General features: G+C 40.2%; 1 protein-coding gene across 1 annotated transcript; it reads left to right on the forward strand.

Moving 5' to 3' along the window:
* Positions 1-7,855: 7,855 nt before the first annotated feature.
* Positions 7,856-53,879, forward strand: casp7 (caspase 7, apoptosis-related cysteine peptidase). Its single transcript, XM_020528897.2, has 7 exons — positions 7,856-8,641; positions 16,817-16,934; positions 42,934-43,082; positions 44,566-44,694; positions 45,690-45,865; positions 48,556-48,691; positions 51,754-53,879. The coding sequence occupies exons 2-7, from the start codon at positions 16,819-16,821 to the stop codon at positions 51,984-51,986; spliced, it is 939 nt and encodes a 312-aa protein (XP_020384486.1). The 5' UTR covers positions 7,856-8,641; positions 16,817-16,818; the 3' UTR covers positions 51,987-53,879.
* Positions 53,880-72,089: the final 18,210 nt, after the last annotated feature.

Raw genomic sequence — 72,089 nt, forward strand, 5'->3', positions numbered from 1 at the left:
CAGTGGAAAAAAGTCGCAGCCTTTGCAGCGCCTCCTTATAACTCAAATCCTCCTCATTCCCGGTAACATCCTGGTAAATGTTTACGGAGCCCTCTCCAATTAATAATATCTTTCCTAAAGCAGGATGACCAGTACTCGTAAAGAAGTCCACAGATTTGCTACCCTTAGAAAATATTCCTCCTCATCCTGTCTTAAATGGGTGACCCCTTATTTTTTCTTCTTTATTCACTCACAGGATGAGGGCATTGCTGACCAGGCAGCATTTATTGCCTATCCCTAATTGCTCAGGGCAGTTGAGTCAACTACATTATTGTGGGTCTGGAGTCACATGTAGGCCAGACCAGATAAGGACGACAATTTCCTTCATTAAAGGACATTAGTGAACCAGATGGGTTTTTCGGACAATTGGCAATGGATTCATCATTAGACTCTTAATTCCAGCTATTTTTATTGAATTCAAATTCCACCATCTGCTGTGGTGGGATTTGAACCCAGGTCCCCGGAAAGTTATCCAGGTCTCTGGATTAACAGTCCAGTGATAATACCACTTGACCATCACCTCCCCCTATTCTGAGATTATGCCCTTTGCTCCTAGACTCTACTACAAGGGAAACATCTTAGTGTTTACTCTGTCAAGTTCCCCAAGAATCATGTATATTCCAATGTGTACAAACTCAACCTACTCAACCTCTCCTCTTTAGCCAGCCCTTGTACTTGGTATCAGCTTACTGAACCTTCTCTGGACTGCCTCCAATGCCAGTATATCCTTAATTAATAAAGGGCCCAAAACTGTTCATGTTATTCTAGCTGTGGTCTGAGCAGTACTTTATGTAGTTTTAGCAAGATCTCTGTTTTTATACTCCATTCTCTTTGAAATAGAAGAAACGTTATCTTTTAAAGTTGGATGCTAGTTTTTTTTGCAATTCGTGCACTAGCAGTCCCTAATCTGTGTTGCAGCTTTCTGGAATTTTTTTGCCATTTCAATATTTAGCTCCTCTACTCTTCCTGCCAACATGTTTAACCTCCCATTTTCCAACATATTCTATGTCAAATTTTATTCCATTCATGTAATTTGTCTATATCCCTCTTAAGGCTTGGTCATCCTCACCACCTGCCTTCCTCCCTATTTCTCATTTGTGAACTTGACTATAGTATATTCACTTTCCACATCTAAGTCATTCATGCATATTGTAAATACTTGTGGCCCCAGCACTTATCACCCTCATTGGCAGTCCCTCATAGACTAGCGTAACTCTTCCACTTTCAGGGTGGCTGTACACTCTGCCACTTTCGCAGACGCTGCCATGCTTGGGGCAGGAGATGGTTGAGAGAAAGGGGGAGAGGAGCTTTGGTGTGGGAACATGCTTACGCTGTTTTTACAAGGCTTCTGCTTTGTCCTGATGGCAAGTCTTGAGGTGCTCGACACCTTCCTGGATGCTGCTCCTCCATTTTGGATGGTTTTGGGCCAGTGATTCCTTGGTATCAGTGGGGAATTCTGTACTTCCCCAGTGAGACCTTTTTAGGGTATTCCTGAGGCATTTCCTCTGTCCACCTGGGGTTCACCTGCCATTTCGAAACTGGGAGTAGAGCACTTGCTTAGGGATTCTCATGTTGATCGTTCAGACGACATGCCCAGCCCATTGCAGCTGATTAAGAGTGGTTAGTGCCTCAGTACTGGGAATGTTGACCTGGTCAGGGTTGTTGGAATTGGTGTGTCTGTCTTCCCGGTGAACACTCAAAATTGTGCGCAGGCAGGTGGTAGTGCTCCAGTGTCTTGAGGTGTGTGCTATAGACAGTCCACATCTCAGAGCCATATAGGAGGATAGGAACTACCACAGCTCTGTAAACCATGAGCTTGGTGTCAAACTTGATGTTAGTGTCTTTGAACAGTCTTTTCCTCAGGTGGCTAAGTCTGCGCTAGCACACTGGAAGTAATGCTGGATCTCCTCTTCAATAACTGCTTTGACTGATAGGACACTCCCAAGTTATCAGAAGTGGACTCCACTAGTTAGATTGCCATCTTGAAAATGCCCTCTTAACCCAATGCAGTCTTCTATTTGTTAGCCAGACCTCTTGATGTTAATATATAACCTTCAACGCCATGGACTTTGTTGTAAGTAGCCTTTTGTGGTACCTTATTGAATACCCAACTTTTTACATCTACTGGTTCCTCTTTATTTACCCAGCCTGTTACCTCTAAGATCTCTAATACAGTTGTCAGTCATAATTTCTCCTTCATGAAGCCATGCTGACTTGGATTACATTGTTTCTAGAAGCTCTGCTATTATACCCTTTATAATAGACGAATATTTTCCTAATGACAGTTAGCTTAAAAACCTGGCCTGTAGTCTCCTGATTTGTCCCTCTCTTTTTAAATATGGTTATCACATTAATTGTGCAATCCTCTGGAAATTTTTCTGAGAATCCTAATGATTCTTGGAAGATGACAACCAGTGGATCCACTATCTCTGTAGCTATTTCCTTCAACATCCTAGTATGTATCCCATCAGGTCTTGGAGTTTTAATAGCCTTAAGCCCCATTTTTTGCCCCAGCGACTATTTTTGTCTTGTGACGGTTATTGTTTATTTCCTCTTTCCCCTCTTGTCCCTTTAGCCACTTGATTATTTAGTATGGAATGCCGTTAGTATCTCCTATTAGTCAAGTATTTGTTCAACTACTCTACTGTTTCGTGACTCTGCCTTATTTCTCTGGCTTCATTGTCTAAGGGGCCTATGTTTAATGTTGTGTTCTTCATGTATTAAAAGAAGCTCTTACCATCTGTTACTTGCTCACCCCTAAAATTTACAAATTTTAATTATCTTACGTTGGCTTTTCCAACTTTCCTATTTCTCTGATTTACCACTAATCTTTGCCACATTGTTTGTTTTACTTTCAGTTTGATATTGTTCTTGACCCTGATTTTACAAAATTGGTCAATTTATCCCCTTCCTAGAATCATTCTTCAGGATATATCTCTGATTCAGGAACCTTTTAAAAACATTTGCCAGTATTCATCAACTGTCATTTCTGCTAACTTCCCTTCCCAGTTCACTCCTGCCAACTCTGTCGTCATCCCTATGTAATTGGCCTTATTTACATTTATCCTAGATGTTTCCAATCCATGTTTCTCACTCAGTGAATGCTAAATTGTTACCCTTGGGAACAATGACCACAAGCAGGTTTTCTGAGATTAATTTATTAAACCTAGCTCATTACACATTACCAGATACAAAATAGCCTGATCCTTTGGATCCACAACACGTTATTCTAGAAAACAATCCTGAATGCCCTCCTATGAATTCTTGATGCAAAGTTGCTCACTAAGTATTTAATCTCTCGTGGCTTGAGATAAAGGGTATTTTTAACAAGCCTATCAGAGAAATTACTATCAGCTGCAACAATGGATTTACATGCCCCCCCCCCCCCAATCTTACTCCACTAAAATCCAAAGAGGTGTAAAAATGTTGACAGGATATAGCCAGTGTGCGCCTGGTGAACTGTCCTTGGGACAGTTTTTTTGTTTCAAATTTTAAAAGCTGCTCTCTTTAAATTGTGTGATAGGCAGGTTATTTCAACATTGGCAACAGACTGAGTTTTGAAAGGAATCATGTACACGTTTTATTTCCAGATCAGTGGATTGTGCCAGAAAAATGGGCCCAGAAAAACTAAACGTCCAAACGTATCTGAATATGAGCGGCTTGATCAGAATTTAAGTGATATAATTACCAGTCTGCAAAAGAAAAACATTGACTAAAAAAGAAAATTTGTTATAAAACCTCAGGTATGTTTTTTTTTTTCAAATGTTGTCTTCCATAAGGCTTTGAAGTTTCATTTTGACCTGATGATTAATGCTGATGCTCAATGAATGCATTGCGGTTCGTTTTATTCATTACTAATGTTTGGAGACTTGGGACCTAATTTATTTTGCAGTATTGTAGTGGTGCATTTAGAAAGCATATTGCTAGTCTGGGATTGATTTACATCCTGTAGATTTTTTTTTTGTCTGGAAGTTCATGCTGCTTGGCTTTAGGAAACAGTAAGAGAAAAAGTTTGACATCAAAGCAACATTTTATATATGGCATCAAGGAGCCCAAGCAAAATTCTTATTCAATTGGAACTGGGGGACGACACTCCCCACAGTTGGAGTCATACATAGCACAAAGGAAGATGACTGGCTGAAGGTTAATCATCTCATTCCAGGACAGTACTATTGCATTCCTCTGGATAGTGTCCTTGGCTCAACTATCAGCTGCTTCATCAATGATCTTCCCTCCATCAGGTTGTACTTGGGGATATTTATTGATTGCACAACGTTCAGCACCATTCTTTGCTACTCAGATTCTGAAACAGCCAGAGTTCATGCTGGACAACACTCGGGCTTAGCCTGCTAAGTGCCTGGCAATGACCACCTCCACCAAGACAATCTAAGTATCTCTTAATATTCAGTGTCATTATGATTGCTTACTGTCTCCAATATCAACGTCAAGCACTTTACCATTGGTCAGAAATGGAACTGGACTAACTTTATAAATGCTGTAGTTGCAAGACCATGTCAGAAGCTGTGAATTCTGTGGTGAGTATCTCACCTTGGTCGCCCCAAAACCTGTCCCCAATCTTGAAGTCAATCAGGTATGTGATGAAATAATCTCCACTGACCTGGATGGTAGCAACAACATCAATTCAACACCATCCTGGATGAAGAAGCTGCTTGATTTGGCAGCCACTTGACCACCTTTTACTCACTTCATTCACCTATGCACAGTTGCAACAGTGTTTTTTAATTCACAGGATGAGGGCATCGCTGGCTAGGCAACATTTATTGCCTATCCTTAATTGGCCAGAGGGCAGGTGAGAGTCACCCTCAAGTCTTGTCACATGTAGGCCAGACCAGGTGAGAATGGCAGTTTCCTTCCCTAAAGGGCAGTAGTGAACCAGGTGGGATTTTACAACAATTGATAATGGATTCATAATTATCATTAGAGAAGATATTTAGTGAATTCAAATTCCACAATCTGCTGTGGTAGGATTCAAACCTGGGTCCCCAGAATGTTATCTGGATCTCCGGATCAACAGTCCAGCGATAATACCACTAGGCCATCGCCTCCCATGTGTATCTATCTACAAGATGCGTTGCAGCAACTCACCAAGGTTCCTCTGATAGCACCTTGTAAATTTGCAGAATACCAGCTAGAAGGTTCAGGGCAGCAAATACTTTGACTGCTACCTGTGGTTTTCCTCCAAGTCTGATGACATCCTTACTTAGAATTACATGACCACTCTCTTACTGTTGTGGTGTTGTAATGCTGAACTCCCTAACAGTGTTGTGAACTGTCTACCACAGTGGTTCAAGAAGATAGCTCACCACCTTCAATGGCAATTAATAATTGATAAATGCTAGTCTAACCAACAACATCCACATCCATGAACAAATTAGAAGGCATGTTTACTTTTTCTGGACCCAGCAAAAGTGTTAAAGATGCAGTTTTGATGTCATCTGAAATTCTTATCCTAGTTTTTCTTTGTAATTACCCTTTAAATCATCTATTGTGGCAAACTGCCACAGCTGCTTTGGTAATAATTGAGATTAAGTAAACTTTACCAATCATGACTGTCAATGAACTAAAGCTTTCAGTTCCTGAATTTTGCCTGTTACATCAAATTGGGATTTGTGGGTGGAAAAAGAAAATTACCTCACTGGCTGGAAAACTTTCAGTTAATTTCTTAAAAGTCAAAGTATTTGATTAGCAAGTAACTTCATACACAACTGCCTTCACCAGCATCCTTTCTCATTGGATGAGACCTCTTCTACTGGCCAATGTGAGTAATGTTAGCACGGGCTACATCAATATTTTTAGAAGCTTTACGTCCTGAAGTGAGCTAGCCAGGATTCTGAGGCAGATGGCCTGGACTTTTTTTAATACTTAAACAGGGTTCTGAAAGCAGTTTTTTTTAAATAGTTTTGGAGGCACGAATGGAATGGAGTGAAATTAATCTAATGCTTTGCTATGTCTTGTCTTTCATCAGGTTTACAACATTGCTTCAAAATGCTTTGAAGTCCCTGCCTTAAATCTGAAATGTGATGAATAAAGAAGGCAAAGCAGTTTTTTTAATTGTTTCATTCCAAATTTGAGATTTCAGCTCTCCTTGCTGGTGAATTATTATTTGGGAGAAATGCACGTTAAATAGTGCACAGCTAATATCAGAAGTGCCTCATATCCTGTGCTTTAAAACTTGATCTATTTTGTTTCAGTATTACTTTGCACAATTTGTCTCAAATCTGTTGTGGAACTTTAAAATGTAATTTGTTTGCAGAGCTGATGTGTTTCATACATGCATTTATAAAACTGATTCTTCAAGATGCAGTGTATTTTTTTAATGATTGAAGTAAACTTGATGTTTCCAAGACTTGCAAGAGTTTTGTGATCTGATCTAATTGTACACTGGATCCAAAGCCACAGTATAATTTACCATTTACATCTACAAATGAAAACTGAATACTTATGATTTTAGCTGTCTAAATGTTTCAAGAATCATGTCCATCATTTCTACTCAAATTTTTAACTTTTGATGGAATACAATTTTAATAATTTATCAGTCACTGGCAGTGAAAATGTGACAAACCTATTTTTGTGTATATTCAATGAAATCATTACATTTTTGATTTTGCCATGATTTGAGCATATTTGCCATATCTTGTAGCTGTAGCAAAAGGAACATGTTAGAATAAGTGTGAGACTTGGTTAAATCAGCTGGTTCTATTCATTTTCCAAAAATGTCAGTCAGGCGAGGCAATGCTGAGTGGGGCACAGTAACAATGAATTGTTAACAGTCAACAGAAACTTAGCAAAATGTCATTACACGAGTGATGATGCTGTGAGCTCACCACAAGATGTAGGAGCAGAAGTAGGCCTTTCAGCCCCTCCAGTCTGCTCAACTGTTCAATGAGATCATTGTTGATCTGATAATCCTCCACTCCAAATTCCTGCTTTTTTTTTCCCCCCCCTGTAATGCTAGATTCCCTGACTAATTAAAATCTATGCATCTGGCCTTCCTTCAGCCCATCAGCTATTGAGGTCTTGAGGCAAAACTTTGCTGTCTCCAAACCTGATTCTTTTTGACCAGTCCACTGTTTTCCACCTTCAATAAACTCCAGCCAATTCAAAGAGCAGCACATCCTTTCCTATCCTGAACATAAAGGTTGGTTCATCCATCACCTTCTATTCTTTCTGATGTATACAAGTTCAGCTTGCAGTTGAAAATGATAAAATTATCATTCTTGTATGAAGTCCTTTACTGCCTCACCCTTCCTGATGACCTTTAATAGGACAGTTTCTGTTGTATGTGCTCCACCATTAATAGCTGGTTCTTCAGTCACCCAGTGCCCAGTTGACCACCTCATTTAGATTTTGAACCCACCTCCTAATATTCCAATGAATCAGAGTCAGCTTGTGACTAATGGGAGCATTTAGAAACTATATTGAAGCAAATTGCATATTTCTGAAGAAGTCACACTGGGACTTAAAACCTTAACTCTGTTTCTCTCTCCACAGATGCCACCAGACCTGAGGTTATTTAAAATTGTGTTTATTTAATTCACACATTATGCACATGACACCCTCTGTGGTTGCCTGCTGTAAATGTACTCTCAGCCCCTTTATATGATGTGATAAAGGAGCAGTGCTTTGAAAGCTTGTGATTTCAAATAAACCTGCTGGAGTACAACGTGGTGTCGTTTGACTTCTGACCATCTACTTTATGAAGTAGGAGCTTTTACTGAAGCGGAGCTGGTTTTTCATTGCAAAAATATACTTTATTCATAAAAAATGATCAATATTCATAAGTACTAAAGCAGTTCTATACAGCCTTTGGGTATCAAGGAAAAATAAACGTTGAAATTTGACATTCCTTGAAGTTGCAAAAACGAAAGGCATTTCTTACTCAAGCAAAACACTATTTGCATACACTGAAGCAATGAGGGTTCTGACAACTGAACAGAGCTTCGACATATTTCGGAAGAAAGACCTTAGAGAGTGGGCTCTCCCCACTGAGCTTTGGCGGTAGCTGCCCGAAACTTTAGAGCGCCCGTCGGCACCTAGTCCTGGACCTTGGAAGGGGTCAGTTTGCAACTGAAGGTTTGACTGAAAATCGTCTGCTTGCCAAACCTTCGCTCTGAGCAGTCTGCAACAAAACAAAATGCCCCATTTTCCCCAGAGGTCGAAAATTTAACTCCCTGTTGGCGGGGAAAGGGGAATTGAATTTTCTGAAAGTAGGTTGTTGGTGATTAGTTGGAAATTCCCTGTTCGCCGGGACAATGAGGCATTCCCGCACTGGAAACACCCTCGGAGTTCACAGTAACTTGATCCAGTCCGGGAACTCCGAGTGGGGAAAAAAAGGGACTCCACCAAATCCTGGAATCGGAGCCTTTTTATTTTGGCTGAACAATTTTCAAATCTGTGGATACTTCAGTCACCAGCCAGCGGGCGGTGCTGGTCACTTGGAGCCTTCAGTTTCAGCTCCAATCATTTCCTGAACTCTCAGTCTCGATACATTTTGTAGCATTTATCACCAGCCAACCAACTGTAGAGGAGTTTGCTTCCTGTTCTTTCGAGCTTGTGGCGACTCTAATCGTTTAGGCCGAAGGTACGAGTAAAACTTTGCACCTTTTTTCCCAAGTGTTTAATTCAATCTTGGATCCGCGCACTATAAACAAAACATTTCTTTTTTTAAAAAAATGAAAATTATGCCACCGCGTCTCACAAATTCTGGCTCAGCCTTCAGACCATCATTCTCTGTTTGACGTGGTGATCTATGGGAAAAAGAAACTTTCAAAATGTTGATCGGTGTAAAGGATGGAAATATTTTTCGCGAGTAAATACAACAGAGTGGAGCGGTCATGTGTTTTCTACAATAGGAGTTGGAAAAACTCGGTGAAATCTACATAGATTTCTAACGTGCTTTCGGTTTCTAATCTTGTCTTTACAAAAATGTTTTCTGTATAGCTTTTTATTTAAACAACTGATGGTGGAAGAAAGACTAATTGGAGCTGATCAATTGAGAGATGTGATTTAACTGAGTGGAGATTAGGGACCTATTACATTGGCATTTGATCCATTTTTGTCAATCATAAGATTCACCCAACTCCTAAAAGCTGATTACACAACCTCTCTAACTGCAGTCCATTGTACCAAATATTAATAGAAACAGCTGTCCCCTTTAAATATGAAAGTAACTTCCTTTTTTTAACCCTAAGCTGGCACTGATGGATTCCTGTTACCCAATTTCCTCTTTTTTTTCAAAAGTAATTGTAACATGCAACTGAGTTCTAACTTAAATGGAATAAAAGCAAAATACTGCAGGTGCTGGAAACCTGAACCAAATCGAAAATGCTGAAGAAACTCAGCAGGTCTGGCTGCATCTGTTGGCAGAGAAGCAGACTTCTTCAGAACTGCAGTCGAAACGTTAACTGTTTCTCTCCCAACAGATGCGACCAGACCTGCTTATAGTGTCATAGAGGTTTGCAGCATGGAAACAGGCCCTTCGGCCCAACTTGTCCATGCCACCCAGTTTTCCACAATTAAACTAATCCCATTTGTCTATGTTCGGCTTATATCCCTCCATACCCATCCCATCCATGTACCTATCCAAATGTTTCTTAAATGACAAAATTGTATTCTCCTCCACCACTACCTCTGACAACCCGTTCCAGACACTCGTCACCCTCTATCTGCCAAATTGCCCCTCTGGACCCTTTTGTATCTCTCCCCTCAACTTAAACCTAAGCCGTCTAGTTTTAGACTCCCCTACCATGGGGAAAAGCTGTTGGCTGTCTACTTTATCTATGCCTCGCATAATGTTATAGACCTCTAGACAGTCAACCCTCAGTCTCCTACACACCAGGGAAAAAAGTACCAGACTATTCAATCTCTCCTTATAATTCAAACCTTCCAGTCCAGGTAGCTTCCTAGTAAATTTTTTTCTGCACTCTTTCTATTCTAATAATATCCTTTCTGTAGTCGGACGACCAGAACTGCTTGCAGTACTCCAAATGTAGCCTTACCAATGTCTTGTACAGCTGCAACATCTTGTTCCAGCTCCTATAGTGAATGCTGTGATCGATGAAAGCAAGCATGCCGAAAGCCACCTTCACCACCCTGCCTACCTGTGACTCCGCTTACAAGAAGCTATGAACTTTTCCCCCTCAGTCTCTTTGTTCTATAACACTCCCCAAGGCCCCACCTTTGACTGTGTAAGTCCTGCCCTCGTTTGACCCACCAAAATGCAACATCTCGCATTAAACTGCATCTGCCATTTCTAAGCCCACTGGCCTAGTTGATCAAGATCTCGCTGTATTCCAACATAACCCTCTTCACTGTCCACTATACCGCCAATCGTGGTGTCATCTGCAAACTTACTAACCATATCTCCCAAACTGTCATCCAAATCATTTATGTAAATGATGAATGACGGTGGACCCAGCACTGATCCTGTTGCACACCACTGGTTGCAGGTCTCCAATTTGAAAAGCAAGATTCTATTACCATCGTCTGTCTTCTACCTTCAAGCCAATTTTGTATCCAATTGGCTAGCTCTCCCTGGATCCCATGAGATTTAACCTTAACAACACACCATGCAGTAGCTTGTCAAAGGCCTTGCTAAAGTCCATGTAGACAATGTCTACTGCACTGGCCTCATCTATTTTCTTAGTCACCCCTTCAAAAAACTCAATCAAATTTATGAGACATGATTTCCCATCCACAAAGCCATGCTGACTATCCCAAATGAGTACTTGACTCACCAAATGCCTGTAAAACCTACCTCTCAGAAACTCCTCTCACAACTTACCTACCACAGACATTAGGCTTACCAGTCTGTATTTCCCAAGTATTTCCCTGCAGCCTTTCTTAAATAATGGCACAACATTACCAACCCTCCAGTCTTTGGGCTCTTTACCCACGACTGTCAAAGATACAAATATCTCTGCTAGGGATCCCACAGTTTCCTCCCTACCCTCCAACAAAGTCCTGGGATACGCTTCCTGTACTTTTGTACTTAAGTACACGTTACAACAAAACCTAATCTAATTCATCGGGTCCCAGAGATTTATCTACCTACTGCGTTTTAAGACTTCCAGCACCTCCTCTTCTGTAATGTGGAGTTTCGCCTGCTGAGTTTCTCCAGTGTTCTGTGTTTGTCATAGCAAATAGTATTGTTAAATGTGGAAATATTGAAGCGGTCAGGTGTTAAAGATTATTTCAGAATTAGTTTTCAGCAGTCATTAAGTATACAACTTATTCATACACTTGTTTTAAGGTCCCATAATTTTAAATGGTACATGTGAAAAGTAAGTTATTCAGTTCCATAAATGCGGTCTGTAATTATAATGATATTAGAAAAAATACACAGTTATTTTTGTAGAAATTCATTTCCTGAATTTCTGAGAAAGTTTTCACAGGCAAGTATTTATCAAATCTGACAAGAACTGCAAAAGCAAATAACTAGCACACCTCTTTTGTAGTCGGTGTCAAATGTTTTTACTGGGAATGTGTAAAAGCACACTAAGTAAGATTTCAGTCCTATATCTTTTAAGAGCAAGAGAATAGAGTTTGGTCTCAAAGTCCAAAAAGGTAACCTGTGTCTAGAGGTGGAAGATAGGGTGCAATTCATATATAACACTTTGCATCTGTTTTCACAAAATAGAAGCACAGAATCCCTACAGTGTGGATGCAGGCCATTCGGTCCATCAAGTCCACACTAGCCCTCCGAAGAGCATCCCACCCAGACCCACTGCCCTACCCTATCCTGATAACTCTGCAATTCCCATGGCCAATCCACCCAACCTACACATCCCTGGAGACTATGGGCAATTTAGCACGTCCAATCATCTAGCCCGCACATCTTTGGACTGTGGAAGGAAACCGGAGCACCCAGAGGAAACCCACACAGACACAGACAGAATGTGCAAACTCCACACTGTCGCCCAAGGGTGGAATCAAACCCGGATCCCTGGGCTGTGAAAAGAAACCAGGAAGGAAATAGCGAAGGTGTGACCATTGTTTTCCAGTTTTTAATGGATAGTTGTGTGGTCCTGGTATATTGGGTGATTGTTAATACTGTATCTTTGTTCCCAAAGGGAGTGAGAGATAGATTACAGGCCAGGTAGTTGAACCTCAAATTGGCAAATTATTGGAGTCAATTCTGGGGAAAAGATAAACTGTCACTTAGAAAGGCAAGGATTAATAAAGGATAGCCACATTGATTGGATAAGGGAAGATCATGTCTGATTAACTATTCCATTTTTTTGAGGTAACAAGGAGGACTCCTTTAAAAAAAAATCCATGGGATCCAGATCAACTTTGCAAGCTTGCTACAAAACTAGTTCATTGGCAGAAAACAAAGGATAACTAATAGTACTTTTGAGTGTTTCCGGTGAGGTTCTGCAGGGCTCTGTAATAGATTGCCTATTTGTGGGTTTTTCTAACAAATTGGACAAAAATGTAGGGGCATGACCAAAGTTTGCAGATGGCAGAAACATTGGCAGCATGGTTGTTAGTGAGGAAGATAACTGTAGATTGCAGGAAGTTATCAATGGCTGCTCCAGTGGACAGATGAGTGATAAATGGAATTCACTCTGGAGAAGTGGGCACGGTGGCATACTGGTTAGCACTGCTGCCTCACAGCGCCAGGAACCTGGGTTCGATTCCACCCTCAGGCGACTGTCTCTGTGGAGTTTGCACATTCTCCCCGTGTCTGCATGGGTTTCTTCCAGGTGCTCCAGTTTCCTCCCACAGTCCAAAGATGTGCAGGCTTGGTGGATTGGGCATGCTAAATTGCCCGTAGTGTTCAGGGATGTGTAGATTAAGTGGGTTATAAGGGGAAGGGTCTGGGTGGGATGCTCTGAGGTTCAGTATGGACTTGTTGGGCCGAAGGGCCTGTTTCCACACTGTAGGGATTCTATGATGATGATGATGATGATGATGATTCTATGATGAGTGAGTGAAAGTCACCGCCCTTGACATACAGGCAACATTTAACCAAGTATGGCATCAAACATCCTGAAGAAAACTTGAGTCAATGGGAACTGGGGTGGAAGAGGATCTCTCTGCTGTTGGAGTCACACCTAGCACAAAGACAGATGATTGTGGTTGTTGGATGTCAATCATTGCCGCTCGGGGTCATAATGCAGTTCCTCAGAAGTGTCCTAGGCCCAACATCTTCAGCTACTTTATCTATGATTTTTTTTATCATAAGGTTGAAAGTGAGGATGGTGTCTGCAATACTCAGCATCATTTGCGACACCTCAGGTGCTGAAGCAGTCTATGTCCATATGCAGTAAAAACTGTATAATGTCTAGGTTTAGGCTGGCCAGTGGCAAGAAATATTTGCACCACACAAGTGCCAGGCAATGACCATCTACAGTAAGAGAATTTAAACATTGCTCCTTGATATTCAATGGCATTGCCATCACTGAATCCCCTACCATTAACATCCTAGGGGTTACCACCAACAGAAACTAAATTAGACCAGCCATGTACATATAGCCTCTACAAGAGCATGTCTGAGACTAGGAATCCGGTAGTAAATAACTCACCCCCTATCTCCCAAATGCCAGTCCGTCATCTACAAGGCACAAGTCAAGAATCTGATGGAGTACTCTCCATTTGCCTGACTGAGTGCAGCTCCAATAATACTTAAGAAACTTGGTACCGTACAGGACAAACATGTCTGCTTGATTGGCACCCTATCCATTACCTTGAATATTCACTCCCTTCACAACAGATACACAGCGGCAGCAATGTGTACCATCCACAAGTTTCACTGCAGCAACTCACTGAGGTTCAGTGCAGCAGATACATGGGAGCACCACCACGTACACATTCCCCTTCAAGCCACGCATAATCCTAACTTGGAATATATGTCACCGCTCCTTCATTGCTGGGGAGAGTTCTTGAAACTGCCATCCTAACAGCACTATGCACGCCCTACTCCCCAAGGACTTTTGTGGCTTAGGAAGGCAGTTCATTGTCATCATCTCAAGGGCCATTAGGGAGGGGCAATAAATGTTAGCCAAGTTAACGCTTACATTCCATGAACAATTTTTTTTAAGAAGTGTGGCCGTGCATCTGTGTGGTCAAAAAAGGCAAAGGAGTACACGTCATACTGAGAGGTGTAGAAAAAGCACTGGATTATGGGGTAAATGTCCCCAGCTCCCTGGAGGTAACAGGATAGGTTAATAAGGTGGCTTAGAAGGCAGAAGGAATCTTTTCCTTTTGTCAATCAAGGTTTGAATATCAGCGCAGGGATGTTATGCTGGAACTTTGGAAGTTTTTAATTAGGCAATGGCTTGGCTAATGTGTGTAGTTCTGGGCATCTCATTACAGAAAGGATGTAATTACACAAGAGAGAGGGGATAGGGAAAGTTTACAAGAATGTTCCCAGGACCAGAAAAATGCAGTTTAGGGGAACGATTGGATAAGTTCCTTAGAACAGGGAAGGCTAAGGAGAGATGTGATATACCTAATTGTGAATTGTCTGGATAGAATGGATGAGGAGGGTCAGTGATTTGGGCATAGATTTAAAGTGATTAGTAGAAAGATTAGGAAGAAAATTGTTTCACCCAGAGGGTGGCAGGGAGTCTGGACTTCATTTCCTGAAAGGATAATAGAGGCAGAAACCTACAAATCTTTTAAAAGATATCTGGGCATACGCCTACAGTGTCGTAGGGCTACCTGCCAAATGGTAGAAAGTGGGATTAGACCGGGTTTCTTGCAGTTTGGTCAGCACAGACGGTATGCCAAGTGATTTAGTTCTGCGTCATAAACCTTCTGATTTGGTGTATATGCATGCCTGCAAGATAGTCGGAAGGACATTGCACAAACAAGAAAGTGATTTCTAGAAGCATCTGGCTTCCTTCGATAATCATTCATTTAGATTGATCTGAGGTATAAAGGTTAAGAATATTACAGTTCCACAAGGTCAAGCTTTTCATCTCAATTCAGTTAATCTATTCAGAAGGAGGTCTTGTGGTGCTGTGGCAGCATCCTTGTCTCTGACTCAGAATCTATAAGAATCTGAGAGAAAGCAGAGAGATGGAGGCAGCAAGTCTCTAATTCTCATCACTCAGAATGCAGATGTGATCTCATACTTGGATTGACTGTCAGTAAAATTTTGCCCAGCAAAGAAGCTTTGGCTTCAGGCAAAATGGAGAAGAAAGTAACTGATGAAAAAAAAGTTTTAATAAAATGTTTGAATTTATGTAATAACCCTGTGTGTTCTTCACACACCAGAGATTAGGGTCAGAAATTAAATGTGGCGTTATGCTGGTGGTATCATTCACAGACTAGGTCCAGGAAAGGGAGTAATCTCTCTGGCTGCATGTTGTACTGTATCCAGTGACCAAGAAGCATGAGAGTAAATGGCCTGTTAAAGTTAAAATAATGATCATTGAGATTATTCAAATTTCAATTAAGATCATTTTTGTCATGGACCAAGTCCTGGAAGTAGTCTTGCATCAATTGACTTTAACACCCTTTGGAACCAATTTACTTTAATGATTTGTAAGTTTTAGATCTTTGCATATCCAAAAACAGCTCACATCAATTTTTTTTAATATTGTTGTTTGCATACTATTGTATGTTTTAGCCTTTTTGGTTTCTTAAAATTACTTCCTGCTTGTGGCTGTCCACTGAGGATTTATTCTCGCACTGTTGTATACTAAACTGCAAGTGTAACAAACAAGTTCTAAACTGCTGTTTAGAAATTGACGTATTCATATTGTATACTGCTGTAGTAACAAGGATGAAGAAGAAATGGTGTTTGGTGCGATTATTTCTCACATTGTTTGTTAAATACATGGCTCTTTGCAAGGAAAATCAAAAAGTACTATAGACCTCATAGCTGCAGGATATTTGCAGTGAATTTCTTACCTGAAGCCATCTTCTAAGCTATCTTCCCATTTTCTGTATTACGTAAAATTGATATAAAGAAACAACCTCCAAACAAGAGAACAAAGTACAAACTCATCATGTTTTAAACAGACTCTGTAGCTGTTTAAATCTGTCAAAAAACAGCAACTGCCACAAAGAACAAATGTCCTGAATGGCTACTTAATTTGATTTGCATTGGTGGGTTAAAACAACCATAAATCAAGATATAGAAAAGAAGTCCCCACTTTAACTAATCCTGTTAGATTGCTTACAGCCAGATTAACATCTCAACCATGAAACAAAATCTGCCATTGCAACATATGCACCGAATTTGCAGTGCAATGTGTGCCTAGACTAAGTGCAGTTTGAGTGAACCAATAAAGTAGTTTGACTGCTATTGATTAGGCTAACTTTTGCCAATAGCCATACTTATGGGTCAGGGAGTGATGGGGAAATTGGTTAGGATTCCAACTGTATGCTACCTAGTGATCCCTGCTGGAAGTAGATGAGTGGGTGTTGGGTAAGAATAAAATTAGGCTTCAGAAGGATGTTACAGATATATTGGGAATTAAACCTCAGATAAAATTATCAAAATTTTATTTGAAGAGACAATGTTCTGACGATTGTGTACAATTCCCTGCATCTGCATTGTACATTTACCTGATTCAGATTTTAGATAAAACTTATTGAATTGAGTTTAATAATTATTGGTTGGATATTTATTTGTTTTAATTAATAACTTTTAGTATTGGATATGCATGTTATTGAATTTTTCATTTAAATATTAATATTACCAGCTCCTGTGTTCACACAACATTATGGGTGTTAACATTAATTTCAGAGTATTCTGGTATGCTCAAAACTTACATTAATAACTCTTATCATGCTTTAGATATGTTTGAAATGGAAGATGAATCCTCTGCTGTACCTGCAACAGAGGAAGATGACAAAGCATCAGGAGATATTGTTGATGCAAAGCCAGACAGATCATCAAGATTCCTAAATTTCAAGTAAGTTTTAAATTTAAAAGCGGTAAACTTGACTTCATCTACGTTTCACTGCACTTTGTGAAATGCATCATTTGATGCATGTACATGCTAGTCTGGTGTCTGGCATTCAGAGATCTCTGGCTATGTCTCTCTGATGCTGCACAGATGCTGACATCTAGTTGGCTTCTCTGGCTTACCTCAGATTATTCAAAATTCAGAGTTCAAATAGGATAATTTAAATCCTGACAACAGGGTTACAAATTGTTTGATATAAACTTTATTAGGCACTGTATGTTTGCCATGAGTGATAAATTGAGTTGTTAATTCAAGATTTCTACTCTTTGAAGTTTCACCGATTTTACATAAGAACATAAGAACTAGGAGCAGGAGTAGGCCATCCGGCCCCTCGAGCCTGCCCCGCCATTCAATAAGATCATGGCTGATCTTTTTGAGACTCAGCTCCACTTACCCGCCCATTCACCATAACCCTTAATTCCCTTACTGTTCAAAAATTTATCCAGCCTTGCCTTAAACACATTCAGCGAGATAGCTTCAACCACTTCACTGGGCAGGGAATTCCACAGATTCACAACCCTTTGGGTGAAGAAGTTCCTCCTGACCTCAGTCCTACATCTGCTTCCCTTTATTTTGAGGCTAAGCCCCCTAGTCCTAGTTTCACCTGCTAGCGGAAACAACCTCCCTGCCTCCACCTTATCTGTTCCCTTCATAATCTTATATGTTTCTATAAGATCTCCCCTCATTCTTCTGAATTCCAATGAGTATAATCCCAGTTTACTCAGTCTCTCCTCATAATCCAACGCTGTCAACTCTGGAATCAACTGAGTGAATCTGCTCTGCACCCCCTCCAGTGCTAGTATATCCCTCCTCAAGTAAGGAGACCAAAACTGCACACAGTACTCCAGTTGTGGCCTCACCAGGACCCTATACAGCTGCAGCATAGCATCCCTGTTTTTAAACTCCATCCCTCTAGCAATAACAGACAAAATTCCATTTGCCTTTTTAATTACCTGCTGCACCTGCAATCCTACTTTTAACGATTCATGCACAAGGACATCCAAGTCCCTCTGCACAGCAGCGTGCTGCAATTTTTTACCATTTAAAACATAGTCCATTTTGCTGTTATTTCTATCAAAATGGATGACCTCACACTTATCAACATTGTACTCCATCTGCCAGACCTTTGCCCACTCACTTAGACGATCTATATCCCTCTGCAGACTTTCAGTGTCTTCTGCACACTTTGCTGTACCACTCATCTTAGTGTCATTTGCAAATTTTGACACACCACACTTAGTCCCCAACTCCAAATCGTCTGTGTAAATAATGTAAACAATTGCGGTCCCAACACTGATCCCTGAGGCACACCACTAGCCACTGACCGCCAACCAGAAAAACACCCATTTACCCCTACTCTTTGCTTTCTACTAGTCAACCAATCCTCTATCCATGCCAATACATTACCTGTGATACTGTGCAACTTTATCTTATGTAGCAGCCTTTGGTGTGGCACCTTGTCATATGCCTTCTGGAAATCCAGATACACTACATCCACAGGTTCCCCATTGTCCACCATGCAAGTAATATCCTCAAAGAATTCCACCAAATTAGTTAAACATGACCTACCCTTCATGAACCCATACTGGGTGTTCCCAATGGGAGAATTTGTATCTAGATGTCTTACTATTTCTTACTTAATGTTAGCCTCAAGCATTTTCCTCACTACCAAAGTTAAGCTAACTGGCCTATAGTTACCTGCTTTTTGTCTACTTCCTTTTTTAAACAGTGGAGTCACGTTGGCACATTCCAATCTGCGGGAACCACCCCAGAGTCCAGTGAATTTTGGTACATAATTACTAGTGCATTTGCTATTTCCCCCATCACCTCTTTTAGTACCCTGGGATGCATTTCATCAGGGCCAGGAGACTTGTTTACCTTTAGCCCCATTAGCTTGCCCAGCACTGCCTCCTTAGTGATAATGATAGTTTCTAGGTCCTCGTCCTGCTCCTCTGATGCAGCTTGGCCTGCTGTGCTCATCAGCAAGCTCTCCACCTTGTTATCTCAGATTCTCCAGCATCTGCAGTTCCTACTATCTCGATAACCTTCTTGCCATCAGTTTTCAGCATGTTATTTGTGTCTTCCACTGTGAAGACCGACACAAAATAACTGTTTAATGCCTCGGCTATTTCCTCATTCCCAGTTATTAAATTGGCCTTCTCATCCTCTAAAGGACCAATGTTTACCTTCAACACTCTTTTATGATTTACATATTTATAGAAGCTTTTGCTGCCTGTTTTTATATTTTGAGCTCGTTTACTCTCATAATCTATCTTACTTTTCTTTATAACTTTTTCTGTGGCCCTCTGTTGGCCTTTAAAGATTTCCCAATCTACTAGTTTCCCACTAATCTTTGCTTTTTTGTATGTATTTTTTTTTAATCTGATACTTTTTTCTGAAAGACTTATTTCATTAATCTGGTTTTTCTCTCTACAAACATTGTCAGACCTGTTGAATTTCTCCAGCACTTTGAATCATAGAATCATAGACTACACAAGAGTCCCTACAGCCAATCAATTCTGTATTGCCAAAACTACACTAAATCTACACTAGTACTGCTTTCCAGCACTTGGCTCATAGCCTTGAAAGTTATAACATTTCAAGTCCTCATCCAAGTATTTTTTAACATTTATGAGGTTACCCACCTTGACTACCCTCCCAGGCAGGGGGTCCAGATCCTTCTCGGTGATAAGGAGTTTCCTCAAATCCCAGCTAAATCTTCTGCATTTCACCTTAAAAGTGTATCCCTTTGTTATTGATTCTTCAACTGAGGGAACAAGCTGCTTTCTATTTGCTCTATTCATGCCCCTTATAATCTTATAAACCTCTACCAGGACCTCCCTCAACCTCCTCCGCTCCAAAGAAAGCAACCTGGGCTTATCCAGCTTCTCTTCATAGCTAAACTGCTCTATCCCAGGCACTATCCTGGTGAATCTCCTCTACACACCCATCAGTGCAATCGCATCCTTCCTATCACGTGTTGACCAGAACTGCACACTGTACTCCAGCTGTGCCCTAACCAAAGTTTTGTACAGCTTCAACATAACCACCTGGTATCATAATCTACACCTCAACTTATAGAGACAAGTATCCCATATGCCTTCTTAACCACCCTACTAACCCGCCTTGCCACCTTCAGGGATTTGCGGACAAGCACACAAGATCCCTCTTTTTCTCCTGAATTTTCTACAGAATCTACTGGATTTTGCTTTATTTATTACTGAGTTTCTTTATTTACCTCTGCTATGTTGCCAAGCCAAAAAACTGAGTGTGTAAAAGGTTGCTGAACTGAAGTGGGTGACAAATTCAGAAGGAGTTCATTCAGCCAATTGTGCTGGTGCCAATTTATTACTCTGGGAAATTCAAAACTAATCCTGTTTCCCTGCTCTCTCTTCCCATGGCTGGATGTCTTCCCCAGTTTCAAATATTTGTCCAGTTTTTCTTTCTTTAAGGGATATGATAGCCTCAGTCATAACTCCCCTCTATTGCAAAACCTTCTCTAACAATGTTTTTTGCCCTGCAGTTGAAATAGTCCTACTTATCTTAATTCTCTCTCACCTATAATTTTAGTATCCTTGATATCATCCTCTCTTTGTATTGCTTTAATGTCCATTACTGCTTGTAAAAGCTCCTAGGCGAGGATTTTCCAGAGGCAACAGGTAGGCAATGGCCTAGTGGTATTGTCACTAGCGTACTAACCCAGGTCCCCAGAACTGTACCTGGATCCCTGGGTTTGAGTCTCACCATTGGCTGATAGGATCCCCTTTAGACAACGAAACTGCCATTCTTGCCAGGCCTATGTGTGATTCCAGTCCCACAACAGTGTGGTTGACCCTTAGCTGACCTCTGGGCAATTAGGAATGCACGATAGAAGCCAACTAGCAATGTCCTCATTCTACAGAAGAATAAAAAAAGGGTCCTGACATCAGACAAAAGTGGAGTATGTGAGGAGTGGGAATGCTGCTGGATTGTAATGAATTTTAAAACTACAAGCATTTGGAATTCATATTACAAACAAAAAAAGCTTGTCAGAACAAAAAAAAGCATATTTTGACTACATTTTTTTAGAAGCTAGGCTGGATGATTATTATTGGAATGTATCATTAGAAATTGGAGCAATGCATCTGCATTCTCATGTACATGAGACTTGTGCCTTCAAAATCACCAATTAGAAATCTGTAGTCACATTTTACATTTTTAAGTCCTGTTGCCTTCTCCAGAATGCCTCATTGCTTTTGTATTTTCACTGTCACATTTTGTTTTTAATCCTATCCACCTTAGGCACAGTTAAAACCATTTTAAAACCTGTTAACTTTAGTCATGAGAACATAAGAAATAGGTGCAGAAGTTGGCCATTTTGAGCTTTGAGCCTGCTCCACCATTCAATGAGTTCACGTCTGTCTTGTTCCGTTTAGCTCCAACCAGCAAGGTCACATTGTAGAAAATTATCCGTACTCTGATATGTGCATTGAACAATCATTCACAAGATGTGGGAGAGTTTTTGAATTCCTTTTTCACTGCTAATTATGACCTTTTTTATTAACTTGTGACATATTGACCACTCTCCAGAATAGGACATGTTTGACACAATGTACCCTGTCTATGGTCAGCTTTTAGACCGATTAGTAAATTATGTATGAATGGATTAAGCCAGAGTGGCCGTGTCTTTCTGATGCAGAGGCCAAAGACGATTAAACAAATTGCACACTACACAATATATACGTATCTATCCCTGCACTGAGCCAAATTGAGTGAGGACACTTCGTCTGGAATGACTTCTTGGATGTTTTGCTTCATCTGAGACAATTGCCCATTTCAGCCACATGACTTTGTCTCATTTTCCTCTGATGCCTGAAAAATTGACAAATTTAATTGCTGTAATGTGAAAGTATACCTCTTAACCTGATTTGGCCTTTTTAAGTTGTTAATTTTGCTGCAAATTGTACATTTGACAGGTTGCTATTTTTTAATGTAAATGAGGAAACTGACATTTGTAAACTCAGTAATATCATTTGCTTGCATGTGTCAGTCACATTTTGGAAGCCACATCACCAATGTTAAGCCCTCCTATAGATTGAAGAGATTTTGCAAAATTTCAGGCTGAATTTAAGTTGGAGCCAGGGAAGAAGCTGGACTACTGTTCTATTGTTTTTAAGCATTGTAAAATACCATAGACCCCAGTGAACATAGTAACAGGACCTGATTACCTTGTTTGTCCCCATTACTTTCTTACAGACAGTCGGATTGATAGGTTAGCTGACTGGGCCATAGGTCTCTATAGGCTGCAGCCGGACAGTATTTGGAGGCCTTGGTCGTAGATAGTTGGGGAAGATTGCAGTCATGAGCTGGGTGTATGAGGACGAGGGAAGTAGAATAGCACAGGCTAAGTGTGGTGAGCAAGAGCGCAGAGCCAGGCAGGTCCGGCAAGCTGAAGCAATGGGTAAAAAATACAGAGCCAAGCAATATTGGGGGTTGGGGGGCATTGTTAGGATCAGGGTTCATTGGGGAGGGTTAGAATCAGGGGTCATTGAGGGGGTTTAGAATCAGGGTTCATTGAGAGGCGTTTGTGACAATACTATGGCTTTAAGAGTTATATTTTGTTCCTTTTTTTAATGAAGAAAAGTTGAGACAGTGGTTCTGATTGGTATACTCAGAGCCAATAGAGTAAACAGTTCATGAGGCCTTGAGTTTTTTTTTAAGTTGGAACAATAGAAGCAGTCTGAATGGGTGGGGTAAACTCCCATAGAAGCAGGATTTTAAGTTTTAGTTTTTCAGTTGCAGTTGCTAGGGTCTTGAAGCTGGTTTTGGAAGTTGTAGTACATCTCTCCCTGCTACTCTGTCTCTGAGTTTTCTCTTGATGTTTTTCCTCCTGGACTAGAGAATTACATGTGAGACAATCTATTTTACTGAATTTGCCTTTTTCAAAGGTGTATTGATGGGATGTTACTATAGCAGAACAGTTGGTGTTTAGTAGTTAAATAATCTATTATTCTGTAAAGTTTTCCAGTAGAATTACATTATTCCAATTTCTTCTTTCTTCAGTTATATTGTAACTGTAGTGTATGAATAAAGTCAATTTTGCTTCAATACTGGCAGTTTGACCAATCGAATTGCATCTGGAATGCAAAGCATGGTTCTTACCTTTATGCTTCCTAATATATTTTCAGAGGGTTTGGTCTGGTCTATAACAGTTTAGAATCCAATTTCAAAGTAGGGGAGTGTTCATTTTGATGGGAGGGACACACAGGTCAGAGATGATTGGAGATGGAAGCCACATGAAGGAGATTGGACGGGTCAGTAAAAGTGAATTGAAAGTCACCGATGACCCAGAAGACTATAAGTTGCCCTGTCATTAAGAGAGACAGCTGGTTGTGAGTTTAACTTGAGGGTCAAGGTTGAGAAAACATGGTGACTTCAGCCGGTACGGGATTTGAACCCACATTGTTGCCATCGCTCTGTGGCAAATCAGCCATCCAGTCAACTGAGTTGAAGGATCAAGGCACTCATGATTGGAGGCTTAGTGGAGGAGATGGGGGTAGTTTCGGGTCGTTGACCGGACAATGTCTGTGAGGTGAGTGATGCAGGAAAACTGGTTGCAACAGTTAAATGAAAAAGATGTCAATCTCTTTTCAGTCAGTGCTATTCCCAAATCCTGGAAAATGCAGCAGTTCAGGGTCGTATTTAAAATTAAACCAAAGACATGCATCCTCATCGTAAAATTTAAATTGTCGACTGTCCTCCTATGAGTAGATTGGTTGCCTTCCCTATTTATTGCTAGTTTGTTTTAGTATATAGTGCCTCATCGTAAGGGAAAGAAAAGGCAAATGTATCCTCTCCCCCTGATAAAATAGTGCGAGTGTACATTTTATAGCTTTCTTCTCCCAGTTTACTATTGAGAAAATAGTCTCAATCAGCATTGCGATTGTCAGCAAAGGTGTAAGAGGCTTGGATGACCTCAGCAGCTTGTTAAGTCACAGGGAGCCCTCTGAATAGTCCTATAGAAAAGTCCAGCATGACCTGCTGCTGACTCGGGGGGATTTGTACATGTTGAATGGCCTCACTTGAACCATTATTCAGTGTCACACAGAGTAATGGTGGAGCATGACCATTTTCTGGCCTGTTGCTGTTTCAAATAACCAGATAAAGATTTGCAGATGCAGAGTGGAGTCCCAATTAATGTGGAATGCAGGTATGTGTTTCTGAACTTTGCGAGTGCCGGTACTTATAGACATGCTTCAGTTCATATTAAAATTCTTAAAACAGCACTGTGCAGTTAAATTCACAGAGCGTTATGAGCTCTGGGCACACACGGATTCCTCTGGACAAAACCGAGCTGGACTGATGCCAAGTCATCGTGCGGTCTGTCTCCAAACATCCTACTGTTCATCTCTCTTTTCCTCACTTTTATTTGCAAAACGATTTGAACCTGGTCACATGCATTGTGCAGACATGTTGCCAAGATTTTGCCAAACTCCCATACTAATATGACCAACACATCAGAATAATATCTCTGGATTGCTGTTTTGAATGATTGTTAATTTGCGTGCTCAAATTGGCAGCTTGTTTGGCTGTGTTTAATTATTTTGTAACAAATGTGAAAGTTGTTTATTCAAATGTGATTACAATTGTAAAGCTCTTTGAACCCGAATTGGACATCGAACTAATGATTATTATTTCTTGTTTGAAGCTACGTGTTGTTACTGAATGGTGTTACGCTTGTTGAACTTTTTTTTAACTATTCCTTACCTTTTTGGAAAATGTGGCTGCCATCATGATATTTCAGTCATTTAAACATACCAGAGCGAGCTTTTCTTTAAGAGTTACCATTTTCATTGTTCACATTCTGGATGCCAGTTGTAAAAACCTGAGTTTTCTCCTAATTTTAAAGGATATCTATTACCTTTATTTAAGTTTGTCCACCTGAAAATAAGTACTTCTTGTTGCTGAATTACCACTTTCCCACCAGCAGTGGGTAATGCAGTACACAATTTAATATGCTGCTGGTGTCACCCATTTCAAGGAGAGTATTTTAAATGAGTGAAGTGTCTGGCTTTCAAAGCATGGTTGGCTCACGCAGTAACTGTGTAGACTTTGTAATTCAAATGCAGAGTAAATTAGAAAGTGCACTGTTTAGCAGGGAGGACAAGGCATCATCTCTCAAATGCTGTGGAAACAGACTAACTGAACCAGCTGCTGTGAGACATTCCAGACCCGTCCTGTTAAATTTGCAAAGGTTAGTGAAGAAGCTCCTAAGTATACAATTCAGCATCAATCCACTACAGAAAGTAGGGAGAGTTTGATCAGATAACAAACTACTGTGGTATATATTTTCTTATTGGGTTAAATTGTAGTTGCAGAAATTAATATATCAGGTGCATGAATAAGCAACTAAATTTAGAAAGCTCTGTATTAGAACATAATTCTATGTATGGTATTCTGTGACATATAAACACAAACTAGGAGCACACATTCTGAGCCATGCTTCATTATAGCTGTGTGGTGTAGGTGTGGACATAGCAAATTTTCTGGCATATGTAATGGAGCTCTTTGTATGCTTGCTGCATGATTTTTTTTCTTTTTTCACTGTTATTACAAGTTGTTTTAATATTATCATATTATTTTCAGTCTGTAACGGGTATTATTTTAAATATGTGTTTAAAAAGCTTTAAAGCAGGAAGAATTTTTAGCTGCCATAGTAGAGGCCCACACTGCATGGGAAATGGTCACTGAACTGTAACCTTCGCCAAATCGGTTACGGGCTACCAGTGCAGTGTCGCAGGACAGAGCTTACCACAGGGTGGGCCTGAGGCTGCTGCAATGCTAATTCGGGCAGGGAAGGTCTCCCAGCCTGTCTAGAGTACTGTCCTCCAGTCAGCAGCCTGGAAAATCCTAAATCGAATTGTCCTAAGCTGCCATTAGGTAGTTCAGTTGGTTGACCTCAGTTTGTGGGCATGTAACCCTGGCAGCCCTGAAGGAAAAATTAAAAGTACGATGAAATGAATGTACTGGCTGTCCATTATGAATTACACAAGATGAGTTTGACCAGTGTTTCAGAACCTCCTGGGACTGCCTCTGTTTGAGGATGCTGGCATGGGTAGTAGGCATTATGGACTCAATGAAGCAGCATATTGACCAGCAGCAATTGCTTCTGACCCCTTTGGGGGCTGAATGCTCTGTCTTCTATTCCTGTAAAATTACATACATTTAGTTTCAAAATCCCTGTTTGGACCTGAAATTTAGAATCATTGTAGTTCCCATGTTTTAACTGTTCCTAGTGAAGGAAGGCACACCTTTGCTCCAATAGCACAGCTCTGGAGAGGACTGGCAGTACATCCATTGCATTCAATTGATAGGTACGTGTATCACAGAGGTATGATGTTTGATTTGCTACATGGCACAAGGATTTTTTTCATTGTTGTATGAGATGTTATTATTGTAATCCTGAGAGTCTATCGAGAAGAAACACTGACGATCTTAGTGGGGAGTTATTAAGAGAAACAAGAATGTCCCTCCCTCTGTCAAAAAAGCCCAAGAATCTTCAATAATCTCTTTCCTACTTGAGAAATTTGTCTGGTGGAGAATGGTTGGCTCCTCTTGGCTAAAAGATAGCCAAATCTAACTGTTTTGAAGGTCTTTATGACATCAGGGATAAGCTACAGGATAAATGCCATTTTTTGCTTTGCATATTTACTGACATTCAGATGGCTTGCCTTCTCAAAAGGATCTCTCCCCATCTAATTGAAAGAGGCAGGGAAATGTATTAATTGCAAACATTTGATTTAGACTGAAGAAAAATCATGCAAACTATACTATGGAACTATTTACCATTTAAGGCTTGGAAATTTACCACAAACAAAGACCTGCTCAGAGATGTCCAGACTGTTCTGTTTTGTTTCTGAAATGCTTTTGCAACCTGAAAAATAAGGTTTGTGCCCAACAGGATTTACTTTGTTACCTACACTTGAGGAATTCCTCAATCTCATCCAGCAGCTGCAACCAGGAATACCTACAACTTGCTTTTGCAAAGACATTGCCATAGCTAGACACCAGTTGAGAGACTTTTTTTAAACCTCCTTCTTTCCAGCTTAAGAAATCCTCCCCTCTGACAGTATATTGATGTCCGGCTAAGCAAGCCCCAAGAGTCAAAATGGCATTTTCTGAGTAAAGCATGTGTGAAGTGTAAAATCACCACTTTCAGGCAAAAGTGTTTTCTTTTGTAAAGGTTGGGGGAGTTACGAATTATGACTCTATTTAGTTATGGCAACATCTAATGGCATAGATTGGAAGTGAGTCTGTTTTAAAGAAACTATAACTGGGTGTTTTACTAAACACTAATGCTATTTAAAGTAGGGGAGCTATTTCACAATTCATATAGAATTTAACGCCCTCCACTGTGTCAAGTTTGGTGGGAGAGGACTCTGTCACCTTCCTACCTCTGCCCTAATGTAAGTCTGGGGAGGGAAGGCCATGAAAGACTTCATAAAGGGCTCAATGTGCAGGAAGATGATTAAAAGGCTTCAGTCGACAGCTGCTAGCATCTCTCATTATTGGATGGGGGACCTGCCATTCACAAAGCCAACATGTTTACAGGTCTCCAGGGGGGTACAAAGGCATCAATATCATATCAACCGAGCCAGCCAGCGTTTCAAGACAGGTGTGCTGAGAACTTCATCCCTACCCTTACTGCTGGTCATCACCAATCCCTCCCACTCCTGGCTCATATCCCCTGTAGCTTGCCATCACCAAAGGACACAAGGCAGAACTGTCTCCAGCTCTGAAGCCAACAGGAGAGGCCCTGCCATTAAATACCACCATTAAAGTGCTCACTGCATTTGCTGCTGTCATAGAGATGAATTGTTTGCAATTCTTCAGCATTTGTACTTGCTTGAAGCATCTTTTCAGAACTCTTTAACAACTTTTCGGCCTTAAATGCATTTCTGTAAAATAGAATGCAGTGATATTTCGGAATATCCACCACTACTATAGCTGCTGCGTGATGCAATGGTTCCTGAAGTTGACAATTCCACTTCAATAAAGTGGTACTATTATCCCTTTCAATTGCCATTTAATTTACTCCATTTTGTATAAACCAGAAGGAAGTTGATCATTCTGTTATTTGATTTTGGAGCTCTTCCTGTAATTACTATGTTCAAGTTATTTGCAGCTGGTGTTTGGCAAAGATGTTGGCCAGTGAAAAATTTCATTTTCTCCTCCAAGGGTATTGACCTACACTTCAAACATGAATCCTGTTCTTTGGGTTGGATTTTCCCAACTAACTTTTGAACTCTACTCTACATCATAAGACCATAAAATATATATAGGCCATTCAGACCATTGAGTCTGCTCCACCATTCAATCAATGCTGATATGTTTCTCAAACTCGTTATCCTGCCTTTTCCCAGTAACCTTTGATCCCCTTATTAATCAAGAACCTATCTATCTCTGTCTTAAGTATACTCAATAACTTGTCCTCCACAGCCTTCTGCAGCAATGAGTTCCACAGATTCACCACCCTCTTGCTGAAGAAATCCCTCCTCATCTCAATCCTGAAGGGTCGACGCTTCACTCTGAGCCTGTGCCTTCGAGCCCTAGTCTCTTCCACTGGTGAAAATATCTTCTCCACATCCACTCAATTCCAAGCCTCTCCATATTTTGTAAGTTTCAATCAGATCTCCCATCATCCTTTTAAATACCATCAAGTACAGACTTAGAGACCTCAACTGCTCCCAATATGACAAGCCCTTCATCCCCAGAATCATTCTTGTAAGCTTCCTCCAACCCCCTCCAAGACCAGCACATCCTTCCTTAGATAGGGGGCCCAAAACTTCTCACAATAATCCAAATGCAATTTTTTTTTATTCGTTAATGGGATGAGGCAATTCGTTAATGGGGCATCGCTGGCTAGGCAGCATTTATTACCTATCTCTAATTGCCCAGAGGGCAGTTCAGAGTCAACCACATTGCTGTGGGTCTGGAGTCACATGTAGCCCAGACCAGGTGAGGATGACAGTTTCCTTCCCTAAAGGGCATTAGTCAACCAGATGGGTTTTTCTGACAATCAATTCATGATCATCATTAGATTCTTAATTCCAGATATTTTATTGAATTCAAATTCCACCATCTGCCATGGTGAGATTCTAACCTGGGTCCCCAGAATGTTATCTGGGTCTCTGGATTAACAGTCCAGCAATAATACCACTAGGCCATCGCCTCCCCAGGCCTTGTACAGCCTCAGTAGTACATTTCTGCCCTTGTATTCTAGCCTTCTCCAAATGAATACTAACACTGCATTTGCTTTCCTAATTCCAACATCAGGGGCAAACAGGGGCCAGATCAAACTTTGAGTGCTTTTTGACCACTAAACATGAGCCGTCTCAGGATGGACAATTAATCATTAAAATGTGGGCTTGCCATTCAGTGAAGAATGGTGGGTGGACTCATGTAGCTGGAGGACCAGGCAGAGGCCTTTTGGCACTTAAATAGCAGCAGGATATAGCATTGCAGGTAAATGGCACTTCAAAATACAGGTACCCACTCTCCAATTTGTTCATGTTTTAGTTTTAGAAAGAAACCTAATTTTCTGCTGGCCAGTTACTCAAAATGAGAGAGAAGTTGCAGCAGGAAGGGAAGGGCCTTTTGACTTGCCAGGATGCAGGTCCCTCAACCCAGAAACTGCCTCCAGAATCTGGAGATCGATTGTAAAATCCCAGTCAGCTTCCATCATTGGGTCTTAACTATTTCAATTGGATGTCTGCCACATGCAAACAGGCCTTACTTCCCATTCCACTGTACCTGCTCCCCACCCCTCCATTCCAGCAATCCTCGTGTCCCATATCTTGGGAAAATGGCTGCTGGAACAGTGGAAGAGAAATGACCAATTAACTGGAATACAAGTTGGTGCCACAGAATTTCATGTCTGCCTTTTATTCAGGAACAGAGAAAACCACTGATTTGGGTTTGATGCATTTACTGGACCTTACTTTAATCATCTTGCCCCAGGAGCATTAAGATACCCATGTCAATCATGGGTCCATGTCTCAAATCAAGAGTTAAACAGAATATCTTGAGAATCGGTGAGAGATTTGGAAAATTGGGTGATTAGTTAGCCTTGAACATGCTTTGCCTAGACGCTTTTTGACAGCCAACCCATCTGTGGTTCTGACAGAGGCAGGAGAGGAGTGATGTTAAAATGGACAAAGCGATGAATATCTGTATGCTCTACTGTGATTAGCCAAACATGAGACTGTTGCAATATGCTGTATCAGATCAGATTGATTTGGTGAAGTACTATTGCACTGTGGCAACATGATATTCTCCTTTTGCATGATGAATCATTTGACAGACAACTTTGGAATGTTTTGTACATGGGTCTGGAAAGGGTTAATACTTGATCAAGTGCAATAACCCCATCCACTGGGATGATGTCATGAAGATTTCATGGGAGAGAGATTTAGTGAGAGACCAATCTGAGGTCAACAGTCTTTGTAGCTATATAGGGCCTATTCTTATTTGTAAACAATTGCAGAGATGCAACAAGCCACACCTTGTTTTCTATACCAGACTGTGAGCTTGTTAGACCAAAAGGTGGCCACTGTCAATACTGTAGACCACGTAAGCTTCTAAATAACCACACATAGAAGACAACAGAGTATTTAGGTTTCTACAGGAGGCAAAGTTGCCATTAATGCCATCAAATGTGCAGTGTAAGCTTAGCATTAAATCGATAACATGGAAACTGTCTAGGCCTCATTGGAATTCAGCTGCCAGATACCATAGTGTTAATTCACTTTGTGAGCTGTTCTTTATTTCTTTAGTTTTATCGTAAACTCATACAAAAATATTTGATTGTTTGTGTTATCAAGAGTTTTTTTTTCCTCTCTTACAGCCCTGTCATGTTACAAAATTGTATTTACAGCCAGATGCTAATCATGATGGATGGGGCTCTGTGTTTAAGGCTGGGTGTGTCTTTGGTTAAAAACCTGTAGGCTTCAAACTTGGGCTTTCCCAAACAAGTGAAATATTTGCATATTTTTATCAAATTTCTATTACTGTAAGTGAACAGGAAGTTGTACAGTTATTTAAATTCCACGATGCAGAAGAGATTGTTTTTCTTTACTGATTCCTGATACATAGAACAACAACGTGCATGCTTGAGGTTGTAGATTTATTCGCCGAGCCGGTGTTTTTGATTGCAGACATTTCATCATCCTGCTGAATAACATTGTCACTGCACCCCAGTGGAGCATTGGAGTTCTGTCTCGTTTGTTATTTGTATGCCTCTGTTTGCTGGAGTGCTTGGCATTACTTGCGGTTCTGTTTTTCAGTGGTTTGTATATCAAGTCCAGTCCATTGTGTTTATTGACGGAGTTCCGGTTGGAATGCCAGGCCTCCAGGAATTCCCTGGCATGTCTCTGTTTGGCTCATGCTATTATGGATGTGTTGTCCCAATCAAATTTCTGTCCTTTGTCCGTGTGTAGTGAGAATTGGTCATGTCTCTTGGGGGCCAGTTGGTGTTGGTGTATCCGGTCTCAATACACACGGACAAAGGACACGAATTTGATTGGGACAACACCTCCATAATAGCACAAGCCAAACAGAGATATACCAGGAGAGCCTGGCATTCTAACCGGAACTCCGTCAACAAGCACAATGAACTGGACCCGATGTACAAACCACTGTAAAACAGAGCCAGAAGTAATACCAACCACCCCAGCAAACTGAGGCATATAAATAACAAGTGGAAGAGAACACCAATGCTTCACTGGAGATGCACTGACGATATTACTCAGCAGGATGATGAAATGTCTGCAATCAAATACACTGGCTTGGCGAGCATGTCTACAACCTCATCCATGACCCGAGCTACAAATCTTCTCAAAAAAAACTTTAAACGTGCATATTTCTTTGTGTTGTTCCCTACTGAACGGAAATACCTTCTAATGTACGGTTTTATTCAAGTGTCCAAACAGCGGAAATGATGTGGTCTGACAATTCTGCATGCCAGTGGCTGGTCTGGTGCAGCATTTAATCACTTCCTCATTTCAGCAGATCTGCCTCGGGTGACCTCATCTGAGGGCAAAGTCTCTTCCCTTAAAATAATCTTCTTTCTTCAATAAAGAAGGCCAATTTTACCAAATAAAGTCACCCTCTGTTATGTGACTGCTAAATTCCAACCCTGAAACTGAGGACAAAATGCCAACGTAACGAATGTGCCTGGAGCAGAGTTAATGTGATGTTTGTGCTCAGGAATTGCAGTAAAACATGCTTGTGTGATGTTGATTTCTTGCATCAGCCTACGCTCATGTTCTGTATTTGTTAAATTAGTTTTAACAAGCCAGTCAGTCCTATCTGTTGTATGGCTGCACATTGTGTTTATTTTGCTATAGACAGTGAGATGAGGTATTACATAAATATATCTAATATTTCCTCTAACCTGGCATCATCTATTGAGTTGAGAAGCTTTCCTCTCTGTTACAATAATGTGTAACAAGTATTTGAACATAAACAAATATTTAATGTTTTTCCAGAGTTTATACCAAATTGAAATTAGAATTTGTATCCATGTGGTGCTTTTTATAACCGTTGAACAAATCAAGATGCTTTATAGCTGATTCAAGTCCACTTTGAGAATGACTGTGATTAGTTCGGTTGTTTTTGACTTCACAACATTCTCTGGAAATGTCCCACTTTGTTGCGAAATGGCCTGATAAAGCTGGACATTGTTACTGGTTCTGTGATTTTTTTTAAAAATATGCATCTGATATTGTAACTTCTAGCATCAAAATGATAGACCAACACCAAAAAAAAATCTTGTGTGATGTTCTGATTTTTTGAACCTTAGAAAGTTGACAAACTCTGATGATCTTCTTGGGCTTAGTTAACTTTCTGCTCCCATCATTTTCTTGCACTGCTGTTAGGTTTCTGTTTCTACCACCATCTGGATACCTCTTTCCAAGTGAGATTCTCTTTTCATTTTAGCATACCTTAAAGAAATGTATCCAAAATTCTGATGACAGTTCTGTCTTGGATTAGTTCTGATTGTAAATCATCATTAACTGCAGTCACTGTTGTAGCAGCTAATTTGTGCACAGGCTCCTACAAATAGCAGTGTGATGATGAGCAGATAACCTGTTTCTTCAGGGATTGGTACCCACTTTGACTTGCAAGTTGGGTTTGTCACTGTCTGGTTTCTCTTTGCTGTGTGGGAGAATAGCAAGTTGTTTATAAATGAGATGAGAATAAGGAATGATGAGATGTTGACATGTGCAAATTGGACTCTCGCCATTCAGACCTTTAGGGGCAAAATTGGACTATTTTTTTCCTTTGATATTGAGAATTTCATATTTCTAATCTCACTATATTTTCCCAACTCACTTGCTGTGGCCCAAGTTGTTCAGAGGGTGAACTCTTCCCAGTCCATGTGCTTGAGGAGGACAATGTTTATTTCAATCATAGAATCCCTACAGTGTGGAAGCAGGCTACTTGGCTCATCGAGACCACATGGCCCCTCCGAAGATCATACCACCCAGACCCAGTCTCCTATCCTATCCCTCTAACCCTGCATTCCCCATGCCTAATCCACCCACCCCGCACATACTTGGACACTATGGGTGAATTAGCATGGCCAGTTCACCTAACCTGCACATCTTTGGACTGTGGGAGGAAACTGGAGCACCCAGAGGAAACCCATGCAGACACAGGGAGAATGTGCAAACTCCGCACAGACAGCCACCCGAGGGTGGAATTGAACCCAGATCCCTGCCACTGTGAGGCAGCAGTGCTGACCACTGAGCCACCGTGCTATAACGCGTGTTTTGTTAATGTGAATTGGCTGTAACGCGATTGATGAATAGTGGACACTGTTTGGATAACGCAAACTTTCTGCTGTACAGGTATAGCGATTTTCTGTAGCGATTTCCCTATAACGCAACTTTCTGTAGTGTGAGGTCACACAAGAACGCAATTATCGCGTTTTTAGAGAACTACCTATACCAAGTGTATTACGTCAAAATATGATGTCCATATTACACCAGGAACTCAGTATTGAAAGCACAAGACAGCCAGCATGTGAATCTGTAAATTGGCCAAGGATTATTCAGGATATTCAATAACTTGTGAATGCATTTCAGGCATGTAAAATGTATTAGCTCAGGAACCAGAGGGAGCCTTTACACCCACATGATGTTTCATACACTCGTTGAATGAAAATATCAACACACCTGTTCATAGTGTAGGGGAAGATTCATCTTTTGGATAGATTATGTCTCTCTGAGTTTCTCATTGTTGGGCAACTTAGCAACACAACAAATATGGCCATTGCTGACAGGATGAGGAATGTTTCAGTTGGATCAGTGCCTGATGATGGATCACCGTTTTAAGATGTGTACTAAGTAAGCAGTGACCCACACGGTCACCTGCTATCCGTGCTCAAATGGTGCACACAATCGAATGAATGATCCTATTGTCCAGAGGCAAAGCAAGATTTTGGGCAGAAATGCAGCAATGCAATGCAAAAGGGCAAGAGATTACTATCCCCAGCACAACTTGTGTTCGGAAAACAAGTGCAAATGACTTAGCTGAGCAACCAATTTGTTCTGAGACATCTGACCTCCTTCAATGAAAGATATCCATGACGGAGCAGGTAGGTAGAGAACTAACAGACCAGGCAGAGACTGAGAATTACAAATATAAACGCCTGGATACCAGCAAAGGTGTCCAAAACATGTAGCCACCCCAGATCACACTACATCATCACTATCTTAGTGCTGCCTTGCAAAGAAACTGAAGCCACTCAGACTAATGTATGACAAACCAATGATAAAAAAGGCAAAATATTATAGATGCTAGAAATCTGAAACAAGCACAGAAAATGCTGGGAAAACTCTAGGCTGGCAACATCTATGGAGAGAGAAACACAGTTAATATTTCAAATCTAGTATGATGATTCTCCAGAACCATTCCAAAGAAGAGTCATAGCAGACTTCAAACATTAACTCTGTTTCTCTGTCCACAGATGATGCAAGATCATCTGGAGTTTCTCCAGCATTCTACATTTGACTCTGATGACCGTTGAGTGAAAGCAACTAGTAGCAAGCAACTAAGTTGTCAATCAAATGCAAGAGAGGGCAACACATACTCTTCAGATGGGTATATCATCACTAGATCAGGATGAGTTGTCAAACTTCCAAAGCATTACATTGAAGTTTGAAAATATAGTCCTGTAAACTAAGTTTATTTGTTTATATAATTATTGAATTAGCAACATGTGGCTGTGTAAAACCATGCATGTCTGATTGAGATAATGCAATATTCCCCTTTTCCAAAGATGAACAATTATGTCTCACCATTGTTAAACCTTTAAGAGACACGGTATGTCACTATTACTTTGAGGTATCCTCATCTCATCATTGCTGTGACCCAAAGGGAATGAAGGTCTCATAGCCCATCTGATCTTGATACTTGCAGTGTGACATGCACGATATCCACCATCAATTTATCATGTTACCAAACAAGCATGAACGTTGTTACATCAGATAAAATACCCTGTGGAGGCAAAACCACATCAATGCTCACTGCTGAACTTGAATAAAATCCGAATGTGAGATCTACAGCTTTCTCCAGCAAAATCCTGCCTCCCCTTGCAAAATTCTTTGATGGGGATTCCCAGCCTGGAGCTGTAACTATATCATCAAGCTGGTCAAGCAGCCAATCACATCAGAGAATTCTTACCAGCCAACAACCAGGAAATGAAAAGCGCTAATGGTATGATCACTTTTTAGAAGTTTTACACAGAAGAAGATAAAAATTGGGGAATATACACATATTCTTTAAAAAAAAGTTTTTTTCATATTTCTTTAAATTTATTTTAAAAGATCTAGAAATTGATCATAACAGACATTCCATAACTAAGATATTTTCAGAGCCAGTTCTGTTTAAAAATATTTCTGACTTGCATCATTATTAAAAGCTTAATTATACCTGACTTTCCAATTTTTAAATTGGGTTTCTATCTGCAACGTAAGATCACATCAGTGGATTTCAATGATTGCTGGCAGTGGCTTGGGGATCCCACTGTAGCCAGTAGCAGAGAATGGATGACTACACCTTTGGAGTTTCTATTTTTTAATCTGCCCATGTGCTAATTCCTAAAGTTATGCTTGATATCAGAGCACTAGCAACAGCAAACATTGATACTTGTCCATCTAAAAATTTCACAAAATCCAGGCTAATGGGTTGCAGAACTAATTTAAAAAGCATCTTGATTCATAAAATCTTATCAAAGGATAATATCTACTTCAGTGGATTGGCATTATTCACAATTGCAATATATACAGTGGTAATAGTTGACTACAATTACGCAATATTAATACTTGGATTTTCTTATTTTTAAAAATGACTATTTATTTTTCAGTAGAGCCAAAAATTGTATAATTCCTTTTCCTTTGGCGTTGTGGGGCCAAGACAGATCTTACCCTCTAGTTGGAGAACCAGTGAGAATCCAACTACAGTTCTGTGCAGGAGAATCCTCAGGCACTTAAAGTGGTCACCATTGGGTCTTCCTTCCAGTTTGAAGTCCCCAGTGGTGGATGCCTCGTCCACCAAATGCTGCCACCCAGTATGAGGCCAGAAGCTCCTCATGCCACCAGTGCCAATAGCAGCAAGCGGCTGCTGGCACCAGTATGTTGCCGCAGAGGCTGAGGATTGCCTTGGGATTCTGGGCCAAAGGTGAATGAAGGCAGATGGGGTAGAAGGGTAGGGGTCATAGTAGATGGGTGTGAAGGGTAGTAGAGGTAAGGTCTGGAGCTCATGGGTTTCAAGGGCACATTTGACCTATCTCACTGCCCCAGATGACAAGTCTCTAGATGGGACATAGTGTGTCTGATGTCAAATAATTTCCCCACCCCAACAGAAAGCCAAACTGACAGAGTTTGTTAGATGGCCTACTGTGCACACATGCAGTCTCTAGTTTTAATCCCTTAGCAGCTAAGCCTTAGCCAGCACTAAATTATGGTGGGCTGAAGAGTAACAGGTCTCCTTCTGCTTATTAATGAGCCTGAATGACATTCCACCACTGGTGGTTGGAATTCCCACATCAGCCCCTTTCCCCCCAGGAGAAAAAGAGATTTCGCTGTTGCTGGGAGACTGCCCCACAGCAAATACAACAAAGTGGACTTGACTTGATCACAGGGTTACCCTGCTTGTCAGGCTGTAATGAAACCACTTCATTGAGTTTGAAAAGACATGTTCTCTGTTCTCCACACGCTATTTTTGTTTGTCTTGAACCTTTGCAAATGAGCTCTGTTATTGAATTAATTTTGGATATGGGCAATTGATCTTCTGATCTTGGATGCACTCACTTCCTTTTCAGTAATACCAAAGCAAAAATATTTACTTGTACTTTACCCGGTTTGCATTGTATGATGTTGGAATGTACCCAATAAAACATCTGTTAGAAAAGCTGTCAAAAGGTTAATCTGTTGATTGTGTTCTGTCCAGAAGTAAATCTGGGTATCTGATAAACTTTGAACATTTTCCCCTGATATATAGCACAACTTTGGCCATGCAGCCTCACAGGACATTATTTTTCGCTCTTTGTAACTGGTTTGGGAATAAACTGGTTTTCAATGGGTGAAGAGTTCAACTTCAAATTCCAGTAATTCCTTATTGAATCAATTTACCATACGTGCATATCAATGCCAAGTATCAATACCAGCATAATTTGAAACTGTAACAATTGACAATAATCAGAAAACGAAATGTAGAGAAAATTGGCCAGAATATTCCTATGGGAAGTGTAAATCTGGAGCCTAGGGGATTCCAAGCTAGTTTTACTTATTTTGTCTCTTGGACTTTATCTTGGAAAATCTTCCATTTTCTCATTTAAGAATACAGAACAAGATACTTACACAGGTACTTTGAATACTACATTTTTGTCATGATATTCAATCATGTGTCAACAGGAAGTTCACATGTGCCAAAGAATTTTTAGCAGAGGTTCGACAGGTCTGATTATCTGCAGAAACACATGGGCTAGAATATATACTTTGATTAAGGATCAGTTTCTTTTTAACAGAGTCTCAAATGTGGTGAATAAAAGTTTACTTTTAACAATAACTTCTGGCACTTAGCAGATCTGAAAATTCAGTATGGTATTTGTCATGCTGATGATAATGGTCTAATAAACAATTCTTTGTCAGAAACCGATTAACTCTGTGGGCTAGTTTTAGAAAAGTAAAACACTTTGTAGATTACGAAGCAGACATTTACAGCAACCCATTAATTTCTGAGCATGAGCAGCCTGAAAACGACTGTCAAGCAGAGTGACAACATTGCATTCACACACCACATTAAGTCTTTAAATGTGAACTCTTAAAGACAAGGTACACAGATAACAGCCAAAGAGTAATCTCTCCCAGAAAGTAATGCCAATGGGTGGCACAGTGGCTGTGTGGTTAGCATTGCTGCCTCACAGTGCCATGGCCCCAGGCTCGATTCCAGCCTTGGGTGACTGTCTGTGTGGAGCTTGTACATTCTCCCTGTGTCTGTTTCCTCCGGGTGCCCCAGTTTCTTTCCACAGTCCAAAGGTATGCGGGCCTGGTGGATTAGCCATGATAAATGGGGATAGGGTAGGGATTGGGGTGGGATGCTATTTGGAGGGTCAGTGCTGACCTGATGGCCCAAGTGGCCTCTTACCATACTGGAGGGATTCTGTGGTTCTCATGGTCTTCAGTATTGTGATTGCCAGAATATCCAAGGATTATAGATGAGTTATACAATTTATGTAATAATTTTTTATTTAAGTTGCTAACTTGTCTGGTAAATATTTAGAATTTACTTGCTAATGTATTGATGTTATTTCTCTGTCTTGCAAATTTCCTTCTACTTTACATCATCCTAGACCTTTTATAGAGGACAATTCAACCCATTGTGTCAGTGCTACCACCTCATAGGAACAGCTGCATAACGCTGCAAATATTTCCTCTTCACATAATTATCCAATTTTCTCCTGTAAACCATGATTGAATCTGCTTCCACCTCTCTCTCAGACAGCTTCTAACCATTTGTTGAGTGGTGAAAAAGTTTTCTTTATATCACAATGTAGGAGCAAATTACTGCTCCAGCGTTCTCATGATTTTCAGAAGCCCTCTTTTAAGAAGAGCAGACCAGCTTTGCCAACTGAAGTCTCCCATCCCCAGAAACATACTTGTAAATCTTTTCTTTGCCGTCTCCAAATCTTTCACGTTCTTCTTAAATGTTGGTGGCCAGACTTGATCATGGTAGTTCAGATGAGGCTGAAACTGTTTTATGAAGGCTCACCTTAGCTTTGTTACTTTGTAGCCCATGTCTCCATTTGTAAAGCACAGGATGCCATATGCCCTTATTAATCCTTTTTTCAACCTGCCCTGCCTCCTATAATGATTTGCACAGCCACACTCCCAAGTTCCTCTGTACCTTCAATCCCTTTAGATTTGTATCCTTTACCTCATATTATCTTTTGTTGTTCTTCCTACCAAAATGTCACTTCACACTTCTCTGCATTAAACTTAACCTACCAGATGCCTGCCTAAATCCAAAGACGTGCAGGTTAGGTGGATTGGCCATGTTAAATTGCCCCATAGTGTCCAAGATTGTGCAGGCTGGGTAGATTAGCCATGGTAAATGTGGGGTAGTAGGGATAGGTTGGGAGACTGGGATGCTGTTTGGAGGATCAGAACAGACTTGATGGGCCTAATGGCCTCTATCTGCACTGTAGGAATTGTATGTTTCTAAATCCACTGATTTGTTTGTAGCCTCTTGAAGTTTATCACTATCCGACTGACAGTTAACCATGTTTCCAAGTCTTGAACTTGTCTTTTGCACCCCAGTCTAGTTAATCATTTCTCCAATATTTAGTAACAATTTCATGCGCACACATAGTGATTGTGCAGGTTCTTGCAAGCAGACATCCTGACATCCTTACAATCTGGACTGATGAGGTAACCAAACATTCAGATAGGGCAATATTTTGAAATAATCTTTTTACTTCAGGTATATGGAAAGTGACGCAAATTATTAATAAATGAAACTAAGTGAATAAATCTGTAGTTTCATTCTGATATCCCGACTATGTGTTGCTTTAGATAAATACTATACTGCACACTAGTTGATACTCAACTTACAGTAAAATAAAATTTGATTTTAACGTGTATGCTGCACCTACTTAAGCACGTGTTATAATTAGTGAAAAGTAATGTTAAAGCAGTTTGTGGGTTAGAAATTGTAAGAAAAATTACCTGAAAGTGTTTTATTTTTTCATAGAATCCCCACAGTGTGGAAACAGGCCTTTCGGTCCAACAAGTCCACACCAACCTTTGGAGCACCCGACCCAGACCCATCCCCATCCCCATCCCCATCCCCATATAAACCACCTAATCTACACATCCCTGAACACTACAGGCAATTTAGCATGGCCAATCCACCTAGCCTGCACATCTTTTGGATTGTGGGAGGAAACCAGAGCACCTGGAGGAAACCCGCACAGACATGGGGAGAATGTGCAAACTCCACACAGTCGCCCAAGGGTGGAATCGAACCCGGGTCCCTGGCGCTGTGAGGCAGTAGTGCTAACCACTGAGCCACCGTGCCATTCAGAACATAATTGTTGAGCATAAATATGCAATTTATATTTGTACCACCTAGAACACTTGATACTTATTTCTTGTCTCAGATTCTGCTTCTGTAGATCCAATAGTGGTTAAGAATTACAATTCAGTCTTCCTCTGTCTGTTGTTATATTATTTGAGCAGTTAGGTAGGAATTTCCAAGGTGCTCCTTTTTCTGTTGTCTGTGCAGCAGTCAATTTTGTACCCTGACTGCATCCCCATTCCTGAAGCTAGGACCATTGGCATGGAGAAGAAAAATGACAGGGCTTGCTGGAATTAGTATGGTCATCTTCCTTCCAGGATACCAATTAATTCTCAGCGACCTCTTGTCATTCTATCTATGGAGCAAGCAATTCCAGATAAAAGAACTGTGGATAGTTTTAATTTAAGAAAAAGATACCCTTCAATTTAAGGCCATTAAACAATTCAGAATCTAGAAGTTTGAGCTCCTTTCCTCAAGGTTTTATTCTGGGCATAACGCAGGTGTACCTTTGTGGTGAGGATACCGTCAAGATTTCTGGCAGGTGACATCCTACTACGCATCCTCTTCTGACGTCAACATAAAGCATGGGTGACCACAGGAAGCCTAATTCCACTTGAGGCAGAATTTCACAATTTTAGAAAAGGGAGGAGATCTGGTAGAGCTGAGCTCCACCCCAAAAAACTCCTTCACCTATTTGGTGCGCATTGCTACATTGTTTTCCCAGACCCCAGATAGTTCGCATCCTGTAAATCCAGTGAATATTTCCTACCTATCCCACTTCATGGCATTATGCAAAAATAAAGAAAGTTTTGGATCTTGAATTGCTCAGCTTAAATTGGCTAATGAGAACCTATGGCCTTAGCACCAGTGGCTAAATGTCAAAAGTTTCTGAGTTATGTTAGCAAAAGCAACTAAAAGATTAAATTGCCAATTTGATGTAGCAGCAATCTAAATGTTGGCTACAGCTGGATGACCAAAAGGAGAAAAGTGAAGTTAAAGGATTGTATCCAGGCTGAGGACCAGTTGAGCTCTGATTTCACCTGATGTTCACTTATTAGCAATAACGCTCTTTAATGAAGGAAGGTTCCCTTGGCAACAGAATAACTTAGTCTGCATTATATGTAGGAACTAAGCTTTTGTAAAATAGTGTAAGATTCCTCATTCAGCAAAAAATGCCTTGAGATATTTTCTAACGTCACCTGAATCTCCAACCTTAGGGTCTTTGACAAACTTAAGATGAGTTCACTATTCAAATTTGAAATGAAACATAGTCATAGCAGTTGCTGATAAAATTAGAAATTTGTTCTCCTTCATTTTCTTTCTTCCAGGAGCTCCACATGGCAGTGGTAATAATAGAGATAGCATAGGCCATATGAAGCAGCATTGGTTCTGTGCTTCTTCTGACTCTTTCCATCAAACTGTAAACTCTGAACTCTTGGGTCTAATGATTGAGTCCTGTAATCCGCATTCTTGCTTCTGAAGTTAGCAGAAATATGTAAGAGGGCATTTTTTATTTATTCAAAGTATGTGGGTGTCACCAGCAAGACTGGCACTGGTTGCCTATTGCTTAATGCCCTTGAGACAATGGCAGTGTTCTACCTCCTTGAATCACTATTGGATGGGGTTGTGTGAGGAGTGTGGAAGGGCACTGGTACATCCACACTGCTGTTAGGAAGGGAGTTCCAGAATTTAGATTCAGCAACAATGAGAAAACCAATGGTATAATTCCAATCAGGATGGTGTGTGACTTGGAGGGGAACTTGCAGAGAGGTGTTCCCAAAGATCTGCTTTCGTTGTTTCTCTAGATGGTCATGATGTCGCGTGTTGAAGGAGCAAGCTTTAGTGAGTTCTTACAATGCACCTTGTAGATGGCACTTAATTCCCTCAACTAGATACATTAAAAATCGGAAGAAGGCTTTATGAGCCTAATCATTTAAATAAGCAATTATTTTTAATGGATGGTAATTGAGTCAATTAATTCCTCCAGCATTCTCCCAATCGTAATTAGCTGAGATTCCCCATAAGAAATATTCAAGTGGCTGTGAATCTACGGACAAATATTCCGAATGACTGCACTCTGCCTCTGGATATACAAATACGGAGCGCTTGCCAAATAAGAGTTCATCTTGAACGAAATAATCAAGGAAAGCACATTCCTCAGCAAGAACTAAACATCATAAACAGGTTTCAGATTACAGGCCATTCATGCACGATGCCAAATCATGCCTGTTAGCCTTAAAGAGGATTTGCAAGAACAGCATTATTGAATGTCATAGCAGTAAATTATATGTATGGCAAATGATCTGTTTCTATTTCCCAGGAAGAAAACACCGGATGAACGAGGAAAGAATCCTGAAATATCTGATTGTCATACCCGGGTTGTTGCACCAACATTCCTGTATAATATGAACTTCAAAAGAGTAGGAAAATGCATTATTATCAACAATAAGAATTTTGATGATAAAACAGGTATGGTGTCAATTTCATGACTCTCTATCTAGTGGATGCTATGCCACCCTCGTCAAACTGCATAGACTGATTTTGAACAATGACAGTAATTATTTCCATTGTTATTTGGCTCTAAGTAACTTTTTAGGCTTGTTTCCACATGGTACATTATTTGCTCCTTTCTCACTTACTATGTATCAAAGCATTTTTTTTTGGAAAAAGGAAAGATTAAACAGTGCAGATGAACAGGTTCCACTAAGTTAATATTTTGGGGCCTGCTGCTAATGTATTCAATGTATGAGCTGGAACTGACTGGATGACAGGAAAATTCGAGGTATAATGGACAGTGAAGAAGGTTTCCTCAGAGCACAACAGGACCTTGCTCAGATGAGCAAATGGGCCAAGGAATGGCAGATTAATTTTAATTTATATAAATGTGAGGTCTTACATTTTGGTCAGTCAAACCAGGGCAGGACTTAATCAGTTAATGGTAGGGCCCTGGGGAGTGCTACAGGTGCAGGTGCATATTTCCTTGAAAGTGGAGTCACAGGTAGACAGGGTGGTGAAGAAGTGGTTTGGTATGCTTACTTTCATTGGCCAGTGTATAGAAGTCGTGTTGTAGCTGTACTGGGCATTGGTGAAGCTACTTTTAGAATACTGCATTCAATTCTGGTCTCCCTGCTATAGGAAGGATGTTGTGAAACTTGAAAAGGTTCAGAAAACATTTACAAGAATGTTGCCAGAATTGGAAGATTTGAGCTATAGAGAGAGGCTGAATGGGCTGGAGGTTTTTTCCCTGGAGCGTCAGAAGCTGAGAGGTGACCTTACGGAGGTTTATAAAATCATGAGGGGCATGAATAGGGTGAATAGGCAAGGCGTAGTGGTCTCCAGAACTAGAGGGCATAGGTTTAAGGTGAGAAGGGAAACATTTAAAAGGGACCTGAGGGGCAACTTTTTCACGCAAAGGGTGGTGCGTGAATGGAACGAGCTGCCAGTGGAGGTGGGGGAGGCTGGTACAATTACAGCATTTAAAAGATATCTGGATGAGTACTTGAAAAGGAGGGGTTTAGCAAATGCTTGCAAATGGAACTAGATTTATTTAGGATATCTGGTCAGCGTGGACGAGTTGGAACAAAGTGTCTGTTTCGGTGCTCTGTAACTCTATGACTATGACTGCTTGCAGTGAACATTCAAATGAACAGACAGCAAGCAGTGGGCATGCTGCATTCATTACACAGAATAATTGACATCGCAATCCCTATGCTCTTTTCAGGACCTATCCAATTTAGCCTTGTGTGTCTCCAGAGTTATGGCCATTTCTAAAAGTTGTTTTCTGAAGCTGTGCAACTTTCTCCAAACTACAGTACCTTTAATGGCAAGAGTTAGTAAAACCAGGCACAGACTGGCAACAAGCTTTCAATTTAATGGTGTACTTTTTTGCTGACTGAAGTAACTATGGAAACGGACTATAACAGTTGTTCTGGCCTTATATTGTTTGTTCCAGAAATGAATGTACGTAATGGCACTGACATTGATGCTGGGAATCTGATGACATGTTTTAGCTCTTTGGGTTTCAACGTTGTTGTTTTAAATGATCAGACATGTTCTCAAATGGAGAAGATATTGCTTACTGGTGAGTTAATGCTTAAATCAAATGGTGTTAAAGATTACAATTTAATTAAATAGATGATGTTTACCATTTTTATAATTAGGTTTTAAGTCATTAAGTGCCTCAAGTCCAAACTACCACGTTGCTATTACAATCTATTCTAGAACTAAAAGAAGTTTTGGATTCATTGATTGAATTTTCTATGTAGACAGTGTTTGCCTTCAATAAAAATAACCATGGCTCATTTAAACTAGTGCTCATATGATGGAAGAGAAACTAAGCTGCTCCTTCACATGGTGAAATGGCAGATGTTTTCACAAACACATCAAGAGTCCAATTTGAAGACAACACTGCATATTTTTAATGCCTCTGCACTTTTCCCAAACGAAAGGAAATTACCCTGTCAAATACTTCCATCCGAAACATTGTAAATATTGATAAATTAATTTATCACTGCTGGAATACAAACACAGTTACAGAAAATTGGTATAGGATGGGGGCAAATTGGTCACCATTCAGATCACCTTTATGGAAAGTGCAGATATGTTGAATTGAGTTCGGCTGTGATGCGGAGCTGTTAACATGTACTGTCTAATCACTTGGTGAGTGGCCATTTAGTTAAAATATCTAATTGTTCGTATCTCCTACTACTATGGTTTAAAATAAACATTTTGAGAGTGTGGCACTGGTTACTATGCCGTCACTGTCTGCAAATGTCCACCATGATGGTTTCTAGAGAAGGTGGCAGTGGTCTGGACATTGTCTTTCATGAAATGAGAAGCACAAGTGGATATCATAACAAAGTTTTGATACTTCTTTTAGCACATCTGGTATATGTTGCTGGGAAAGGCCAGGATTTGTAAATACATCTGCTATTTTAATTTTTGATAATTTGACAGTCAGTATTTAATTCTATACTCATCAATATGAGCAATGACTCAGGATGATCTTTTAATTCAATGAATATATTTACTTTGGAATGCCACCGTTTTGTATTTGAATATTGTGATTTGTTTTAGTTTCTCAGGAAAACCACTCCAACAATGCATGCTTTGCATGTATCCTTTTAAGCCACGGTGATGAAGGCATGATTTATGGTACAGATGGAGCAATGCCTATAAAGAGACTCACTTCTCTCTTCCGAGGAGATATGTGCAAGACCCTTGTGGGGAAACCAAAACTTTTTTTCATTCAGGTAACATGGTTGTTCATGACTTTGCTCTGATAATATACTTTCTCATAATGTCCTCACAGATGGTCATGAAGAATTTTTTTAATCCACCTAGAAAAAGGCCAGGTTCTATTTTCCCTCTCCTGTACCTGAGGACATGGTATTTCCCAGATGGAATATGCAGACTGAAGAGGGAGAATCATTTACATTGCTGCAATGTGCAAGATTTCTAGGAACTTCCCAGGTTTTGTGATTGGCCCTGACCCTTTTAAATGAAGCAGAAATGGGCATTCCAAAACTCCTTCAATTTCCTCTGAATCTGCACATTAACTGCTCTAATTGATGAGAGCTACCCCTACAGCAGTAATAACTGCACTCCTGGGGTAATAGCAGATGTCTCTGGGGGTAATCGTTCTACATTGTTGTATAATGGATTTCTAACAATGAGAATTTTTGTTTTGCCAGCACACTGTTTCCCAGCTGAAGTGCCTTTGGTACTCGAGCTCTCTCATCCAGCACCAGTGGCAGAATGGTGAGAGTTGTGCCTATTTGCAGCAAGTCCAGAATAGGGGCTGCTAAGTGAGTGAGTGGGGGATCCTAGGGGTTTTAGGAAGAAGAGCTGATAACTGAGGACAGGGCATTGGTAAGTTGGGCTACTAACTGACTGAATGGGATGGGGAGAAAATTCATTGATATATCTCTTAGCTAGCAAATGTTCTTAAAACACATTGATCAAAAGTTTGCAATTAATTTCTTGATCATATGGTTAAAAATGTCACTGGAGTACTTCAGTTGTTTGTAAATGTTCCTGAGTACAGTGAGCACAGAAAGCTATCATGCACAGTTTACATCCAATGATCATACAACATGACTTCAAATTGTTTGTCCTTATTAGAACCTTTTTGTTTGCAACATTTTCTACTGTATAGTCATTAGTGAAGTAATTAAAAAAGGGACTACCTGTAGGGTATGCCAAGAAAATTGCTAAATCTGAACAGGGATGCGCAAATGTTTGGGAACCACTGCCCTTTACACTAAAATGTAAAACCAAAGTGTGTTTTTTAATAGTACTTTAGTGATTAAATTTAAACATTTAATTTGTTGATGAATAAAAGAGTTTTACATCAAATAAGATGAATATGACATTAGTGTCAACATAAAGAAAACTGCACAGCTTCATGTTAGGGATGTGTTGTTCTGCTAATGACATTCCTGTGATTGTACACAAGCTTTTCATTGTGAAGTAGGTGAATATTTGGTAATGATATTAATTAGGAACTTTAAAAAAGAATGAAGGTTGCATCCTTTAAAGGCGTGTTGACAAAGGTATGATTTTCATCATAGGCAGAGCAAAGCTGATAGTGAGACTCGGTTCTCTTTTCTGAGGGGATATGTGCAACAAACTTGTGAGGAAACCAGAATGATTTTTTATTTAGGTACCCATCCATGATTTTGCTCTGATTAATGGGCTTGCCAATAACATTTTTATGGGTGGACTTGAGACATTATTTAATGCATGAAGAAGCAGTTATGTTTTTAAAAGTGGATTTTTTCCCTCTCCTGTACCTGAGGAATTGATTTTTTTTCAGATGGAATATGCAGAAGTACAAGGTAGAAACAGATGCAGGTACTGCACCCTAAAGGATTTCTAGGGACTTTCCCAGGTTCTTAGGCCTTGAAGTTACATTTGACAAATATTCATGTATGAATACTTAATGCATTCTGTATAATTTTGACTACTTATAACAGCAAAAGAATTACATGTGAATACACAGGGGTAGAGTTTCTGCTTTGATATCCTGGAACAAGTCGTGGCCAAAATTTTGCCCATGTAGGAAAGTGCTTTTTGACTACTTATAACAGCAAAAGAATTACATGTGAATACACAGGGGTAGAGTTTCTGCTTTGATATCCTGGAACAAGTCGTGGCCAAAATTTTGCCCATGTAGGAAAGTGCTTTTTTCCACTCAACTTGTGTTTATCACAGATTTTAAAATTTGCCATGAATATGTACAATAAGACTGTTTTATAAAATATAAGTTTGTTAAAATTTGTTTAATGATAAACCTTAATTTATTTAAGGGAGAGAGCTTGATGCAGATTAAGAGTTATGGAGCTCTACGTTTTTTTCTGTCTTGTCCACAAATGTCACCAGACTTGCTGTCTTCCTCCAACACTTTATTTTATTAAAGGATTTAACTCAGTGTCCTGTGAGAAACCACCTGTGAGAAATCTAGTTTTTAAATGGCTGAAAATTATATTTTTAAAGAAGGTACAAAATTATTTCCTGTTTGTTTGGAATACAGTGACCCGCTCCTGAATAATTGTTTACTAAAAATATCAAAAACCTTTCAAAACATAGCTATTAGAGTCAAAAACAATATAAATGCTAGAAATCTAAAATAACTTCTTGGTAATACAGAACTTGGTTGTTGTGATCAACTGAAATTTAGCATTCTTGTGTTTTTCCTGATGAATCCACAATTAAAAGTTTCAACAATTTATCTCTTTTCAGCAATAAGTATGAAATAAAATACTCATCGGTGTCTCTCATTTCAGGTTTGCATTGAATTGAGTGGCTACAAGTTAGAATTTATTTGAATTATTTGAATTTCAATATTTATACACTGTAATTTGAAGCCTTAGTGCCTTATTCAATTATGACAGATTGCGTATATACTTGATGTAACCTCATTTTTTCTCGTTTGCTTCAGGCTTGTAGAGGTTCAGAATTTGATCAAGGAATTCAAACCGATTCTGGTTCTACCGGTGATGTAGAAACTGATGCAAATCCTCGTCACAAAATCCCAGTAGAAGCTGACTTCTTGTATGCCTATTCCACTGTACCAGGTAATGCACAGATTGCAGCCCTGGTGCGTAATTTTTCCATCAATGAATTAAATTATATTAGAGCTTTTTCTAAAATAAAAATCCTTTGCCCCATTCTTCTTGGTTTATTTTAACCTGATTTGAATTGGTGCGAAAGAGGATGTCACTGAGGGTTCAAGGACAGAATTAATTTGGCTAGAGCTAAGGAATTTAAAAAAGTGCAATGATATTGTCCAGTATAATCTATAGACCACCAACAGATTGAAAGGATGTGGAGAAACAATCTTCAGGGAATTTGATTACCCAAATATAGACTGGGTTATGGTGGTGTAAGGAAAAGCAAGGGGCAATGTTCCTAAATTTGCGTTCAGGTGAATTTCCAACAAAAGTACGTGTCCAGTCTAACAAAAAAGATGCACTGTTGGACATAGTACTTGGAAATGAGGTTGCCCAAGGGATTAAGTATCAGTGGGGAACCATTTAGGAGACAGTAATAATTGTATTGCAAGGTTTAGGATGATGGTGGATATTTGATAACAAGCAGTTCAGTTTAAGAAAGATCAGGTGGCAGAGAGCTGACTTCAAAGGCGAAAGGAAAGAGATGGATAGACTGGAATGGAAGGTCGTAATTGAGCAATGAGTTATCTTTCAAAGAGGTTATCTTTTAGATACTGTCTACGTATATTCCCACAAAAACCTGGTAGGACAAACAAGTCCAGAGCTCTTGAAACAACAAAGGCAATAGAAATTAAGATGAAGAGTAAAGTCTATTTATGACAAGTGTCAAGTAGAAATTGCAATTGAGAACCAAGAGGAATACAGAAGGTTCAGAGGGGAGGCACAAAAAACATGTTAGAGAAGCAAAGAGGAATTATGAAAAAAAACTGACAGACAACGTTGAGGGTGCCCAGAGTCTTCTACAGCCATATAAATAGTAAAAGGGTAGTAAGAGGAGAAGTAAGGCCGATTTAAAGAAACTGTCTTTACAAAAACCAACTCGCAACAACCCAAGCCTTTAGCCAAATACTTTTTAATTTGTGAAATATAAAAAGATAGGACATGTAATATTCCAGATGAGCTTCAGTCTGCTGACCTGGTACATGTAGCTAGGACACCAAACACGTACAGTTGTCATTGGGATCTTCTCCAAAAGCAGTTCGATCAGGAGATTTAGAGAAGAATTCATCCAGGAGCTTCTCAGGAGATTTATTATCTTTTTATTTTTCAGCTCTCACATTGAGTTATCAAGAGCTTTTCACAGAAAGGTGAAAAGGGATGTGTTTCTCAGCAGGCTAATCACACCAACTGAACTCCAAGTAATACCCCAAAAACTCAACACCTAACCGACATAAAGCCAGACATGTAACTTCCAGTAAACAAGGCTATGAGACCTTGACTGTTTTCTCAGCTTAAGAGATACTTCCAGCAAGTATTTTTTTTTCTTTTTTTTGACAAAAATATCCGAAGTGATCTGCCGGAAACCTTTCCAAAAAAAAAGTCTAGACATCTCCTCCATTTTCAAAGTGACCCAAGGTTCTCAATCTTTTAACCATAGGTTTCCAAATGTATTAGTAATGGGAGCACCTTCACAATAATATGCACACAAATTTGGTCAGTTTACTGAAGAACATTTTGAAGATGAATGGTTTATGATGAATGGTTAAGGGTAGAACAGATTGGAGAGTGTAAAACTAAGGGACAAATTACAAAGCCTGTTCATATAATTTGAATGATTTTCTCCTCGGTTATAAAGACTGTATATTTTCACTTTTACGTATTCTAGATTAGAAATTAAAATGGGAAAAAGACTCTTAACAACCAAGGATTGTAGAAAGAATTATTGCACTTCCTGAAAGCAAATTGTCTAACACTTATTGCAGGTGCTGTTTATACAGCTGTTTGTTCAAGCAATAGGGTTGATTATTACACATGAGCTAGGGCCAAGTGGTGTGTATGAGTGGAGTTTCAGCTGGCAACAAGTAGCTGATTAGTGTGTGGAATAGTGACCAGTCATCAATGATAAAGGCCTTCTGCTTGCCAGCAGGCTATGTGATTAGTTCCCAGGTTACATAGTAGCCTGTTGGTGTGAATATTAGTCCAGAAACCATCGGATCTCCGAAAAGGAAGGAGCTACCCTTTTCTGTGCGGTAATGAACATTTCAAGCGTGAAGAAAGCCCATTTATTTCCCTTGTCAGTTTCTGTAAGATGTGGCCTTAACCAATAAGTCGGAGATGTTGTTGTGCATACCAGTCACCCTGTGCCTCCCACAAGCAAGTGAAAGTACATGGAAACCAAAAGGACTGCGGATGCTGTAAATCAGGAACAAAAACAAAGTTGCTGGAAAAGCTCAGCAGATCTGGCAGCATCTGTGAAGTAGAAAACAGAGTTAACGATTCGGGTCAGGTTCTGAGGAAGGGTCACCAGACCAGAAACGTTAACTCTGTTTTCTCCTCCACAGATGCTGCCAGACCTGCTGAGCTTTTCCAGCAACTTTGTGAAAGTACATGGAGTTGAAAGATCAAGAGACAGCAAGTCCACCCAAGCCAGCAGGGTCATCTCAGCCAGCCCTGGGGACAGGGACCATTGAACTGTCATCTCAGTCTTTTCCTCTGCCCAGAACACCCATTTTTCTTTGTCTGCCTGCATGTGTTTAGAGGAATTTTAATGAGTAATGTCAAAGTCCATAATTGCATCTCTGTAGATACAACCTATTTATTTGTAATAACAGTAATGTTTGTTAAATACAGAAACCTGCTTTCTGTTGACTTGGGCCTAAAAGACAGGTAAATTTTATAAAATGTTTAATTTTTGTGATGACTCCCAGAATAGCAGAGCATGATTTCCAGTGTGCTGCTCTATTGAGGCATAATCATGTGTACATAATTTTAAAAAAAGAACAAAAATTTGGGACTTCTAATTATCCAACAAAAACAATGTTAAACCTAAGTAAAATGCTTGAGGTTAGTTATTTATATGGTTACAGTAAAAACTTGTTTTATTAATTGAAGATTCAAGATGTAAGTCCTAACTATTGTGCCCGAGCTCAACACATGCTTAACATTTCAAATGTCTGTCATTGCAGGCTATTACTCATGGAGGAATCCAGGCAAGGGTTCTTGGTTTGCACAGGCCCTATGCAATGCCTTCACAGAATATGGTAAAGAATTTGAGATCATGCAGATCCTGACCAGAGTCAACTACATGGTGGCCATGCATTTTGAGTCTTGGTCTGAAGATCCACGGTTCAGTGAGAAGAAGCAGATACCCTGCATTGTCTCCATGCTGACTAAAGAACTTTACTTTAAAAAGAAATAAAGCACAACATCCTCAGTTCACAGTTCAGGGAAGTTTTGATTTGTAAGGTTTAAGTTGCTGTTTAGATCAAACTTTTGAGTGGAGTTTTCAAAATGAGCTGAAGCAAAATGCAGCATTCAGGAAAACCATTTGCTATCAGTGAGTGACCAGTTACCTTTTGTGTTTCATACTCTGGAGCATGACAAAAAAAAAGGTAATGAACTATCCACTCTTTTGTTGTGTGGATCAGTAGACAGTGCAGCTTATAAATGGCTATACTGTACATCTGCAAAATGCAAAGCATGGCTGACATGGATTCATGTCTCAAATTTGATATGACTTCTCGTTTAAGTTATTATTTAAAGCATTGTTTTTACAACCTCAGCAGGGTAAATTCCATGTGGTTTGGATGATGAACTAAGAGTTTTAAACTTGGAGAAAGACGTTCGTCAAATACACTTGGTTTATGCTTCTCAACATAGTTTTGAGACAGGGTGTTTTTTAAAAAAGTACTTCTTATGTAGCTCTACGATGTTCACATTTTTTTCAGGCAATACAGTATTTTTCAGTTTTGTTTTCTTCTCACCAAAAAACATTAAAATCCATTCTCTACAATAAGCAAAGAATACAGTTCCCTTACAATGTATTGATGTACCAACGTTGATGTATTTTTTAAACTTATTTTGTCGAACTCTTGCACCTGGGGCCAATTGCATGACTTTTAGGAAATAGTCATTATTTTTAAATGAACATGCTTTTCACTGAGTTTGAACACATTTTAATCAGTTTTCCTGTATTTCACAACATGTTGATAAACATTGAAAATGGAATTGAATTAGAACCTGATTTTAACAACACTTAGTTTATTATTTCATGAACCTGTTGGTTTCCTTTTGGACAGTGAATACTTGCATGCGTTTACTGTTCTATGTAGTGTTCCCCTTGGTGAACACCAAAGCAGACTAACTACTCTTTTATCACTTGGTTACTGATTGTATACTTGTAGTGTAGATTGTTAGCTCACATAAGTCTATTCACTTCAGAAATAATGACTTATGTAAAGAGTTTTGAGTTATTTGATAAACATTAATAGCTAGAAAATGTGTGACAGGAAATAATAAACTTATCCAATTTAATGGCAACTATTACCTAAAAATATCAAGGCTATATTTCCCAGCTGTATGTATTTAATGCTCAGAGTAACTAACCCTGTAATCGTGACCTGAAGACCTGACCACTTGAAACTCAATGAATAATTTCAATCTGCCAGATCAAAGCTGTGAGTGCCGTTAATATAGAACCTGATTGCCACAATCTGAGTGTACAGCTGCTAATGCTCAGCAATAATCTTGCTTGAAAATCTCATTAAGGGAACCCATTTTCCTCAACATTCCATGTTGTTACTGAGAGAATGGGAATATTATAGAAACTTAATTAGTGGCAGTGTAATTTCAAGTTCCCTTGTGGTTCTGGCATTAATATTTCTTAGTCATCCAGCAAAAGTAGCCTAAATTGTCAGGTTAAACAAAAGTATTAGCCATGCACTGAATCTCGAAGTATGCTTGATTTGCATTTGTCAGTATTTGCTCTTTTTAAAAAGTTATCATTTGTCATTAGGGATTTTTTAGAATTATAGCTAGCACAAAGATGTAAATCGTGTACACTTTAGATTTGTGATTTCACAGAATTGTTTCAGCGCAGAAAGAGGTCATTCAGCCCAATTTCATAGAATCATAGGATCCCTATAGTGTGGAAGCAGGCCATTCGCCCATCAAGTCCACGCTGACCCTCTGAAGCGCATCTCACCAGACCCACCCCCATACTGTATTCCTCGAGCTCTGCATTTCCCTTGACCAGTCCACAGAGCCTGCATGTCCCTGAATATTATGGGCAATTTAGCATGACCAATCCACCTAACCTACATATCTTTGGACTGAGTAAGTAATTTCTTCTAAGTCATAGAAATTTCTTAGTAGAAATTACTTACTTAGTTCAAAGATGTGCAGGGTAGGTGGATTGCCCATGCTAAATTGCCCATTGAGTCCAGGAATGTTCAGGCTATTACTAAGTGCCAAATTCACTTGCAAATATGATGTCTGGAGCCTCATTTTGCAACCTGAGATTGTAATCGACCAGCTTTATGATCACAAAATGTAAAGTTTGTTGGCTTTGTCTAAAATTCATAATTTGGTATGATTTCAATATTCAAAATAGCAGCCCCCTTTGTCGAGGCACAACGGAAGCCTTCTTTCATTAAGTGTGTAGTAAGGAAATTGCGGCACTGAATACAGGGTAGTTCTGTTCTCGTGCAATCTCGCCTTATAAGAAAATCGTACAATAGCCGTACCATTTAAACTAATGGGGCCAGAATTGCATTATAGCCAACACAGATAAGGAAAGTTTGTGTTCTACAAATAGTGGTCTAAATTTTTCAATCGTTTTAAAGCCAGTTCATGTTGAAGAAACACGTGTTATAGCAGAACTGACTGTATCCCGTTAAGAAAAGTGAGTCTAATTTTTACATGTGACAAGCACCTTTCACTTCACCCCCTAATGCTCCAGTTGAGGTGAATCACATACCCTTATTGGGATAAGGGAGGCTTAATTTTTATTTTAAGTACCTCAAGCAAAACCATAGCTTGAACATAGAGGGATTTATACATCTTACCCTGCAACATTGTTCCCTACTGTCTTCAGATTCTCTGCAGGCATGAACCAGAGGGCAGAGTGGAGTAGTCTGGGAATGCCCTCAAAAATGTTCAGAATGATTTCTGAGAAATACCAGAGAAGAGAAAGATTTCACAGAATGATACAGCATCGAAGAAAGCCATTCAGCCACTTGAGCCAGTGCTGGCACTTTGACTGAACTGTTCAATGAATCCATCCCCTGGCACTTTCTTCACAGGTCCATAATCTTTTATGTTAGACTTTTTTTGGAAACATTATTATTGAATTCATTGTTGATCGCAACAATTCAGTGTATTGTCTTTTCCTTGCATCACCTCTACTTTCCCCCGTTACTTTAGATCTGCATTCTCTGATTACTGAACTTTCTGCAAACAGTTTTCTAAGTTCCATCAGAGCCCTCCAAGAACCTGAACAAATCTTCCTTTAACCTTTGCTTAAGGATACTATCCCTAGATTCTCTGGCTTGTTCTTCATCTCCAAGAACAGATTGAGATTATTGAAGGGCAAATGAAATGAAAATCCAGGTTCCACTCATGTTCCCTCCCCTCAAGAGACTATCTGCCCAACTTATGCTCTCTCCCATCCCTAGAATTTTAGGCCCATGACATACAGAAGCTCCATAACATGACTATGTTAGAAACAACCAACATAAAACTCTTATTCAAAAGGGGAAGGAGACAGTTAGTTTAACATCCACTGTTGGGAATTTATTTGAGTCTATAATAGTGTATGTAATAGCGGAGCATTCAGAAATAAATAATGAAATCAAACAGGGGCAGCATAGCTTCGTAAAGGGAAAATTTACCCAAAAGGTATACAAGAATTCTTTTGTCTATCCTGCTTGTTACCTCCTCAAGGGTAAACAGTGTATTTGTTCATCCAGCTCTACACCTTGTTATCTCAGATTCTTCAGCATCTGCAGTTCCTACTATCTATGTAATAATATATTTGGATTTCCAGAAGGTGTTTGATTAGTTAAGACCCTATGGTATTGGGGGTGGTATATTTGCATGAATAGAGAATTGGCTAACTAGTAGAAAACAAATCGGGATAAGGAGGGGGAGGGGTTTTCAAGATTGCACCCTATGACTAATGGAATAGTTCTGTGGCCATAGTTATTTACAATATATATTAAAGATTTGGATAAGGGAAGCGAACATACTGTCACCAAGTTTGTGGAGACACAAGAATAGGTTGGAAGGTAAGTGGTGAAGACGACACTGAGATTGAGACAAGTTAAGAAAATGGGTAAGAAAACTTGGCAGATGGAATATAATGTTGAAAAAAGTGAGGTTATGCACTTTGGCAGAAGTAACAGATGAGATGAATATTATTTAAATGGAGAAAATCAGTAGAAGGTTTCAACACAGAGGGATTTGGGAGTCCTTGTCCATAATCACAAAGAAGTTAGCATCCAAGTTCAGCAGGTAATACAGAAGGCAAATGGAGTGTTAGCCCTTTATTTCAATGGGAATAGAGTACAAAATAAGATATCTTTGCTAAAGCTGTACAGGGGAAAAGTTGGACAAACACCTGGAATGGTCTGAATAATTTTAGTCTCCATTTTTCAGGAAAGATGTACTGATATTGGAGGCAGACTTGAGAAGGTTCACTCAGTTCATCCTGGATATGGAGAGATTTTCTTCTGAAGAATGATTGAGTAGGTTGTGTCTATACTCATTGAAGTCCAGAAGAGTGAGAGATGACCTTTACGAAATATGAACAAATTGAAACAAAAATTATTAGGAGGTTCGATGTGGAGAAGTTATTTCAACTTGTGGGAGAGCTGAGGACCACGGAGACATAATCTCAGAATAAGGTCTGTCCAAGCTCAGCAGGTGTGGCATTATGTGTGAAGAAAAAAATCAGAGTTAACGTTTCGCATCTGGTGACCCTTCCTCAGAACTTAGAATTCTTTACCACAGAGAGCTATTGAAGCTGGGTTGTTAAGTGTATTCAAAGTTAAGAGAGACAGATTTTTAATCAGTAAGGGAATCGTGTGTTATGGGGAAAGGCAGGAAAGTGAAATTGAGGATTATCAAATCAGTCATGAATGATGGAGCAGATGTAAACCCCAGGAGTTTTAGGACAGGAAAGGATCCTAAGCCCAGGGAGAGGGTAGGTTTTGAAGTAAAGGTGGCTCATAATGGGAGGGTAACATCTTATGGGTGGGGGAGTATTGTCCCTGATATGTGCAGGTCATCTCCAGAATGAACTACTGCTCCTTCCTTCCCAGCCTCCTTCAGCTAGGCCCTAAAATAGAGACTGCCCACTCTCTGCTGTTTGCCCGCACACCAGCCATGTTATGACATGGGCAGTGTTTTATTAGAACATAGAACATTACAGCGCAGTACAGGCCCTTCGGCCCTCGATGTTGCGCCGACCTGTGAAACCAATCTGAAGCCCATCTAACCTAAACTATTCCATTATCATCCATATGTTTATTGTGTTAAAGTACTCGTTGACAAGCCTAACTTATCTTTAATTATTCACTTAAATATGGCTGCCAGTTTCGGTATGCACCCACCTTGTATTTTATGGAGGTCAGCTTGGTTTGAAGGGGAAGCTTGCAGTCTGGCAGCCTGACAAGTTTTATCTGCTCCCCACCCCCACCCCACAGGCTTAAATCACACCCAGCAGAGGTACATTAGATCCAGCCCATTGGTTGGAAGTGTTTTTGTATTGTAGTGATGGTGGCTGGTGGCAGGTAGTTCAGTTGGAAAATAGGCTGAAGAGACAACTGGTTTTATCAACAGTTTCTAACCACTTTGCCTCATCAGACTGAGGACATTGTCATGTGTGTTAATGGGACAGTAGTAACAACAATGTGTAATGGCCATTAAACCCATAAGCTTTATTTACATTAGATGAAAATCTGTAATTATGAACTTGTACAAGACTCTTGTTAGATCTCAGCTGAAGTATTCATAGAATCTCTACAGTGTGGAAACAGGCCATTTGGCCCAACAAGTTCACACCCACTCTCTGATGAGCATCCCACCCAGACTCACCCCACTATCCTATCCCTGTATTTCCCATGGCTAATTCATATAAGCTGTACATCCCTGGACACTACGGGCAATTTAGCCTGGCCAATGCACCCAGCCTGCACATCTTTGGACTGTGGGAGGAAACGGGAGCACCCGGAGGAAACCCACGCAGACACGGGGAGAATGTGCAAACTCCACACAGACCGTTGCCCAAGGTTGGAATTGAACCTGGTCCCTAGCTCTGTATATAATTGTGGGCACCACATTATAGGAAGGATGTGGAGCACAGTGGAGACAGTACAGGAGCAATTTACAAAAAAATGGTTCCAAGGATGAGAAACTTCAGTTTGGAGGATCAATTAAGAAATTGGGACTGTTCTCCTTTGAGAACAGAAAGTTAAGAGATTTAGAGATTTTCAAATTCACGAATGGTCTGAACAGAGTAGATGGGGAGAAACTGTTCCATCTTGTAAATGGAACAAGAACAAGAGGGCATAAAATTAAAATAATTTGCAAAGAAGCAAATATGATGTGGGGGGAAGAAATCACTCAATGAGTAATGAGTAGTTAGCATATGGAATGCACTGCCTGGAAGGGTGTTAGAGACAGGTTCAGTTGAGGGTAATGGATGATTATTTGGATAGAAATCATGTGCAAGGGTAAGGGGGAGAAAGCATGATATAGGCACGAGGTAATGATGCTTATTTGAAGAACCTGTAAAGGTGTGATAGGCTAAATGGCCTCTTTCTGTAATGTAAGACATTTATGATTCTGAGTTAAAGGGCAGATGGAAATATATTTCTCAGAATCTATACTGCTGTGTTCATACCATAAAAAGCCCAAGGCTGCAGACCCAGTCTCATTGTGGGCCTATGTTTTTCAATCAACTGGTAACATTACAGCTTAAAGAATCTCAGTCCCGACAACTATTGTTCTTTACATGCAGAGCTCCAACTACAGTACAGTGAGCCATAATTAGTCTTTCATTATAATTGAATGGTGCATCAATGTCCAAAAGCTGAGATTGCTCAATCCAGCTGAAAGGATGCATTATACACTCTCCTATTTAACAAGTATTGCATAGAAAGGAATTCCGATACTTTAAACATGTGAAAGAGTGCTGGATACTCAATAGTTTTGTGCTCCTCAATGAATGGGTCCTTTGTAAGATCACTGTCTGACGTTTTGAAAGATATTTTGACTAATAAAACTATTTGGCAATCTGTGATTAGTCAGAAAATTCTTTTACATCTACATCAAAAGTACAGATTACCCCACATCTGATATTGGAATCTTGAATCCAATCGCAAAGATATGGACATAACTGTGTGTTATCCTCTCAGCAAGACGACACAAACTCATTTCACTTGAGAAACAAATCACCAACAAAAAAAAAGAAAAGCCTTATTAACTAAGCTGAATTCATACCCAGGTTCCAGGATAAAAATTATCAAATTTTATTGACTAGAACCAGATTTCTCCCACAACTGCTGCAATTTATTATATTTGTAATTGTATCAGGAATTGTATCAATAAAACCCACAGAACTTGACATCTGGATACAAATTCTCCCATTGGGAACACCCAGCATGGGTTCATGAAGGGTAGGTCATGTTTAACTAATTTGGTGGAATTCTTTGAGGATATTACTTGCATGGTGGACAATGGAAAACCTGTGGATGTAATGTATCTGGATTTCCAGAAGGCATTTGACAAGGTGCCACACCAAAGGCTGCTACATAAGATAAAGTTGCACGGTATCACAGGTAATGTATTGGCATGGATAGAGGATTGGTTGACTAATAGAGAGCAAAGAGTAGGGGTAAATGGGTGTTTTTCTGGTTGGCGGTCAGTGGCTAGTGGTGTGCCTCAGGGATCAGTGTTGGGACCGCAATTGTTTACAATTTACATAGATGATTTGGAGTTGGGGACTAAGTTGTGGTGTGTCAAAATTTGCAAATGACACTAAGATGAGTGGTACAGCAAAGTGTGCAGAAGACACTGAAAGTCTGCAGAGGGATATAGATCGTCTAAGGGAGTGGGCAAAGGTCTGGCAGATGGAGTACAATGTTGATAAGTGTGAGGTCATCCATTTTGGTGGGAATAACAGCAAAATGGACTATGTTTTAAATGGTAAAAAATTGCAGCACGCTGCTGTGCAGAGGGACTTGGGCGTGAATCGCTAAAAGTAGGATTGCAGGTGCAGCAGGTAATTAAAATGCAAATAGAATTTTGTCTGCCGTTGCTAGAGGGATGGAGTTTAAAAACAGGGATGCTATGCTGCAGCTGTATAGGGTCCTGGTGAGGCCACACCTGGAGTACTGTGTTCAGTTTTGGTCTCCTTACTTGAGAAGGGATATACTAGCACTGGAGAGGGTGCAGAGCAGATTCACTCAGTTGATTCCAGAGTTGAGAGCGTTGGATTATGAGGAGAGACTGAGTAGGCTGGGGTTATACTCATTGGAATTCAGAAGAATGAGGGGAGATCTTATAGAAACATACAAGATTATGAAGGGAATAGATAAGGTGGAGGCAGGGAGGTTGTTTCCCCTAGCAGGTGAAACTAGGACTAGGGGGCATAGCCTCAAAATAAAGGGAAGCAGATGTAGGACTGAGGTCAGGAAGAACTTCTTCACCCAAAGGGTTGTGAATCTGTGGAATTCCCTGCCCAGTGAAGTGGTTGAAGCTACCTCGCTGAATGTGTTTAAGGCAAGGCTAGATAAATTTTTGAACAGTAAAGGAATTATGGGATATGGTGTGCGGGTGGGTAAGTGGATCTGAGTCTCAAAAAGATCAGCCATGATCTTATTGAATGGCGGGGCAGGCTCGAGGGGCCGGATGGCCTACTCCTGCTCCTAGTTCTTATGTCTAACTGCAGATGCTGCAAATCAGAAAGAAAAATAGAAATTGCTGGAAAAGCTCAGCAGGTCTGACAGCATCTGTGGAGAGAAATCAGAGTTAACATTTTGGGTCTAGTGACCCTTCCTCAGAAGCTTCAAGATGCATGCTATCCTCGCCCAATCCATTTGGATGTTAAACCCTTTTCCTTTTATGAAGTTGACTGTAATGTGTCATTTCAGTGAAAAAGTTGAATTGCAGCCTAGATAGAATTGAGAAAGGCCTTCTCCTAAACTAATGGCGAGACCGCAAATACAATATTCATTGATTTACGTCTGCAATGCAGCATACATGAACTTAAATATTGAGCCAAGCTAAAACTTAGGTTCCTATTAAATTGATATTGGGATGTTACAAAAGGAACAGAACAACTGCATTTTAGATATAAATTCGCTCCAAGGAAATTCAGCTTTCTGTTATGATAAATCCGGTTTGTGAGGTAAGGTATAAAACTCTTTTATCTACAGATATGTGTTATCACAACTTAAGTATTGAGAAGAGAATTGTGAAATGAATTTTGTTCAGCTGTGCTGAGTCACATTACTTTCAGAACCAATTTTATTTTCACATGTCCACTTATGATATGAGAATAATCTTTAAATAATAGTTGTAGCTTTTATACCTATTTAATAGACAGCAATGAAAAGATGGTAACATTAGTGAGCAGTATGTGAATGTGTTTTGTTACTTTTGCGTCTGGGTCACCGAGACCCACAGTAATCTGGTTGGCTCTTGACTGCCCTCTGAAATGGCCTGGCAAGATACTCAGTTGTATCAGTCACTACAAAGTCTCGACGAAGAAATAAAAGCAGTCGGACCACTTGGCACGATCTAGGCACCAGAAATGACAAATGAGGAAACAGCCCTGTTGACCCTGCAAAGTCCTTCTTACCAGTAGTGCCAAAATTGGAGAGCTGTCTCATAGACTAGTCAAGCAATAACCTGACATTGTATGGTATGATTCCATGAGTATGTCCCAGACACAACCATTACCATCCCTGGATATGTCCTGTCCCACCAGCAGGACAGACCCAGAAGAGGTGCCAGCAAAGTGGTATACAGTCAGCAGGGAGAGGCCGTGGAAGTCCTCAACATTGACTCCCTCCCCATGAAGTCTCATGGCTTCAGGTTAAACATAGGCAAGGGCACCTCGTGCTGATTGCCACGTACTGATCTCCCTCAGCTGATGAATCGATACTCTTCCATGTTGAACAACATTTGGAGGAAGCTTTGAGTGTGGCAAAAGCAAATGTACTCTGGGTGGGGGATTTCAATGTCCACCACCAAGAGTAGTCGGCAGCAGTACTACTGATCGAACTGGTCGGGTCCTAAAGGACGTAGCTGCTAGACTGGGTCTGCGGCAGGTGGTGAGGGAACCAACAAGAGGGGAAAACATACTTAACCTCATCCTTACCAATCTGCCAGCTGCAGATGCATCCGTCCCTGAGAATATCAATAACAGTGACCACCGCACAGTCCTTATGGAAACAAAGTCCCATCTTCACATTGTCACCGTGCTAAATGGGACAGATTTTGAATAAATCTAGAAACTCAAGACTGGGCATCCATGAGTGCAATGGGCCATCAACAGCAGCAGAATTGCACTCCAGCACAATTACCTTATGGCCTGGCATAATCCCCACTCAACCATTACCGTCAAGCCAGGGGATCAATGCTGGTTCGAATGGAGAATGCAGGAGGGCATGCCAGGAGCAGCACCAGGCATACCTTAAAATGAGGTGTCTACCTGGTGAAGCTATCAAGCAGTGCTCCTTATATGCAGAACAGCATAAACAGCAAGTGATAGACAGAAATAAGTGATCCCACATCGAATGGATCAGATCTACGCTCTGTAGTTCTGGCACATCCAGTCATGAATGGTGGTGGACAATTACATCTCACTGAAGGAGGAGGCTGCACGAATATCCCCATCCTCAATGATGGAAGAGCCCAGCATATCAGTGCAAAAGATAAGGGTGAAGTATTTACAGTAATCTTCACCCAGAAGTACCAAGTGGATGATCTTACTTGGCCTCCTCCAGTGGTGTCCAGCATCACAGATACCACTCGAGCCAATTTGAATCACTCCATGTGATATTAAGAAACAGTTGGAGGCAATGGATATTGCAAATGCTATGGGTTCAGACAACATTCTGGCTATAGTTCTGAAGACTTGTGGTCCAGAACCTGCTGCTTCCCCAGCTCAGCTGTTCTTGTACAGTTACAACACTAGCATCTACCTGTGTAAAAGTGCCCAAAATATCCTGTACACAAAAAACAGGACAAATCCAACCCAGTCAGTCTACTCTTGGTCATCAGTAAAGTAATGGAAGGTGTCATCAACAGTGCTATAAAGCAACACCTGCTCAGTGATAACACAGTGTGGAGCTGGAGGAACACAGCAGGCCAGGCAGCATCAGAGGAGCAGGAAAGCTGATGTTTCAGGTCGGGACCCTTCTTCAGAAAAAGGGTATTTCTGAAGAAGGGTCCTGACACAAAACGTCAGCTTTTCTGCTCCTCTGATGCTCCCTGGCTTGCTGTGTTCCTCCAATTCCACACTTTGTTATCTCTGACTCCAGTGCCTGCTGTTCTTGCTATCTCACCTGCTCAGTGATGCCTAGTTTGGATTCCACCAGGGCCACTCAGCTCCTGACTTCATTACATGCCTTGGTTCAAATATGGACAAAGCGCTGAACACCAGAGGTGAGAGTGGCAGCCCTTGACATCAAGACCGCATTCAACCAAGTGCAGTTTCAAGGAGCCCCAGCAAAACTTGAATCAATGAGTTTCGGGGCAAATTCTCCGCTGGTTGGAGCCATATCTGGCACACAGGAAGATGGTTTTGGTCGGTGGAGGTCAGTCATCTCAGCTTCAGGAATTCCACAGAGCAGTGTCCTAAGCCCAATCATCTTCAGCAGTTTAGTCAATGGCCTTCCCTCCATCATAAGGTCAGAAGTGGGGATATTCACCGATGTTTGCACAATGTTCAGGATCATTTGCAACTGCTTAGATACTGAGGCATTCTATATTCAAATTCAACAAGATCTGGACAGTACCCAGGCTTAGGCTGACAAGTGGTAAGTAACATTTGTGCCACACAAATGTCAGGCAATGGCCATCTCCAATAACAGACAATCTAACCACTGTCCCTTGATATTCAATGGTATTGCCTTCACTGAATCCCTCACTATCAACATCCTGGGGGTTGAATTTAACCAAAAGCTCAACTGGATTTACCATATAAATACAATGGTCACAAGTGAAGGTCAGAGGCTAGGAATACTGCAGTAAGTAACTCATCTCCTGACTTCCCAAAGCCCGTTCACCACCTACAAGGTATAAGTCAGGTGTGTGATGGAATACTCCCCACTTTCCTGGAGTAATGCTAGAGAGATGGAAATTTATATCTCACCACTTCAGTTGATGAGAAAAAAAGTAGTCTAATCAATATTGGTCATGAAACTACTGGATTTCTCATAAAAGCCAATGTGGTTTGCTAATGTCCTTTAGGGAAGAAAATCTGCCATCCTCTACCTGGTAATAAGCCAACATGTGCCCTCCAGATCTTCACAATGTAGTTGACTCTTAACCACCCTTTTAAATGATCCAGCCAGCCAACCTGCTACAGTGAGCAAAGATTCATGGGTCTACATTCATGAACTGCACCATCTTCTCATAGGCAATCGTGAACAGGCAATAAATATCAGCCTTATCAACACTCATCTCTAGAATGAATTTTGTGAAAATCTCAACGTTTCCTGTTTTTGGCGATACAAGGCAGATTTTGTGAAGAGCAAGGAGTTGGTTGGACAATATTCCACTCGAGCAATATCACCACAATGCAAACTAAATTATTTATTTCCCTACTGTTGCAGCAACCCTGTACTTACCTTCTTATTATCTTGGTTAATATTGGGCATCAGTACTTGAAAAGTAATTCAAGCTGTGAAGTGTGTTGTTTAAGTATAATAAAATTCGACAGAAATATAAAATTATGATATACCACCTGTGTGACATACACATCTAATCATCAGCAAATTCATGGTGTTAAAGAATAATCCTTAAAATGGTAAAACTGTTGAGGCTGTTACCTGATGAGAGGATCTGTGGGACGACAGGGTTCCGTAACAGGATAGAGTGAGTAAAATGGATCTATTTTCTCTGCAGTTTACAAAACAGAAGTGATCTATTTGAAATCATCTAAGTTTTTACAGGACTTGACTGGATAAATACTGAGACGCTGCTTCCCTGACCGGAGACTCAGGATAAATGTTTTTTTTCCTTTATTCATTCACAGGATGAGGGCATTGCTAGCCAGGTGGCATTTAATGCCCATCCCTAATTGCCCAAAGGGCAGTTAAGAGTCAACGTCATTGCTGTGGGTCTGGAGTCACATCTGGGCCAGACCAGGTAAAGATGGCAGTTTCCTTCCCTAAAGGACACTAGTGAACCAGATGGTGTTTTTCCCCTAACAATCAGCAATGGATTCATGGTCATCAATAGACTCTTTAATTCCAGATTTTTATTGAATTCAAATTCCACCACGTGCTGTGGTGGGATTCAAACCTGGGTCCCCAGAACATTATCGGAGTCTCTGAGTTAACAGTCCAGCGATAATACCACTAGGCCATCACCTCCTGTTTAGAATCTGCAGTGGGGAGAAGTTTCAAAAACAGGGTTTTTTTTAGATTAGATTTAGATGTTATTGTCATGTGTACTGAAGCATGGAAATACAGGAGTACAGTGAAAACTGTATAATTGAATCTCTACGGTGTAGAAACAGGCCATTCAGCCCATTGCATCCACATTGACCCTTCAAAGAGCATCCTGCCCAGACCTACCCCCTACAATTTCCCTGTAACTCTGCATTTCCCGTGGCTAATGCACCTAGCCTGCACATCCCTGGACACTATGGGCGATTTAGCATGGCCAATCCACCTAACCTGTGGGAGGAAACCCATGCAGACATGGGCAGAATGTGAGAACTCTGCACAGACAGTCACCTGAGGGTGGAATGGAACCTGGATCCCTGGCACTGTGAGGTAGCACTGCTAATCACTGAGGCACTGTGCTGCCCTACAGCCACTGTGCCCACATATGGTGCCATCTTAGGTACAAAGGTACCCAGGTAAAAAACTTAAGTACATCGTAAAAGAAACAAAGTTTAAAAAGTTAAGCATTACCTTCATAGAATAAGTAGAAAAATAAAGAAGTGAGGCAGATGTTGATGATTAGTCATTGAGTACACCTGAAAATAAGATTGATGGACATTTGGACACTGAAGGTTCGAGAAACATGGGCATTGGGCATGCTGTTCAGCTGGAATATCAACCATGATCTTATTGAATAACAGCACAGTGTTGTGGGGCTACTCCTGTTTCAAATTCTAGTATCATATCTGTTAAGATTGGATTTCCAAAGCTAGAATCATATTTGAATGATTGTTTCCCATTATTTGAACAATAAACAGTTCTAAATTCATAATTTCTACTTGACTTTATGATGGGCATGATAGATGACCCAATATTTATCTGTAGGATATAACCAATTAAAAAAAACCATAACTGAACCAAATCCAGTACAAACAAAGTAGACTGAATGAATCACATATTATCCTTAGCCTTTTGACTGTTCTGCAGCCAAGTAATGTGAATAGTCGATGTAGAATTACTGTAAGTAACTGTTGGTATGACAAAACAGTATCATAAGTTCAAACCTTTAGAAAATCCTAAAGCTCTACTCTGCCATGCATGTCAATCTCCAGGATTGTTTGAATAAGAGTATAATCAAAAAAGTATGAATTAATTTACTATTTTAAGAGAGTTTAGTAGGAGACTTTGCGTCACCTGCCAAAAATCTTGCATGTTCAAAAGCTGTGCCAGTTAAATTCCTGTGGGAATGTGAGAGAACAAAAAGTTGTGCGCGAATTAATAATACAGTAAACATTCGGTATTTCAGCTGTATAATCTTTGCCAGTTTATCTGAAGTACCAGTTCATAAAGGGCCAGTTAAAACAAAGTTTGCTACTCCAAATGTAGCCTACCTAAAGTATTATACAGCTGCAACATGACTTGCCAACTTTACTACTCAGTGGCCCGACTGATGAAGGCAAGCACGCCATATGCCCTCTTTATCACTTTCTTCACTTGTGTTGCCCCTTTCAGAAAGCTATGGACTAATACTCCAAGATCCCTCTGTATATGAATGCTCTCAAGGGTCCTGCCACTTACTGCATACTTTCCTCTTGCATTTATAGAGTCATAGAGCTGTACATCATGGAAACAGACCCTTTGGTCCAACTAGTCCAAGATGACGAAATATCCTAAATTAATCTAATCCCATTTGCCAACATTTGGCCCATTTCTCTCTAAACCCTTCCTACTCACGTACTCATCCAGATGCCTTTCAAATATTGTAAATGTACCAGCCTCCCCCACTTCCTCTGGGAGCTCATTCCATACACACACCACCCGCTGCATGAAAACATTGCCCCTTAGGTATCTTTTGAATCTTTCCCCTCTCACCTTGAACCTATTCCCTCTAGTTTTGGACTCCCCACCCCAGAGAAAAGACTTGGCTATTCACTCTATCCATGCCCCTCATGATTTTATAAACCTCTATAAGGTCACCCCTCAGCCTCTGATGCTCCAGGGAAAATAGCCCCAGCCCATTCAGCATCTTCCTACAGCTCAAAATGCATCACCTCACTCATGTCCAAATTAAACTCTATCTGCCATTTCTCCGCCCAACTTTCCAACTGATCTATATCCTGCTATATCTTTTGACAACTTTCCTCATTATTCACAAATCCACCAATTTTTGTGTCATCTGCAAACTTACTAGTCAGACCACTCCCATTTTCATCCAAATCATTTATATATACAAACAGAAATCCCACCACGGATCCTTGCAGATCACCCACCGGGACTCAGACCTCCAGTCCAAAAAACACGTCTCCAAAACCACCCTCTGTATTCTATGACAAAGTCAATTTTGTACCCAAATTATCAACTTATATGGTCTCATGTGACTTAATTTTCTGGATCAGTCAACAATGAGGAACCTTGTGAAATGCTTTAGTAAAGTCCATGTAGACAACATCCAATGTTCTAACCCCATCAATCATCACTTCCCCAAAAAAACTCAAACAAATTTGTGAGACAAGACCACCCCCACAAAAATCCATGCTGATTCTCCCTAATAAGTTCATCCTTTTCCAAATGTGACTAAATCTTGTCCCTTAGAATCTTCTCCAGTTATTTCCCTATTATTGATACAAGGTCCACAGGCCTATAATTTCCTTGATTATCCCTGCTGCCCTTCTTAAGTAAAAACACAACATTGACTATTCTCAAGTCTTTTGGAACCTTGCCTGTGGCTAAAGAGGATGCAAAGATCTCTGTCAAGGCCCCAGCAATATCCTGTGATAGATCCCATCAGGCCCTGGGGACTTAGCTGCCTTAATGTTTTTCAAGATACCCACCACCTCCTCCTTCTTAATATTAACACATCCTAGAATGTCAAAATACCCCTCTCTAATCTTACCATCATCCATGTCTTTCTCTTTGGTGAATACCAGTGTGAAGTATGCATTAAGAATCTCGCCCACTTTCTGCTTAATTTTACTTGCCAAGACATTTCATGGCTCATTTTAGCCCTCCTAATTGTTTTTTTTAAGTTCTTTCCTGCTTCCTCAAAAATTCTTCAAGAGCCTTGTCTGTGTAATAACTCCACAGATTCAGTATCCCATCATCAAGTCACCCTTTATTTACACATGAACAGTCCTCGAATTTAGTACTACCTCTTCAGAGTCAGCTACTAGAGCGCTAGTATTTTTGACACTTGCTTTTTACTCTGTCAGCCAGGGCTCCCTGATTGGATCAGATTAACAGCCCCAATCAGGGAATTCATAATTCTACAAAGTCCAGCTGGCTGACCTTGTTATAATCTCTACAGTCTGATTTCAGTTTCCTAAATCCTATTTCTGTTTTCTTTTTTGTTAACTAAACTTTCAATCTTTTCTCATCCAGCTTTCCCAAATCTTGCCATCCTCATCTTTCATCCTCACAGGAACATGCTGGTCCTGAACTCTGATCAATTGGCCGTTGAAGACTCCCGCATGTCGGCCACCCCCAACCTAATTTCTCCAGTGCCTGCCTGCTACTGTTAGAATTGGCCTTCCCCCAATTTAGCACTTTCACTGAGGACCAGCCTTGTCTTTATCTATAACTATCTTAAAACTTACAGAATTAGGATCACAATTTCCAAAATGGTCTCCCACTGAAACATCAATTACCTGCCCAGGCTCATTCATCAATACAATGCCCCATCCCTATTTGGACTACCCACATGCACCTAACAAATTCTGCTCCATCTATGCCCTTGGCACTAAGGAAGTCCCAGTCAATATTAGGGAAGGTAACATCACCCACTAGAACAACCCTGTTGTTTTCACATCTTTCCATGATGTGCCTACTTATCTGTCTCTCTATCTCCCACTGGCTATTGGGAAGCCTGTAGAATAACACTCTCACTATGATTGCAATGTTCTTATTCCTGAGTTCTATGTATATGGCCTCACTGGATGAGCCTTCCCAGATGTCCTCTCTTAGTGCAGGGGTGACACTCTCCTTAATCAGTAATACAACTCCCCCACCCCTTTTACATCCCTTTCTATCTCGCCTGAAGCATCTAAACCCTGGAAGGTTGAGCTGCCAATCCTGACCTTCTTTCAACCAAGTTTCTCTAATGGCTGCAACATCATAGTTCCACACTCTAATCCAGGACCTAAGCTCATCGGCCATGCCTGTTATACTTATGGAATTACAATAAATACAGTTCAGACCATAGTGCCATGGTGTCATTAACTGGATATTTAACAACATGATAAGTCATAATGGCTACTGAACTTCTTTGGTTCTAAAAAAACTAATTTTATATTTGTGTAATGCCAATTTCGCCATTATGAGAACAATTCTGTAGTTTTACAATAAAATGTATTTCTTTTAAAGTTTATGGTAATTCAGTTCTGATGGGTATGACCCAAGCTTTGTTTTCCTGTATGTAAAATTTACAAATGGTGAAGGAAATCTGTGCACTTCCAGGTTTTCTTTTGCCCTAGGTGATGATATCACCATTACTTGGACACTTGGAGGTCCTATATAGCTGCTGCTAGATTCAAGCTAAGATTGAGAAAGATGAAATCCACACTACAGAGATCAGTACACTAATGTTGTCTCATACTGAGCATGACATCCGGGCCACTGTCATTAGCAGTTCTGAAGTGATTGAATGCTTCAAAAGAATACTCAAATGATTAAAAACATTTATTGGATGATTGTGTAGAAGTTCTAATGATGCCACATTGAGGACTATGTGGTAAAGCAATGTGGACAAGAGGCAAACAAAAATTGGGAATAAAATATGTGACATGTTACTGGACTGTAATTCCTGAGCTGTGAGAATATTACCACAGTGTGAGTTAACCATGTGGAAATTTGGATCTTACCCAGTCTCTATTTGATGCTCAAGAGGCGGGAACACTTTTGGTAAGTGTATTTGCAATTCCAAATCTTGTTCGGAAACCACCTTATTTCCCATATTTAATGCTTGAAGTTGCATAATCAAAGTCAAGGAAATCAGCTGGCATCAGAGACAAAATTCCCAACCATGACTAACACACTGACCTGGTGATGGCCTAAAACAACTGCCTTTACAGATTCTGTATCAGCTTAGAGGTGGTGAAGAAGACGTGACATTTATGAGTAAGATACTTTATCAGCTTCAATCAAAATTACCATCAGCTTCTGCTCCTTTGCAAAGTGATATGGGTTTCACAAGTAGTTTCAGCCAATTCTATTGGTTTTACTTTGATAAACAAAAGTAATGTGAAATGATTGCTCACTTCCATCAATACAAGATATCACTAAAATCACTCCTGGCCACTGGACGAAAAAGCTGGACTTCAATAAACTCAAGGGGAGGTGATGACCAAGTGGTGTTATCACTGGACTGTTAATTCGGAGACCCAGATAACGTTCTAGGGACCTGGGTTTGAATCCCACCATGGCAGATAGTGGAACTTGAATAAAATAAATATCTGGAATTAAGAATTTAATGATGACCATGAATCCATTGTCAATTGTCAGGAAAAACCCATCTGTTTCACTAACGTCCTTTAGGGAAGGAAACTGCTATCCTTACTTGGTCTGGCCTATATGTGACTCCAGCCCCACAGCAATGTGGTTGACTCTTAACTGCCCTCTGGGCAATTAGGGATGGGCAATAAATGCTGCCTGGCCAATGACACCCCTCATCCTGTGAATGAATAAAGGAAGAAAAGGTGTTCCACTCCATCAACATGAAGCTGATTGATAATCAGAAACATTGCATCATTTACCAGTACATCAAATTTTAAAGGCAATAACACACTAAGAGATGATTGGATAGATAACAAAGCTATCATCTTCATTCTTGTTTAAAATATTTTTATGTGCACCATTAAGACAGCTGTTAGCCAACCTTCTTTGGCCTTCACTATAAAGGATACAAGTAGCATCACAGAAACAGCTCTAGATCAGAAAAAGGAAAGGAGGGAGAATCGTAGGAAAATTGCAATCACCAGAAAAGTATTACTGGGAAAATTGGTGGAGCTGCAGGCTGATAAAGGGCTCAGGTCCTGATGGACTTCATCTGAGGATCTCAAAAGACATGGTTATTGAAATACTTAATATATTGACTCATTTTCCAAAACTTCCTAGATTCAGGTAAGGTCCTGATAGATTGGAAGACGGAAAATGTAGCACCTTTATTCAGAGGGGAGACAGAAAGTAGGTAACTACAAGTCAGTTACCTTAACATCTTTCATAGGGGAAGTGTTACAAGCTGTTGAATGAATTATATAGCAGGACAAATAGATAAGTTCAAAGTAATCAGGTAGAGTCAACATGGTTTTGTGAAAGGGAAATGATGTTTAACAAACTTATTGGGGTTTTTTGTGCAAGTAACATGCTGTCAATAAAGAGAAACTAGTAGACGTACAATACTTGGATTTCCAGAAGGCAATTGATGAGCTGCCACATCAAAGTTATTCCAGAAAAGCTACTTGTGTAGGGATAGCATATTAAAATAGATAGAGGATTGGCTAATGGACATAAATGGGTCTTTTACAGATTTGCATGATATACTGAGCCATAATGATCAGTACTGGGACCTCAACAGTTTACGATTTACATAAATGACCGAAGGGAAAGAAGGTATAATTGCCAAATGTGTTAACGTTATAAAGTTAGGTAGGAAAGTAAGTTGTGAGATGGATAAAAGGAGGCTACAAAAGGCAGAGATCGATTAAGTGAGTGGGCAAAGATGTGGAGAGTGAAAAGAATAAATGTGAGAAAATGTGAAATTTTCCGTTTTGACAGGAACAATAAAAAACTAGTCCCAAAGAAGTCTTAAGCCATCAACTCTGTTCCTTTCTACACAGGTGCCGCCAGGCCGCTGAGTTTCTTCATCACTCTCTGTTTTTATTATTAAAAAAGAAGCATTTTAC

The sequence above is a fragment of the Rhincodon typus genome, chromosome 20 (assembly GCF_021869965.1).
Source record: "Rhincodon typus isolate 14 chromosome 20, sRhiTyp1.1, whole genome shotgun sequence".
Lineage (NCBI taxonomy): Eukaryota > Metazoa > Chordata > Chondrichthyes > Orectolobiformes > Rhincodontidae > Rhincodon > Rhincodon typus.

Excerpts from the sequence above, each read along its gene's own strand:
- casp7 (XM_020528897.2), top strand. The coding sequence starts at position 16,819 with ATGTTTGAAATGGAAGATGAATCCTCTGCTGTACCTGCAACAGAGGAA. Across the intron at positions 16,935-42,933 it reads TCAAGATTCCTAAATTTCAA|GAAGAAAACACCGGATGAAC; the intron begins GTAAGTTTTAAA and ends TCTATTTCCCAG. Across the intron at positions 48,692-51,753 it reads TGCCTATTCCACTGTACCAG|GCTATTACTCATGGAGGAAT; the intron begins GTAATGCACAGA and ends CTGTCATTGCAG.